Genomic DNA, 72089 nt, shown 5'->3' on the forward strand with positions numbered 1-72089 from the left:
TGGTTGAGAAAGAGAGAGATGATTTGAAATAGGCCAAAATGCAAAACTGACACTCTAAGTTTTATCTTTTGTTATTTCAATCCTCTAAATTTTTAATGTAGTCAATTCAATCCTTCGTTAAGCTTTAGTTAAGTGTTATTGCCTACTAACCAAAACAACATCGTTTTGGATTTTTTTTCTTAGTTTAAAAAAACTAAAAATGTCAATTACCAAAATAAAATAAAAACTAATGAATCCCTACTTCCGCCCACTGATACAATACCCTAGCTTAGATGAAACCAATATTTGAGAAATTTGAGGGGCAAAGGTAACTGAAATTGGGTAAAGAGAATCCTTGGATGATATGGGCCACAACCATTAACAAGTACAACATTTTTCCAAAAATTCGGTTAGCATCTATTTTCCTTCCATTTACTCCACTTTTCCATAGACTCAAATGAACTAAGGTTTGAGGGTCTTGGAAGACCCATTGAAATGGCAAACGCCAAGGCCTACTCTCCAACAATCAAAGTGTGTTCTGTATATGCTCCATTACTAACCTAGCAACTCTGATGCCGTCCTTCACATACGTCATAGCAGCGACAGCTCTAGCCTCCATTGTCACCTATGTCCTATGCATCAAACTTGGTGTGATTATACTCTAAATCTAACAATGAGTGTGATTACAAACCATATGCTCAGAATCAATAAATGAACCAATAAATTGGTTTAACATTTTTTTTCCTCAGATATCGATTTCATTTGAGGCTAGTCGCTAGCGTATCGTATCAATGGGCGAGGGTGGGGATTTGTTTGATTTTTCAGTGGGTAGGGGAACGATGTTGATCCCCTTGGTTTTTTTTTTTGGTTGGAAATTAACATTTTTCAGTTTTTTTAATTTAAGAAATTAAATAAAAATTGAAAACGATGTCGCTTTGGGTAATAGACGGCAACACTTAACAGAAAACTACACGGAGGATTGAATTGACTATATTTGAAATTTAGAGGACTGAAATGACAAACAGTAAAACTTAGAGGGCTAGTTTTGCATTTTTGCCTTTGAGATAATAATAACAAATTGATAAGAAAATAGGATTATGATAAAATGTAGTGTAAAATAAATAATCTGATATGAGGTATTTTGAAAAGTAAGTATATAAAACTAGACTCATCACATGCATTTTGCACGTGCAATAATGCTTTTTTTTTTTGGGTTTAGTGTTATGAATTTTTTTTTAAAGAAAGAGATAAGGCAATGTGGAATAATATTTAAAAATAAGATAGAGATAGTATCCTAACTCCTAAGTTTTAGGTTTTTTTTTTTTTTAAAAAAAAAAAAACCCTAAAACTTAGGAACAGTAAATTGCTATTTTAACTAGTCTGTATTTTTTAATTTTAAATTATTTAAATAAAATATGGGGGTATTTTAGAGAGCTTAAGAATTTGTGTAAGAGTATTTTAATACACAAAATGTTAAAATCGAAATAAGGAATCATGTTATTAATAGTATAGATAAAAAAATTAGGTTATTATGCAAACAGACATAAATTTTTGCATGAGTTGATGCAAATGCTATAATGTAGTAAGAAATAATGGTGTTTTATGTTTTCGTTTTCGTTAGTAGATGATTGCATTATAATGTCTTATGAAACAATAATTTTGTGTATTTGTCCTTGTTGATAATCTGCCAATACTAAATAGATGCTTATCTAAAGAGAAAGCATCAGCTCAAAGATCAAAAAATCTACAATAAAAGAGCTACCTGCTCTGATACCACTTGTACGTTTTTAAACCCTTTAAACACAACCAGATTAACCTAGTTATTTAGCAAAGTAATTAACTTAGGTAAATTATGCAGATCTAGGTTAACACATATCAATCATATTATTGTAAAATGCGAAAAATAAAGAACACAACAATATGATGACTCAGGAAAACCAAACCGGTAAAAAACCTGAGGAGGATTTAACTTAGCTATCCTCAACGTAAAACTGAATTCACTATGAAAGAATTGAAATTTACACAATAGCAACTTAGATCACTAACATATTATTTCTACCTCAAGTAGGAAACTTACTACCACGACCACGTGACAACTCCGAGTCCACGAACTACTTCTTTCTTAGATTCCTAGCAAGCACAAGCACTCCTGCTTGTATATCTTTAAGCTCTTGAATCTGCAACTGAATTGATCACCAAGCTCTTGACATCATCCAGATCTTGATAACTCTAAGTGTATGTAAAGGCAAACACATTTAGATCTCACAAGAGATTCACACACACAACATAAAGAGCATCAACAACAACTCTAAAAACGTGGCTAGGGTTTTCCCTTTTATACCTAGGAAAAAACATAAAACCCTACACGTCATATAGGCTTGGAATGAGTTGGAAAATTCTACAGAAAAATAATTTGCACGACTTTCGATCGGTCTAGTTTAATTTTCGATTGATCAGGACAGGCAGATTTACACAGTGCATAAAATACACATACTTTGAGCACGTCTAAACAAGACTAAATCGTTTTGATCATGGTTTGCTAACATTACAAATTAGAGTTCTAATACATTTAAACCTAAAGTCTTAGAACCCAACAAACTCCCCCTTTGGCAATCCGTGACAAAATACAAACATAATAAAGTGCTCAATGTTTACATAAAAATAGCCCATTACAAAAACATAGCCCAACATAACAAATTCAACCTAACTACTATCCATCGGTGTAGACAGCAACACAACTGAATCAACATGTATATTCATGTAACACTTAACAAACACATAAACGCATGTGTGGAAAATATAAGTAACACAAAATATAACTTCTTGATTTCACATAACACAAAATAAAGGCATATATCATGAACGACCTCATAAATATAAATCAATAACCAATGTGAAACAAGAAACATATAAAAACAAAGTATCTCCGCCTATCATGGATAACCCAAACACAAAACATCATGAGCCAAAAATGTAAATATAGAATGAAGTACCTAGATACAATCTAAAAACTCCATACCTCCAAAACATTGAAATCTCCCCCTAACATCAAAAACACCTCTCTACAACATATGTACTCCCCCTTTTTGTGACGAATTGCCAAAGGATACTCACTTATCAACAAAAGGAGGTGGTGGTCTAATACTCTCCAAATCCACTCGCAAAGCACGAAAGCTCATCAAACATGTCCACCAAAAACTGACCATAAGCCGCCTGAATAGTCATGACAGTCCCCAACATACGACGAATGTCTGAATCATCCGAAGTAGAAGGCGAAGGAACATCAGCAACAGCAGCAACAAGATCGACAGACGCCTCAACAGAAGTATCACTTGTAGAGGAGGGAGGAGGAGGAGGAGAAGGTGCGACACCAAAAGTCTCAACTCTAGGGCATTTAGAGCTTGCTCTCATCTGAGCAACCATCTGCCTAAGAAATGTGGCACCTATAGGAGCGATAATATGAACAGGCTCAGACGCAGGAAAATCCTCTAAACCAAGATGTAAAAGAATCTGGTGAATAAAAACAAAAAAGAAAAGAGCATGGGCAGTAGAACTACTTCTATAAACCTCATTCAAAGAACGAAGAAACAGATGAGGAAAACTAATAGGAGCATCAGTAACAAGGGCATACAGAAACACACATCGCTCAATAGGGATGGTGTGCAGACAAGAGATAAGCCACAAAGAATGACAAGCAATCCTAAAGAAAAGATAGTGCACCTCAGTGAGCTCAGTAGTAGTGATCCGAGGATTAGAGCCCCACTGGATAGAAGACCCAGTGATGTAAGACATGATGTCGTCTAGGGGAGGAGACTCACCATAAGGGTAGATAGGATGCTGGACCACAGGTACCCCAAGAGCATTAGCCACTACCAAAGGAGTAATGGTGTACTCTTCACCTCGTATCCAACTCTTAACTAAAGTGTTGGAATCATAGACGTGGATAGAGAGGTTTGAGTAAAACTCTCTAATCAGTTTAGCCGGAGGTGGATGAGAAACATCCAACAATGGCAACCAGCCCCTACACTCAAAGTTACGTCTAATCTCACCATCTAGCTTGTTCAACAAAACTTTCCTCTTAGGCCAAATGTTCCTCTTAAGGTTGAGCGTCTCATAGGTCTCTTAGTGTTTCTCACTTAAGAATCTCTCACTCTCAAAGGATGGAGCAGAAGAGGAGGAGGGTTTCCTGTTGGCTCTAGTCCTCCTAGGCTTGGTGCTAAGGTAAAGACAAGACACACAAAAGAACCAAAAAGAAACAAAAGAAAAAAAAAAGTCCAAGGGCAGACTGCAAGATAGCATAAAAAAAATATAGAAATAACAATTCTATATGATGCATGAACAATATCAACACATGATGCATGCTCTAAAGCAGTGTAAATAAGTTCAATTTAGCTTTAAAATCACAAAATTGGCTTGAGCATAGAGTTTATATCAAAAACCCCAAAATTTTGAAAAACCACTTGTACAATTTTCAAGAAATTGGCCAATTGATCATTAAACAAGATAGAGAACACAAAATAATGATCATATGAATCAATCTAACAAGACAATTTCATCAAATTAAACCTAATTGAACATGATGGGACTGACGAGAGGGATCACGGACGAACCTAATACTGCAGACGACACCACCCCTTTTGACGAACATAATACTGCCACATCATTGCCAAGGATACCAAAATCATTCAATGCCGCCAGTAATACCTTGGACGGTTACAACACCAGCTGGATAGACCGTTGGAGGCGTATTAAGGACCCATTATTCGGCTAGGAGCGTAATTAAGTAAGGAATTAATGCCACAACGGCTAGAATCCATAAGAAGGTATATAAAGCCTTCACACCTCCAACACAAGGTACAGATACCAACACAATTATATTAGATGCGAAGTGATTCTTTTATTATAAACCTTGTTTTGCACTGACTTTGGCATCGGAGACGTTGTGGCAAGCACCACACCGGTGACCAATTGAAGGAACTTTTGCCTTTGTTGAGGTGCAGGAGCGTGACCGACATCATCTAGATGAACCCTCATCAACTGACGAGATTTTGCTTCATCAGTTTGGCGCCGTCTGTGGGGACGACGTTCTCGTACTACGATCCGAAAGTGCAGTTCCTACCAACTTCGATATCCAGATGGAATCCAACCAAGGCTCAGCAGCCCTGGCTCAGCAAGTTCAAGCTTTTGCGGCCACTGTCAAAGAACTTACTAGGTAGAATCAGGAGATGAGACAAAGGCTTCAACAGGAGGAGAACCGATCAAGAGCAGTCCAAGAGGATGAAGGAGATAGCCATGGGAGAACTGACCGACGAAGGACCATTACTCCGGAGGAACAGCATTCTGATCTCCTCCAGGAAATGAGAAAGGAGATGGATGAGTTGAGAAATGCCATCAAGGAGAAGACGAATCGAAGCCTAGATAGAATGGTTAGGGCAACGGACTCTCCCTTTACTATGGCAGTCTTAGAACGACCAATACCAGCAAAGTTTCGGTTGCCTCAACTCGAACCTTTTGATGGGCTTAAGGATCCCTAAGATCACCTCAATACATTCAAGATGACACTGGGTCTTCAACAGCCCCCTGATGAAATAATGTGTCATTTCTTCCCGACTACGCTGAAGGGAGCTGGAAGAGAATGGTTCACGAGACTGCCCACCTCATCTATTGACAGCTTCGAACAATTCAGTAGCGCCTTTCTGCGCCATTTCATCGTAGGGCAACACCCTAAGAGACCAGCGGATCACCTACTCACTATTAAGCAAGGGGAGAAAGAGACCTTGCGGTCATACATGAAACGCTTCACTCGAGAGACCCTAGAGGTGGACAATGCAGACAACAAGGTACAACTGACGACATTTAAAGCAGGGCTTAGGTCCCAAGAATTCGTCGTCTCGCTGGCAAAGAATCTGCCTCGGACAATGGCAGAGATGCTCCTGAAGGCCCAAAAGTATATGAATGCCGAGGACGCACTGGCAGCCATTGTGGACAAGGAAAGACCGAAAAAGGAGGGAAGGAATGAAGACAAACGTAGGGGCAAAAAAGGGAGCGCCCAAGTCGTCGAGGAAGTGACGTAGATAAACGAAAGGACGAAAAAGCTCCCCGAACAGTAAAATTCACCCCTCTGATTATGCTTGTTGACAAAATTTTGACACAGATTCAAGATCAACATTACCTTTAGTGGCCTAGACCTTTGCATTCGTCCCCTAACGTGTGGGACAAGAACAAATACTGCAGATTCCACAAGGATCATGGCCATTACACGGAGCATTGCAGAGACCTGAAAGGATAGATAGAGGAGTTGATACAGAAAGGAAAACTACAGAAATATGTGAAGAAGGGAGAATCCAACAGGTTTAGAGACGACGACAAGGGCCAGCACGAGTCTTCGTCAAAGAATGGGGTCTGCCATTCCCAACCACCACAAGATGTGATTGGGGAAATACATACGATCGCAGGAAGGCCATTCACGGGGGGTCGTGCAAGTCCCTCAAGAAAGCAAGCCAGAGACAAGTGAATAGCGTCCATATGGAAACCCCCATTCAAGCAGAGACGAAAAAATCAGGACATGTTTTTCAACGAAGAGGATTCTCGGGGAGTAAGGCAGCCACATAATGACCCCCTGGTTATAACGCTTACAATCGGAGGATTTAACACCCAGAGGATCCTTATAGACAATGGCAGCTCCGCAGACATCATGTACTTGCCTGCCTTCCAAAAATTGAAACTAGATCTTGGAAGATTGCGTCCCTTCGACTCCCTTCTCGTCAGCTTCAGCGGGGACAAGGTGTACCCTAAGGGCATAGTGACACTAAAAGTCATAATAGGAACCTACCCAAAGCAGCAGACCCATCAGTTGGACTTCCTGGTGGTAGATTGCCCGTTCTCATATAATGTAATCATTGGCAGACCCACGCTCAACAGGTGAAAGGCGGTCACGTCCACCTACTGCCTAAAGGTGAAATTCCCAACTGAGGACGGTGTCGGCGAAGTGAAAGGGGATCAGGTCCTGGCCAGGGAATGCTACCAGGTTGTATTGGCTACGAAGGAGAACCACGCATGGACAATTGAGAAGGAAAAAGAAGACAAAGTAGAGGCTTTGGAAGCGGTGGAGCTCGTCGAGGGAGAGATCGCCAAGACGACGAGGATAGGAACAACATTAAGTCCCGAAATGAGGACGAAGCTCATTCAATTCCTCAAGGAAAATCTGGATGTCTTTGCATGGAGTCACGAGGATATACCCAACATATCACGCCAGGTCATTCAGCACAAGTTGAACGTAGATCCATGGAAAAAGCCAGTCCAACAGAGACGCCGAGTCTTTGCCCCCGAACGAAGCCAGGCGATCACCAACGAAGTTAACAAGTTGTTGCAGGCAGACTTAATCAGGGAAGTGTATTATCCCGAGTGGCTGGCCAACGTCGTGTTGGTAAAAAAAAAAACGAATGGAAAATGGAGAATGTGTGTAGATTTCACGGATCTAAACAAGGCTTGCCCAAAAGATAGTTTCCCCCTGCCTAAGATAGACCAGCTGGCAGATTCAACGGCCGGACATAAGCTACTGATGTTCATGGATGCCTTTTCAGGATACAACTAGATAAAGATGGCTGAGGAAGATAAAAAAAAAAATACCGCCTTCATCACAAGCCATGGGCTCTACTGCTATAAGGTAATGCCCTTTGGACTGAAGAATGTAAGGGCAACGTACCAAAGATTAGTAAACAAGATGTTCAACAAGTAGATCGGCAGAAACATGGAGGTATATGTGGACGATATGCTCGTCAAGAGCAAAAGGGAATTGACGCACCTAGACGATTTGAAAGAAACATTTAACACCCTTAGAAAATATCAGATGAAGTTGAATCCCAGTAAGTGTATTTTTGGGGTAGTCTCAGGATAATTCTTGGGATTCATGGTGTCCCACAGAAGGATAGAAGCAAATCCGGAGAAGGTACAAGCAATACTCAACATGACGTCGCCAAAGTCCGTCAAAGAGGTCCAGAAGCTCACAGGGAGGATTGTTGCATTGAATAGGTTCGTCTCCAAAGCAACGGACAAATGCTTACCCTTTTTCAAGACGTTAAAGCAAGCTTTCGCTTGGACTGACAAATGCGAAGCAGCGTTTCAAGAGCTCAAACATTACCTGAGCAATCCGCCCCTACTAAGTTTGTCAAAGGAAGGGGAAAGCATTTATCTATACCTAGCAGCATCAGCCACGGCCGTCAGCACAGCCCTGATTCGAAAGGAAGATAAGAAGTAGCTTCCAGTTTACTACATCAGTCAAGCCCTCCAGGGAGCAGAAGCCAAGTACCCTAGGATTGAAAAAATTGCATTCGCTTTGATAGTAGCTTCACGGAAGTTGCGACCATACTTCGAAGCACATCCAATCCTAGTAATGACGGATCAACCGATCAGGAAATCCATGAACAAACCTGAGGCAGCAGAGAGAATGGTACAGTGGCCAATCGAACTTAGCCAGTTCGACATTGAGTACCTTCCCAGAACTGCCATCAAGGCCCAAGCTTTAGTAGATTTCATTGTCGAGTTCACCCCAAACGACGATGACGACTGTGGGGTTGCAACAGAACAGTGGACAATCCAAACTGATGGTTCATCAGCCCAAAAAAGAGGAGGAGTAGGGGTTATCATAATCACCCCCGACGGAGAAAAGCTCAGATATGGAGTTCGACTTAAGTTCCCAGCCACCAATAACGAAGCGGAGTACGAAGGAATATTGATAGGGCTAAGACTCGGGAAGGCACTTGGAGCAAAAAATCTGCTTGTTCAAAATGACTCGAAGCTAGTAATAGGAAAAATTAGAGAGGAGTACGAAGTAAATGAGGAAAGAATGCAGAAATACCTCAAGATGGCGAAACATTTGGCCCAAGAGTTTGACAAATTGGAGTTTGTGCAGATCCCAAGAGGCCAAAATATGGAAGCAGACGAGATTGCAAAAATAGCCTCCTCCGAAGAAGAACCGGCGTGCACGGAGCTGAGCATGGAGATGCAAAAACGCCCAATATCGAAGAAATCTCGACATTCGCAATCCAGAGCATAAACAGCTGGATGACGCCGATCGGGTCCTTCCTCCAAGACGGACACCTCCCCTAGGATGCCAAGGAGGCCAGGAAAATCAAGCAGAGAGCAACCAAGTTCACGATTCTAAATGACCACCTATACAAAAGAGGCTACTCCCTGCCCTACTTGAAGTGTGTCGACAAAGATGAAGCTAGGTACATCCTGGAAGAAATACACGAAGGTGTTTGCGGAGATCACGTTGGCCCCAGGTCCTTGGTAAGCAAATTCATTCGAACAGGTTATTCTGGCCAACTGTCCAAGCTGATGCAGTAGAACTTGTCAAGAATTGTGACAAGTGTCAGAGATTTGGGAACATCCAACGACTTCCAGCAGAGAAATTGACAACAATATCGTTCCCGTGGCCATTCGCACAATGAGGAATCAACATCGTCGGACCACTACCCCCGAGTAAAGGTCAGGTAAGATTCCTACTTGATGCAATTGATTACTTTACAAAATGGGGTGAAGCAGAGGTAACGGCAACCATCACCGAAGGATGAATCCGAAGCTTCATGTGGAAAAATATAATCTGCAGGTTCGGGATCCCACGGCGGCAGTTTGAAAACCAAGGCTTCAAGGATTTCTGCTCCGGCCTCAACATCAGAAACCAGTTCTCGTCCCTTGGGCATCCACAGGCAAACGGGTAGACAAAAGTGACAAACCGAACATTGCTCCAGATAATTAAAACCAAACTGGATGACGCGAAGGGTGCCTAGCCAGAAGAATTGCCCAATGTATTATGGGCCTATAGAACCACGGCGAGAACCCCGACGGGCGAAACCCCATTCAGGCTTACATATGGCACTGAAGCAGTAATCCCGGTCAAAGTAGTAGTAGCCAGCATCAGACAAGAAGCATTCCACGAAGAAAATAATAACAAACAATTGCAAGTGAACTTGGATTGCCTAGACGAAGTAAGAGACAGAGCTTCTGACAGGATGATGAAATACTAGAAGAAAATGATCGAATACTATAATAGGAGGGTGAGGCTCAGGCGACTTGACATAGGCGACCTCGTCCTGCGTAAGGTCACTACGGCAACTAGAGACTCTACCCAAGGAAAACTCGGCCCCACATGGGAAGGACCATACCAAGTTACCCATTATTCCAGGCAAGGCAATTATCACCTGGAAACCTTGGACAGGAAAAGACTTCCTCGACCATGGAACATTGAGCACTTGAAGAAGTACCACCAAAGGGTGTAACAAACTAATGTATTCACTTTTTGAAATTAATAAAAGCATTGCTTTTCCAATATATTCGTGCTAACAGACCAGGTCACAAGGACGAGATAAAAAGATTATCTCAAAAAAAGTCTAAGTAATAAGATTCCGCCCTGACGGATGTAAATTACTGACGAGATAAAAAGATTATCTCAAAAAAAGTCTAAGTAATAAGATTTTGCCCTGAAGGATGTACATTACTGACGAGATAAAAAGATTATCTCCAAAAAATTCTAAGTAATAAGATTTCGCCCTGACGGATGTACATTACTGACGAGATAAAAAGATTATCTCAAAAAAAGTCTAAGTAATAAGATCCGCCCTGACAGATGTACATTACTGATGAGATAAAAAGATTATCTCGAAAAAAGTCTAAGTAATAAGATTCCGCCTTGACGGATGTACATTACTGACGAGATAAAAAGATTATCTCGAAAAAAGTCTAAATAATAAGATTTCACCCTGACAAATATACATTACTGACGAGATAAAAAGATTATCTCAAAAAAAATTCTAAGTAATAAGATTCCGCCCTGACGGATGTACATTACTGAAAAGATAAAAAGATTATCTCAAAAAAAAAAAAGAGTCTAAGTAATAAAGACCCCGCCTTGACGGATGTACGTGACCGACGAGATGAAGATATTATCTCACAAAAAAAAGGGGAGCCTAAGTGCAAGATCATTGGAAGGGAGAACAAGTGCAACATACCACGCACATGAAGACAACAAAGCAGGCAGTTACAAAAACCAGAGCAGTAAGTAATTACTTTTCCATCCAAGAGCCCTGAAACATCGGACCCAAAGGTAGTGTTCTCAAAATAAGAACAAAATTGTTCTGAAATTTAAGCCCAAAATACAAAGGGCACCTAAAAAAAAAAAAAAAAAGAAGAAGAGGAAAGACGGACACCAAGAAATAAAATTGGTACAAGAGCATTACCTGGACTAGCTTGTGGAGATAACGACCCATAAGGTCCTTTGTTGACGAACTCGAAAAGACCCTCAAGTCCTCCGCCGTCAAAATCTCACGAGCCCTGTCCACTGCCAATTTTTTATCGTCCCAGATCGAGGACGAGCGATAATCAGCTTTCTCCTTCCCCTTATCTGAGGTTCACTACTTTTTTGAGGCAGGAGTAGGGATCTCCTCAATGGAAGCAACGGGAGAAGCAGACCTCGTCGTATCAGTCCCGGAGGCAAGGTGGGTGACAGAAGCGGCTGAAGTGACGGGAGGGCCCTTCCCAGTGATACGAACCACGTTCTTCCCGAGATGGGACAACGGCTCGTCCTTCTTGGCCCTCATCTTATCATACATACCTTTGTTAAATTTGGTCGTCATCTCTGCAAGAGGGAAACACTTGTAAAAAAAAAACCAATAATAATATACATACATATATATATTTACACACACACATATACATGTGCAAGAAAACCCGGCGCAGATGAAGCATCCACTTACTTTTTTTCCCCTTAATCCTGAGGTTACGCAAGATGAAAGCAGAAGGCTCTGGGCCGAGGCAATAGGACGCAAGAGTTCTCAGGTCCACTAGGTCGTCCCAATCTTCGATCATCTGCGCGTATTCGATTGCCTTCTTCACTCGCTCCTTATGCTGGCTCTTGAGCTTAAGGCTCCTCTTGACTGCACAAAAAAATGGACGGAGAAATTAAAAACCAAAAAAAGCGAACACCATGAAACTCAAATGACGAGAATAAATAATGACGCACCTAAGGTAGGGGTCCTCCACTGACGAGATAGCCTCGGGAGTTCACCCCAAACCCCTCTGGAGGGGGTTTCAAAATCATCCCCTAACACAAAGAAAAACTGGGACTTCCAATACCTAAAAGAAGAAGGTAAATTTCGGACGATCCTGGTCCTCTTTTCCCAAGGGACTAGCTCATAGTACCCGAATTCCTTGGACTCCTTCAAACAGTACAAGTAGGTGAGCTCGTCCACCCTAAGCTCTCCACCATCCGTAGCGGCCAGCCATATCCCATACAGCTGACCACTATTCTCCAGGAGTTGGGCATGAGCTGCCCCGGAGCAATACCATAGCAGTCTAACAGCTCCATAAAAAAAGGATGAACCGGGAACCTCAGCCCACAGATGAAAGAAGACTCATAAAAACAGACCTCTCCAGGAAAGGAATGGCAGGCCCGATCCTCCTTATTGGGCAAACGAACCCTAACCCGCTCTGGGAATTGGAACCTATCCCTAAATCGGCTCAGCGTCTCAGGATCCAGCCCACATACCTCTCTAAGGGCATGGAAAGCCCTAGCTTCCCGAAAGGTAGAAACGATTGTATCTCCCTCCACCGGGTCGTCACTAGACGACAACCTGGTCTCAAGTTCACTAGTCCTCACCTCAAACATCTCTACCCACTCCCTTAACAAATCCTCGAACCAATTGACGGACTGATGAAGCAATGGCAACAAATCGGCCACTACGACTCCCAAGCCGTTACCCTCAAAAAAAAATCCTCAAGATTTGGAAAAACACCTAGAAACCCTCCTAAGCGCGCAAAAAGGAAAGAAATTGAGGGGCAAATAGTCCAAACCTCAGAACTACCTATCATATAAAGACCAAAGAAGCTTAAAAAAAAAAAGAGAAAAAGGGGAGATATCATAAATTCACCGTAAAGAAGAAAAAGAACGAGGAAGAATCGAAAAGGGGAAAAGAAGGGCATACCTTGAATGGAGAAAGTAGGAGACCCCGCCTCACACCAGCTTACAGAAGAAATTGGAAAGATGGGGGTGCGCACTGGTTTGCAAAAAAATCAAAGAGATAGGGAGGCTCGGAGCACAAATAGGGAGTCTAAGAAGGTGAAAAGCAAAGAGAAGGAGGAAAGAGGGAGTTTTAATTTAAAAAAAAACAAAGCCCAGAAAAACCGAAAATCGGCGGGAAACCCAAGGGTCGCACAAGGGGAATAGTAACTGCACCCACCATTAAGCGCCACATGGCCACAACCAGTATGGCGCCGCCACTACACCTTTATTATGACACGAATTCCCAAGAGTCGCATGCAGTTTAATAAACCTTTCGCATTCTGTGGTCGACATGACATGTCACGACGACCGCAAAATCTGGGGGCATCTGATGGGACTGACGAGAGGGATCACGGACGAACCTAATACTGCAGACAACACCACCCCTTTTGACGAACATAATACTGCCACGTCATTGAAGAGGATACCAAAATTATTCAATGCCGCCAGTAATACCTTGGGCGGTTACAACACAAGCTGGATAAACCATTGGAGGCGTATTAAAGATCCATTACTCGGCTGGGAGCGTCATAAAGCAAGGAATTAATGCCGCAACGGCTAGAATCTAGAAGAAGGTATATAAAGCCTTCACACCTCCAACACAAGGTACATATACCAACACAATTATATTAGATGCGAAGTGATTCTTTTATTATAAACCTTCTTTTGTGCTAACTTTGGCATCGGAGGCGTTGTGGCAGGCACCACACTGGTGACCAATTGAAGGAACTTTTGCCTCCATCGAGGCGCAGGAGCGTGACCGGCATCATCTGGACGAACTCTCATCGACTAATGATATTTTGCTTCATCAGAACAAAATCCCCAATTCAGGTAGTTTCAAGCCCTAGAATTTCCAATTTTTCACAAACCACCAAATTTATCAAATTAATTCATTAGAATCATGTTTATAGCATACCACAACAAAAACCCAATGATCAATTTTAAAAGAAAAGGCTTGATTCAACAAAAATTCCAAAATTCCTTAGTTCAAAATTTACAAAACTATGCATGATTTAATGCATGAAAAGTGAAAATAAATGAAAAATGAAGGGTAATATGGTCTTATCGGCCTTGCAAAAAGATTGAAGGAAAACGACAAAAAATATTGATTAGAAGCCTTGACCGATCGGATAGAGAGAGAAAAAGTTTAAAAAATTTGAAAAGTGTTTAAACACGTGAGAAACAAAAGGTTTTAAAAAAACTTTATATACGACTTTCGATTGATCGAAAATTAGGTTCAATCGATCGAAAATGCTTCGATTGATCTAGCACCAATCGAGCATCGATCAAAACAGACAGAGGCTGACCAAAATTTTAATCGCAAATTTGATCGGTCGAGAAATAGATTTAATCGATCGAAATTCTGGAAAAAACAATTTTGAAAATCAAAACAATTTTATGCAAAAACTCCTCAAAGCATTGAATTTTATGAATAAAATGTATAAGTATGAGATGAAATGCTTTTTAAAAACACTTGTTTTGAATCCAGTTTTCTCAAAAATTAGAGTTTCCATAAATTATCCTTAAAATCCCAAACAACAAACATGTTTTGCATAAAACTCAACGAATTCTCAAACTTGGTTGGCCAAAATAATATCACACACAATAACATGTACAAAGTTTAGTAAAGAGTAACTTGTGTAGTGTGTGCAACTAACAAAAGCTTGAGATACATGTGAGGTGATATGTGAATAGTAATTAAGCACAATTTCTACAAAATTCATCACATAAATTCGAAAGAGACTATCACCTAAAGAGTTACATCAAATAACTCTCACATCTCCTAGAATAAAAGCTTGCAATCATGTAAGTTTTTTGATTTGCCTCATAATATATACACCAATTTTATTTGATCAGAAACTTATTAAAATAGCTAGGATAATGTACACACCAATTTTAATTGATTGAAATTATTAAAGTCTAATAATGTACACACTAATTTTATCATTTAAACCGAGGCTACACCTTATGTTCTTTTTGTGCATGTACTACACTTTCTCGCGCACAAAATCTTACGATATGCACTAAGGTGTTTATGATTGGCTAATAAACAGTGGTGAGATGGTTACTTATGCATTTCTCAATAAGTTCAAATTCGATAATCAAAGACATGTGACTTCAAGATCAAGATCATGTGATCAAAAACTATAAACATCTTCCCACACAACATGCACTACAAAGCTCAAGCTAGTAAAGTGCAATAAAATAAACTCATCCAAGCTAAACAAGGTACATAAACATGTTAAGTAAAGATAATATGGCCAACCTTGGTATCAAATCCAAGAAAAATAATGCAAAACACATTTTGCTTCCCTTTTCACCTTTTTTTTTTTAATAACAAAAAACAAACAACCTAAAATGAAATACCTGAATGTTACGTAATGCAAATCCTAGACAAGCAAAGAAAGCAAAAACAAAAACAACCAAAAAAAAAATAGTCACAAAGAGTAGAGCAATGAAGCACAAGGACCATGTCAGAAAAACTCACTTAGATTGAGCCTTTTGCATCCAAAGCTTTTTAAATGCACCTTGAGTATTGGAATTCTTATTCACATTAGAATGATTTCCAACTCCAAGATTGGAATAAAGGTTTAAAACCTTTACCAACTCACCACTTTTGGCTTATTTGCTCGCTTAGCAGCTTGCAACTTGAAACAGTTTGGATGAATGTGTCCAGATTTTCCACAAAAATGACAAATCCATGCAGGTCTATCATACAACTTACTCTTAGAAGGATTAGAAGTCTTAAGTTTAGACTCTTGAAGATTAACCCTAATCTTCCTAGTAGGTGTAACTTCTACAGGTTTAACAACCTCACTCACAGGGGGCTCAGAAAAAGGACCAAAGTTTGTGGAATGAGTTTCAGAAACAAAGATGCTTTCTACAAAACCTAAGCCAGTTTTGTCTGAATGAGACTTTTGAACACTCAGCATATGATCAAGTTTGGAACTAGCAGACTTATTAATTTGTTCTCTAGCAATAGATAAATCATGTTCCAAATTCTTAACTTTATCAAGTAAAAGCATGTTCTCAGTCTTTACATTATTCAACAATTCATTAGCATCAAATAGTTTCACAAGCAAATTCTTTTTATCAAGTTCAAGAGATGCAATTTTCTTTAAGCCTAGATCAACACTCATAGCATCCTTTGCAGCAACTTTGCAAAGTTTATTGTATGCTTCTTGTAAATCTGCATCCTCAGAGAGTTCCCCATCAGAAGGGTTCTCCTCAACAGCAACACTTTCAACAAATATAGCAGTAGCCATGAAGGCAATGAAGTTTCCATCCTCATCACTACCAGATTTATTGTTAGAAACTTCATCATCACTAAGGGTTACAACCATAACCTTACCCTTAGACCTCAAGTATGTAGGATATTCATATTTCATATGACCATACCCTTGACACCCAAAACATTGTTGTCCCATAGAATTATTAGAAGGTTGACCTATTTTTTCTTTAGGTTTTTCAGTGTTATTGACCTTAGTAGGATCATTTCTCCTAAAATTTCTAAGTTCAGCAATGTTCTTACCTCTTTCCTTTTTGTTGTTGTTCCTAAGAAAGTTTCTAAAATTCTTGGCAAGATAGGCAATCTCTGTAGCAAAGAGAGTATCATCAAATCCACTACATCAACATTATCAACAGACTTAAGAGCCAATGATTTAAATTTGCTAGTCTTACGTAGGTCCATTTCATAGGACTGAAGAGATTCTACAAGTTCATCAACAGGGATGGAGTCTACATCCTTGCTTTCAGTGATGGCAGTCACTTTGGGTCTAAAGTCCTCAATCAAAGATCTAAGAATCTTCCTAACAATTTTAGGTTGATCATAGATTTCACGCAGATTATATGCAGAATTAACAATATCATTAAGCTTAGCATAAAATTTATCAAAAGATTCATCATCAGACATCCTAATGCTTTCAAATCTAGTAGTTAATTGTTGTAACTTATTAATTTTAACTGCCTTTGTGTCTTCATGCACAGTCTGGAGGACAATCCAAGCAGTATGAGAAACCTCAACATTAGAGATTCTCTTAAATTCCTCTATAGAAACAGCATTAAAGATAGCATTCATAGTTTTGCAATTGAAAGCAGCTGGTTCTTTCTGAGAAGTTTGCCACTCACTCACAGGAGTAGTGGACTTCTCCCATCCATATTCAACGGAGTTCCAGACTCTCTCATCAATGGATTTCAGGAATGCTTTCATCCTGACTTTCCAATAAGCATAATTATTTCCATCAAAGTGAAGAGGAATAACAAGAGAGTGTCTGTGTTCTATGATAACCGAGGTCAAGGATCAGCTCAGAGATCAAAAGATATACAACAAAAGAGCTACCTGCTCTAATACCACTTGTACGTTTTTAGACCTCTTAAACACAACCAAATTAACCTAGTTATTTAGTCAAGTGATTAATTTAGGTAAATTATGCAGATTTAGGTTAACACATATCAATCATATTATTGTAAAGTGCGGAAAATAAATAATACAACAATATGATGACCTAGGAAAACCAAACCGGTAAAAAACCTGAGGAGAATTTAACCTAACTATCCTCAAAGTAAAACTAAATCCACTATGGAAGAATTGAAGTTTACACAATAGTGAATTAGACCACTAACATCCTATTACTACCTCAAGTAGGAAACTTACTATCACGACCATGTGACAACTCCAAGTCCATGGACTACTTCTTTCTTGGATTCCCAACAAGCACAAGCACTCCCGCTTGTATATCTTTGAGCTCTTGAATCTGCAACTGAATTGATCACCAAACTCTTGACATCAATTTAGATTTTGATAACCTTAAGTGTATGTGAAGGCAAACACCCCTAGATCTCACAAGAGATTCACACACACAGCATAAAGAGCATCAACAACAACTCTAAAAACGTGGCTAGGGCTTTCCTTTTTATACCTAGGGCAAAACATAAAACCCTACACGTCATATGGGCTTGGGCTGAGTTGGAAAAAAAACAATCTACACGACTTTCGGTCCTTCGAGTTTAATTCTCGATCGATCGAGCCAGATAGATTTACACAATAAATCCTGCAGTAACTTGATTCCAACTTTACATAAAATACACATAATTTGAGCACGTCTAAACAAGACTAAACCGTTTTGGTCATGGTTTGCCAACATTACATATTAGAGTTCTAATACATTTAAATCTAAAGTCTTAGAACCCAACAAAATCTATAGGTAATAACCAAAATCTAAATGCAATGTATTATACGGAAATATATACTTAGATAACATCACTCAAAATAATAATAATAATAACACTTATCATTTTTGGAGTGCTAGAGCTTAAAATACTCTAGTGCTTAATGGCAAAATAGGCTAGAATTCATTGAACCAACCCGATCCCATATTTTTTTTACCTAAATAAAAAATAGATTGACCCGTGACTTGACTCGTTTTTTTTTGCAAGTCAATCTGACCCAATGTAGCTAACCTGTAACCCGACCCATTTTTAAAACTTTTTTTTTTTTTTGGTAAAAAAAAAATTAAGACATACTTTAGTTTACTTGTTTGTTATGAACTTTACACTACACGACCCAAACTCAATTGATAAATATAATGCACTTAATTTATTTTATTTTTTCAAAAAAAACATAAATTTTTCCGATGACACGACGAAAAGAACATGTATTTATACTTAACGTCATTCAAAAACAATGACCTCAAGAAAACAAGTGAGACTTTTATCTAATTGCATGAAAACAAATGAATTATTCAATGCCATAAGTAAAGATGAGGCATTCTTCCTGCTTGAATAACGCGGTAAGTAAATATTTTTAAATATCAAATGACAAAGTACATATCAAGACAAACTGGTTGAAGTAGACTTAAAAACATAAATTTGAAATTATAGACATGTCTGAGCAGTATTCATAAGTGTGAAAAGAATAAAGCCAAAGTATATCAATGAAATTTGCATAAATTATACATATTCAGGCCTATTATTTAACAATCCATTGCCAAAATAAAAGGCTTTTAAAAATACAATATAATATTTTAAAGAGTGTATATTGCTTAACAATAATTGGTATTTACGAAAGATATCATGAATATAAATAAGCAAATAATCAAATTTTGATGTATATTCCCAAATTGAAATAGAGTATTAATCACAGTGCATCTAAAATTAAAAGCAACTATTAGATTATTTTTCAAAATATTATATTATAAAATTAGTTTTCAATATTTTAAATTTTTTACATGTTTTTATTTTGTTGTCAAATTAGATATCCAATTGGGCATTTGTAATTTTGTTTCATATTTTAGAATGTTCATATTGTGTAGTAATAGTGAACTTATGTGTTTGTTTTTATTAGATTTTCAAAAGGTAGGCCAGACTTATTCGTGTTTGTGCTATTTATTTTGATTAGCAATGTTGGAGTTTGTATAATTTTATAATTATTGAACAAATATAAATTTGTTGAGCCGAGATCATTCTTGATATGAAAAGTAAATTCAAATTAATGCATTTCACACCAAATAATTTGTTATATGGCTTATCGAGTGACAAATTCTTTTTTTTTTTTAAATAAAAAAATCATGTGTAAAGTGCGAGTTGATCTGACCCATTTCTAGCCCACTTGAAAATAATCCATTTTGACCTGAACTTATTTGACCTGACCTGTCGGCTGTTTTGCCACGTCTACCTCCATTAAGCTCACGTCTATAAATAGACTTAACAGTTTATTTCTTTCTCCAAAGAAACGGATTAAGCTCGTTAGTCATTAAAGCCCTCTCACAAAAGCCACGTGCTATTGCTTCCTCTAAAACATGAAGGTAAAACTCGTTATACCTAAAACGCAAAACAAGCGAGCTCTGAAACTTGATTTTACTTTTAGCTCTAGCCTCTAAGAAACAGCAAAAGCTTTTGGTATAATGTGTAATTGTATGTGTGTATTAGAAATTTAGAACTAAAGTACGTGCTTTTTATCTTACGTTATAGCAAAAATTAGTTATCAAGGTGCAAATGAACTGTGACAAATGCAGAAGCAAGGCCATGAAGATTGCCTCAACAGCAACTGGTTAGGATCAAACACTCTACATATGTGTGTGTGGAGAAAGTACTTATAACAATGTTCGTCAATTTTGCAGATGTGATTAACTCGATAGCAATAGAAGGGTCAGATAGAGATCAGTTGGTGGTGATTGGTGAAGGTGTTGACTCTGCTAACTTGACCTGCTCGTTAAGGAAGAAGTTTTGCTATGCCGCTTTATGGAGCGTGCAAGAAGTGAAGGTAAAAAAAGAACTAGAAGTGAATCCTCCAAAACCGAAAGATGTTAAGAAGCAAAGCAGTCCCGAAAATACATCTTCAACAAGTTCTATAGAGTACTGTCCTCAGTTTCCCATGTGCCCTCAATATCCACCATATCCCATGTTATATGAAGTGAAAGTCTATGATTATAGTCCGAATCCAAGTTACTGCCCCATCATCTGATAGACGTTTTCTTCTGTAACAATAAGTTTAGGAGACAACAATTTTCACTACTTCTATTAGAGCATCTTGTGATTTATGCATAATAAAAATGGTATCACTTTTCTATGTCCGGAGGATTGCCTCATAAAAAAAAATCTTAAAATAAAACCAATTAAAGGTCCGTTTGAATACAACTAAAAACTGAAAAATGCTGTAGCAAAATAATTTTTAAACGTGTGAAACGTTATTGTTCACACCTAAAATCACTGTTCATAAGCCTAAAATCACTGTTCATGGCTAATAAACAGGAACAGATGCGAGTCAAGGAAAAAAAAAAAGGCTAAAATGCAGACGCACTACGTTTCAGCCCAATCCAAATGTTGCCCAAGAGTTAAATTTTCAGCAGGGGGGTGTTCGTAATGATGTAATGTTTTTGCTGGATGTGATGATGCAAGCAAGGAAACTGTTTACATGTTTTCAGATTAAGTCTATAAAACGGTTTTCTTAATTTGGAATAAGTAATTTGTGGAAGTGATCAAGTATGGAAGTTGAACTGTGGCATCCCGTCATGATGAAGGATGAATGGTGTGGGTGTTGTGTGAGTATATGCTAAATCTTTCATTCAGGACGTATAATAGGTTCATATTGACCAGGAAACGGATCCTTCAATTGAATCCTCCAATTCCTTATCATTTTTATATCGATCTTATCTTGATTGACCATATGAGCTGAGATATCACCCAAAATTGGTTAGCATGTGTCTTACTCTAAGTGAAATAATCTGAGTCATAAAATGAGGTGGGGGAATTGAAAGAAATTGCATTTTTCTGCTTAAGAGATGCATGAAATTATTGATCAAGATAACAAGGGGCTGATCTTTTCTTTTCTTTTACAGTATTTTTTTTTTTCAAGAGTGAAAGATTAGAATTTTTTACTGAATAACATTAAAGGTATTACATCAGCTGCCAGTGCAGCACCAAAAGTTGAACATAGCAACTTTTTGTTGGGTTTTGTGGAATCTAGTTGTATTTAATTTAGATTATAACCCGGCTCAAAATAATATTGTTACAATTTTTAATGGGAGATTTTCTGAGGCTTAGTCCATGGAGCGAAGGTTTTGACCGATAAGCCCAAGTCGTAGCGCTCATGAACAAGCCTCCTTGGGGGGTTCAAGGGCAACACTCCCGGGAAAAAATTTTGGCCCGTTTTTGTAGCCCATTGTGAATCTTATGCGCAAAATATAAAAAACTGTTGTTTTGGATATTAGGGTTTGATGTTGTTTTGAGAAAGAAAACTGTATAGCTGCACTCTATATTTTTTTTTTTTCTGAGAATAATGAAGTCCCTGCAACTTCGTGAATGTAGGCAAATTACCGAACTACGTAAATACTATCTTGTGTGTAATTATTTTTTTCTTTGGCATATATTTTTCTCTATTTTTGCATCTCACAGATTTAAGAATTTCATACATATTCTCATCGCTTCTGTAGTTTGCGGTATGCACTCCCAGAAAGATTTTGCAAAGAGACAATCTAGGGTAAAGACCATAGTTCTAGAATCCCATTTTTAGTGGTGGAGCCAAAAATTTATCTTTGTAGAAGACCAAACAAAAAATGAGATAATTAATTTTTTTAAAGTTCTAATATCAACGTCATTGGGAAGTAAGTGGTGCAAATTTTAGATGAATTTTTTCAAGTTCCACTTCCACCATTGACAATCCAAAAGGTTGTTTTTCAAGTTCAATCCTTGGAGATTTGGAAGAAAGCTCACTGAAAGTCGAAGCTTTTACATTGGATATATTATTTTTTGAATTACTATCTTTCTTTCTTTTGAAGAATGAGTCAATAGTTCTAAACTTGCCTATAGACCTAAATTTTTCTAATTAAATTATTACCCATCAATTATAATGACTAAGATTAAAAATATAATATATATATATATATATATATATATTAATAAACTAAAGATAGTTAGACAAACAATCATTCAAATTTCAGTACATTAAAAAATTTAATAAACAACAACTAAATACATGTTATATTATTTTATTAATAAATGATATATAGTAGTATATTTTAATCAGGTTTACTAATAATTTATTACATTTATAATGTTATATAATATATTGATTATTTTTAATAACAAATAAATATGATGAGAAGAATGGTCAAATATAAAATATATGAAATGAAACAAAGGTACCTGGCTGGGGGTGCTACTCGCCTATATCATAAATTAAGCTGCACAATTTTTTTTTTTTTTTTAAATTTGATAAACACGCACACACATATATAGGGGAAGTGAGATGAGATAAGAGAATACACTCACACGCCAACATCAAAATTGCACGCGAAAGTTAGTGTCACGGAGCAAGTGATAAACCCTTTCTCAATATCAAACCTTACCGATATGGGATGACTTGACAACACTGAGTATCTTTTTTTATTTGATAAACACACACACACACACACACACATAAGGAAAGGGAGATAAGATAAGAGAATACACTCACACGTCAACACCAAAACTGCATGCAATAGTTAGTGTCGTGGAGCAAGTAATAAATCCTTAGTTGCACAATTTAAAATAACTATGTGTTTATTTTAAAATGGTGAATGTCTGATTATTGTAATTTTTCATTTATATATTTATCGGATTGTATCTATATTTAAACAAAGGTTAATATAATTTTAGACTTTCTTATATATATAACAAAAAATAATAATAACCAGGGGTCCAGAAGGATAAAGGTTCCTTAAATTTAAAAAATGACTAGGATAACTGATATATATCTACTAATTTTTTTCCAATAATTTAGGGGTCCCCACGTGGCTCCGCTGTTATGAATGCACTTCCATAGGAATATCAACAATTTTCTGGGGCATACACATGCCAAAACCAATTCCAAGTCCCTGAGATCGAAGAAGGTGTCTACTGGGATGAACAAATTAAATGGTAAACTGATTTGACATTATAGTTACCTGAAAAATGTTGGTTTATATTGCAGAAATTTTATTTATTTTTGTGATTTTGTAAACAAGAACAATGTGCAGATATAATCATAAAAATAAAAATAAAAAATAAAAACAAGCAAACAAACAAATTCAATAGGTAAGATTAATATGTTATAAAAAAAGAGGTAAGAACAATAAATAAATTTTATAAATAAAAAAATTTATAAAATAATTAAATAACTCACAGACCATAAGCATAAAGAATGAATGATTAAAAACTTAGCAAAACTCGTGTTTGACACAATTTTCTTAAAACAGATTTCAGCACTCACATTATTTCATTAGTGGTACTTTAAGACTAATGGTCGTCTGCTTTCTAAGATACAATAATCAACAACACCAAGAAAAACCACTACAATTTCTGTGCATAGTGAACAAAACTGTGTTTCTTTCTCTCTCTTTGGTTCTATGCAACTCTATGCAAAAAATATATTTTATGGGAAAAAGTTCACGTTTTTGGAAAACCCAATGTTTATCAACGAGGGATTCTCTGTTTATATGTGGCATATGAATAGACGCACTGGCCCATAATAAAACTAAATACTATGCAGTAAACAAATATTTAAAAATAATACAGGAATAAATAATTATTTAATATTGGACCCAAGCCAATATAAGTATATGTATATATATATATAGACACACACGCACACATATATAAAGTTAACTTTCATCCTATATGGTACTCACGAATTCTACCAATTTGAATATGACATTAGTAATCAATCAATCAATCACTTGCTAAAACCCATTTTCCCGACAAAAAAAAACCAACCAATATATGTGGTTTTTGTTGTTAGCGAAGTCATTCTTAAAAGAAACATAAAAGTTGTCAGCCAAGACCACATATACTTGCATATATGCCATTATATCACTCACCAAGTGACCATGACTCTTACCTGCTCTTACCTAACTGTTCTCCTGACATCTACGTGGCATATAATTATCAAGCATTCTCAAAGTTGGTTGTATATTCCACGTTAAAAAGCAAATCATCTTTAGAATAAAAATATGACATAAGTTAAAAAGGTTAAAAAGTCATGTGAAAAATTGGATTTTAAAGATAAATTTTAGTTACAAAATTGGTTGTAGTATAACGTAATAACTTTACTCATTAAAATAAATATTAATACGTATTTTGAAAATCTAACCGTTAAATTGTATATGTTTTACACTTTTAATACACATGTCAAATGTTGTGTCAATTGGATATTATTTACTATATAATCTATAAGCTTATATTTTATGTACAATTTTAAGAAAGATGCTACGTCTATAACATTTTTACAACATTTTCACAACAAATCATAGGTGGTTAGTTGTTATTGGTTCAAATTTGAACATAACACTAAGATTACTTTTTTACCCTAACAATAACAATGTACCACATAGGATTTGTTGTAAAAATGTTGTGAAAATGTTGTAGACATATCATTTCTCCAATTGTAAACTACAAAAACTTGTAATTTAAACATTTTATTGATGACATAACTATTAATCTTTAATTTTCTATAAATTTTGTATACAAAGAGGATATAAGAAAAAGATATAATTCAATGGTGGATTTGTCAAAATTCACCTTCAATAAAAAGATATTAAGTAAGGTTGTAGCATTTATTGGTTTGCAATGCCACTTCGCATGTATGTCGAAAGGAAAATACTTAGTAACTAGAGAGCAACTCCTGCAATGAAGAAGATATTTCAACAAAAAAATGATTTGTTTTCTTCTTCTTCTTCTTTTTTTTTTTTGTTTAAATATGAAATTTGATAGAGATTTTTTATAATTGTATCTATATATGAAACTATCTATTCTATCATTTAAAGAAAATACGATATGGCAAGATTTTAATGGAGGGTATAAATATATATATAGAATAGAATTTAAACTTAATTAGAAAAAGGAAGATGCTAAAAATATTACAAGTTTTTCTACATAAAACTTACAAATTGATATCGTAATAAATATAATTAGTGGGCTTCAATATTATGATAACTGAATATTTGAATTGTCTATTTATAATTGATGACATAATTTGTAAGCTTAATAGAATAAAATTTATAGTATCTCAAAAAATATATATTAGAATAATAACATTTAAAATCATGAGGTCTCAAAAAGCTGACATGACACCTAATTTTATAAGATTAGGTGTCACAATCATGTTAAAAACTACAAATACTTTCTAACAACAATTTTGTTTTCTTAAATAATTGATCATTACAATAATGGAGGCTGAAAGTTTGAACCTTAAAATATTTTGCATCGCTTCTTGCTCAAACGTAAAAAAATTTGCATCGCTTTCAACAATTTAACAAATCATTTTGACTATGGTAAATATTATAGACAGACATAATTTCCAGGGAGAGAAAAGAGATTAGTCATGAAGAACGAGAAATTATTAGTGGTAACCACTTTATTTGCCTCTTTATGCACTGTTAACTTCTTTTCAATCATTTTGCCTCTTTATTTGCTTTTTTTTTTTTTTGGTTTAATCAGTTTTAATTTTTCTAGCTTTTTAAAGCTTTGTTTTGGATATGGGTCCACAATAGAGAGTTTGATTGTTGAGGATGATTACAATTGCTCTGTATTTATTCTGATGTTAAGTTTGTCTCACAATTTCAATTATGAATAATATGCATTAATTGAGAAAGCACGTGGACATGATGGGGAACTGTTTTGGCACATATCACTATGTGGTTTATGTTTCATATATCACACTGATTATATCGGCAAAAATCAATAATTGTTAGGTGCTAGGCTTCATTTATTGCATCTTGAGTTTGACCTGAAGTAGATGTGGCCATGTGGGTATGTGTCGTATGCAAAAAAAGCATCTCATGGGTTTTTGAAGTGTAATTTGTGATATTAAGATGAAATGGGACAATCTTTCGTCAATTCACAAGTAAAGCCACTTAACAAATTTTAAAGATTAAAAAATAATGCAGTCCTACAATTGGGGGAAAAAAAAAAATTTCTACCCATCATTTTATGTACTTCACATACCTTGTTCAAAATCACTCAAAACTAAAGGTTAGCATCTCTTATATGTTTCATTCACTTTGTTCTATGTTGTTTAAGATTTTATTTCATTTTAATTTTAGTTTTGTCATAGGAGATTCTGAAATTGACATGCAATATATAGTATATTATTCATATCATCTCTTGTTTAAAAGCTTTTTACGCATTAAATTCAAATAAAATGATATTTTCTTCAAAATTCATAATGTAGTTTTTTTCGTGAATGCATGAGTTAGCGATTAGTATAAATATAAAATTGAATCCTTGACTTTTTGTTGACTTTTTGTTGACTATCAAAACTTGTCACATCATTATTATTTTTTTAAAACAAAATTAACAAAAAATGAAACTTTATTTTTCTAATAAATCCAACTTAAACTTAAACCCAAACATTGATAATTTATCCAAATTTACTAGGTTAATCATGAACATTATAAAAACAGTGCAAATCGTAATTTTTTTTTAACCCAACTCTAAAATCAACGCAAAATCACCCCCCCACCCCCACCCAAAAAAAGAAAACTATTTCTCCCCATCCTCTCTCCTTTCTAATTTTTCCTCCTTCATCCTTACAAAGCTTTAATGACTTACTTAATTTGGACTGAACTGAAGAACAGGGTTGTGCAACAATCTTCAAAGCAACGTAACTTTTCTTTTTATCTTCAAAAAATTACAATATCACGCATCTACAATCAACTCTACCCATCTGTGACTCTATTCTCAGTTTCTTCATTTCTCTGCGTTCCAACTTCAAACTCACTAATCACTATGTTAAAGTTAAGTTTGATTTACTATTCTTTGTCCCCTTTTCTTTACTCATTAGCCCTTTATGAAGCAGAGAACTTGTCTGCATTGCTCCAATTCCAAGAGAACTTGCACCATGTGTGTGGTTAAAAATTTGATGTTTTCATCAATTGAAGTGGTGGCCAGGTATGACTCCTCTTTCTTCTTTATTTATTATTAAAATAATATATATTATATTACATAACATTATAATATATATACATATACACACACCCTAGCCTTTGATCAGTATAAGTTAATTTAGAGCATTTATTATAATTTGGGATTACTACATTTTCTAATTAAAAAAAAAAACCTTAAGGGTGTGATGAAAAATTATTTCACTTGCAAACGCATAATACTTATCACACCTTTAGGTTTTATTGTGATTGGAAAATGTAGTAATCCAAAATTATAATAAATGTTATAAATTAACCTTTACCAAAAAAATAAATGAACCTCTGACCATGCACGTGAGTGCGTGCTCAGAGGCTAGTTTAGTTAACATTTTTTTTATGAGAGAGATAAATAGTTAGGCTCTTGAAGTCAAATAAGTAGTTTATACTAGCCTCATCACACACGCTTTGCGTGTGCGATGAGGCTTTTTTTTTTGTTAGTGGTCCTATTTTGTAAGAAAAAAATGTGTTTTTTTTTTTAATTTTATCTTCTCTATATATTAAGAGGATTTCTCTATATATTAAGAGGATTAAAAAAGTTAGTTATTGTGTTTTCAACTTACAAAAATACCCCTAATTTAATTAACTTATTTTTATTCCTAAAAAATAAAAAATAAGGTTAAAATTGTAAATCAACAAAAATTAATAACAAAAAAGTGGAAAAATAAAAAGATTTTCACAATCCCCACTTTCACCTAAAAAAAACCATCACACCTTCTAAAAAAACCTACCCTACGGTTTTCTATTAAAAAACACCTATCCCAAGTTCTGTAAAAAAAAAAAAACTACCCCACCTTCTTTAAAAAAAAAAAAAACCCACCCACTATTTTCTAAAAAAAAAAAAAAAAAACTACCGCATATCACATAAAAAAAACAAAATAAATAAAAACTAACTAGCCTCATCACACACGCTTCGCGTGTGCAATGAGGCTTTTTTTTTGTTAGTGGTCCTATTTTGTAAGAAAAAACTGTGCTTTTTTTTTTAAATTTTATCTTCGCTATATATTAAGAGGATTTCTCTATATATTAAGAGGATTAAAAAAGTTAGTTATTGTTTTTTCAACTTACAAAAATACCCCTAATTTAATTAACTTATTCTTATTCCTAAAAAATAAAAAATAAGGTTAAAATTGTAAATCAACAAAAATTAATAACAAAAAAGTGGAAAAATAAAAAGATTTTCACAATCCCCACTTTCACCTAAAAAAAACCATCACACCTTCTAAAAAAACCTACCCTACGGTTTTCTATTTAAAAACACATATCCCAAGTTCTATAAAAAAAATAAAACTACCCCACCTTCTTTAAAAAAAAAAAACCGACCCACTATTTTCTATAAAAAAAAAAAACTGCCGCATATCACATAAAAAAACAAAATAAATAAAAACTAACTAGCCTCATCACACACGCTTCGCGTGTGCAATGAGGCTTTTTTTTTGTTAGTGGTCCTATTTTGTAAGAAAAAACTATGCTTTTTTTTTTATTTTATCTTCGCTATATATTAAGAGGATTTCTCTATATATTAAGAGGATTAAAAAAGTTAGTTATTGTGTTTTCAACTTACAAAAACCCCTAATTTAATTAACTTATTCTTATTCCTAAAAAATAAAAAATAAGGTTAAAATTGTAAATCAACAAAAATTAATAACAAAAAAGTGGAAAAATAAAAAGATTTTCACAATCCCCACTTTCTCCTTAAAAAAACCATCCCACCTTCTAAAAAAACCTACCCTACGGTTTTCTATTAAAAAACACCTATCCCAAGTTCTGTAAAAAAAATAAAACTACCCCACCTTCTTTAAAAAAAAAAAAACCCACCCACTATTTCCTAAAAAAAAAAAAACTGCCGCATATCACATAAAAAAAACAAAATAAATAAAAACTAATATATATAATTTTTATTTTGAAAAAGTAATTTAAAAGTGGATAAAGTAATTTAAAAGTTAACAGCAGAGTGTTCCTATTTTTTAGGCAATGTTTTAGTGGAAGTTAGAGTTGCATTTTTACCGGATTGTCCTTTAATTTTATCTCTACTTAAACATAGGGGTGTAGGGGCATTTTTGAATTAAAAAATGAGCAATCCAAACAGAGAGAGCCCCTTAAATAATAGTATAGATATAGATATAGATAAATAACTAAATAAAAAAAAATTTAATGCGAAAAACATATATAATGATGGTAAAAAAAAAATTTCTTAAAAAGAAAAAAAAATACGAAGAAGGAAAAAAGACAATGCTATTATCTACATTGTTCCCTATTATCTCATTCTTATTCCTATAAACAATCCAAGAGAGATCAAACAAAAAAACAGTCAGAACTTGTTTCTTCTCCTATTAAAGCTGCAACACATTCATCATAAAATAACACAGCCATACAGGAAAAGCTAAGAAAAAAAAATACGAAGTAAAAATCAAACCTTTAAGACCAAGGCATCGGCATCCCCATCAACAAGACTACATCGAACAGTTTCCAAAACATCATGAAACAGTTGGTGAAACATATACAATGATGGTAAAAAAAAAAATCTTAAAAAGAAAAAAAATATGAAGAAGGAAAAAAAAAGTGAGGAAATAGAAGATAAAGATTTTTTAGAATTTAACTCTACCATGGACTCTTTAAAATCTAATCACCACATCATCAACTATTTAAATAAATAACTAAATAAAAAAAAATTTAACACCAAAAACATATACAATGATGGTAAAAAAAAACTAAAAAACTTTAACGCCAAAAACATATACAATGACGGTAAAAAACAAATTCTTAAAAAGAACAAAAAAATTTGAAGAAGGAAAAAAGAAGAAGAAGTGAGGAGATAGTAATTGATCATTTATACGAAGGAATCATTCATTTCAAAATTACTTTAAAAAAAAAAAAATTAACGTGATACATATAAAAAAAAAAAGTAGAGCTCAAAGAAAATCAATCATAAACCAAAAAAAAAAAAAAAAATAAAGAGGAATTTGCAAAAAATAGAACCTGAAAATTTGTTGGAGTCTCTGACAATAAATGTATTTAATCTGAATCTGAAGAAAAAGAAAAGAAGATATAGAGTTAAACTAAATGTCTTCAATTTGAAGAATAATGAGAGATAGAAACTGCAAAGCGTATGTGAGTTTGTGGGTTTTAAAGTATAGGAGTTTTAATTTATATATTTATTCTGGTTAGTTGAAAACTTGTAAGTGGATATGATGAGAGTATTTTAGGCATCCAAAATGTGGAATTTAAATAGGAAAAATTCCTTAAATAGTAGTATAGATAGATGACTTGTAGATGCAAATATGCAATAGTTAATGGCATCCAATGAACATGATTGGTTGCAGTTTATCTATTATTGCTTTATGTCTATAGGAATTTGGATTGACTTAATTATATATATTTTGTATTGAAATTTAGCATTGTACAGAAGTTTTATTTTCTAGATTGTTGATAATTTAAAATTTAGCAACTACCAATTTTTTTTTTTATGGTAAAAGACTTTTTTTTTTTTTTTGGTGTTAAGAAAAGGCTCCAGACGTACATCCACTTTTTTTTTTTTTTAGTGGTGTTGTTCTTTTAACCCAATTTTTTTAGTAGTTTCTCGTAGCGCCATCTACTATGTGTGGGTAATATTTGATGTGCTTTAGCTTTTTTAGAAGTTGTTATCTGATACTCTTTGATATGAACGTGGTCTCTTTTCTTTTCTTTCTTTTTTTATTTCTTTGTTTTTTTTTGGAGGATCTGAACGTGGTCTGTTTTTTTTTTTTATAGGATTTGAACGTGGATTTGAGGCAATTTTTTTTTTTTTTTTAATGGAGGGAATGTTACAATATGTGGAGGAGATGGAAGAAACTGTTTTTTTTTTTTTTTGGCTGGGAAGATGGAAGAAACTGAAGGATGCTGCATCCACTTTTTTTTTTTTGGTGGTGGTGTTGTTGTTGTTCTTTTTTGGCAGTTATCATTTTTTGTTTAATCCTAAAAATGTAGTTTTTTAATCCTATAAATTAGCCACTTACTACACATCCATAAAAGAAGTAAATAAAAGCTCAAATTTAAAATTTCGCAACTACCATTTTCTTTACGGTAAAAGGCTAATAGTTTAATCCAAAATTTTAGTTTTATAATCCTAAAAGTTAGCCACTTACTACACATCCATAAAAAAAGTTAATAAGAGCTTAAATTTAAAATTGAATTTTACATAGAATTATACAAATGATAAATATAGTTTCTATTACAAAAGATATTTTTTTACAACAATTTCTTAGATAACAACCACTTCATGTGAGGTTTAAATCATAAAATAATTCTTATAAAATCTCTCTTCCGAACTTATCTAATTTTTCATTCCAATGACTCCTCAATGCAATCCAAAAAATTTGTGCATACGTGAACTTGAGAGAGATAAAAGAATTAGGGTTAAACCAAGTATTTTTTTTTTAAATTAATCAACAAACCAAAGTTAGAATTTAACTCTATCATGGACTCTTTAAAATATAATCACCACATCATCAACTATTTAAATAAATAACTAAATAAAAGTAAATAAAATTTAATGCCAAAAACATATACAATGATGGTAAAAAAAACTAAAAAACTTTAACGCCAAAAACATATACAATGATGGTAAAAAAAAAAAAATCTTAAAAAGAAAAAAAAATACATAGAAGGAAAAAAAAAAAAGTGAGGAAATAGAAAATAAAGATTTTTTACAATTTAACTCTATCATGGACTCTTTAAAATTTAATCACCACATCATCAAATAATAACGAAACAATAAAGATCTCATAAGTGGGTGACGTTATTTACCTGCTCATACAAATCCTCCAATTTATTCTTAGGAAGCTTGAACTGAGACAGTTGAGGCAGTATGGCGTCCCCCCTGCCACTATTAATATTAGCAGGTGCAGAGAATTCTCTTTGCAGAATGGGAGCACAATCTTGATCACACTGAAAGAAAACAACAACAAAAATTACAACACCGATTACAACACCGCATCAACATCTCGTGTAGCTAAAACACTAATACATATCACAAATTCACTTCTTTTTTTGTAAAAAAAAAAAAAAAAAAAAAATCTTAAAAAGGAAAAAAAAAAACGTAGAAGGAAAAAAAAGAAGTGAGGAAGTTAATTATAAACCAAAGAAAAGAAACAAAGAGAACTTGCAAAAGATAAAACCTGTAAATTTGTTGGAGCCTCTGACAATAGATGTCTTTAATCTGAAGAAAAAGAAAGGAAGACGTAAAGCTAAACTAAATGTTTTCAATCTGAAGAAGAATGAGAGATAAAAAGTGAGATAGATACTGCAAAGCAAACTTGAGTTTGTGGGTTTTAAAGTGTAGGAGTTTTAATTTACATATTTATCCTCATTAGTTGAAAACTTATAAGTAGATATGATGAGAGTACTTTAGGCATTTAAAATGTAGAATCCAAACAGGTACAACCCCTTAAATAGTAGTATAGATATTTATTTTCTATTAGTTAAAAACTTGAGGATATTTAAAAATTTTGATTTGAGGACAATGTAAGGATGATTTATTTTTTTAAAGGAAAAAAAAAAAATAACAACAAACATATAGTTGCTTTGAAGAAATGGGTTAGTGGGAGAGTGGTCCTATTTTTTAGGAAATATTTTATGTGAGAGTTAAAGATTTAATGTGTTATCCTCAAGTTTTGTCTCTACTTAAATGTAAGTTGTAGGGGATATTTTGGAAAAAAAAAAATCCGGTTCAAACAGGAAAAACTCTTTAAATAGTAGTATAGATATAAATAAATATTATTAAACTATTATACATCATATAATATATAAAAGAAATAGAAATATAACATGATTTTTTGGGCTAAGGCAAACAATTGATCATTATTTTTTTTAAAGTAATTGATTATTTGATTAGATTTTTCATATATTAAAATTTGTCTACTTTCTAGCAAATCTTTAATTTATTATTATTTTTTTATGAATGAATAATTTATTAACCCCTTCTCTTCTCTGTCATCCCAATATTTTCTTCTCTCCTATTTTGTTAAAAAAAAAATATTATTTTATGGTTTTTATGTATTTTTGAAATAGTGATTTTCGTACATGAATCACCAAACCCTACGTCTATGACTATATATGATTTCGTTTAAAGTTTAGACCCATTAAAATTTAAAACTTATTGCTTTATGGGTTTGTGTATTTTTTTCTTTTTCTTTTATTTCTCTTTTGAATAGTCATATATTTTTTGAATTATTTCAATAACTTAATTCTTTAATTGTATAGCTTTTTTGGCATTTTGGAAGTTTTAACATCTGAATTTGTGTTAGTTTTTACAATATTTGAACATGTTTAATAGATTTCAATGGCTATATCATGTATTATTCTTTTGAAGATAATCAAATTTTCTTTTATATTTCTCCAAGGTGTAATCATATATATTTTGTTTTGTTTCAAAAATTTATAGGACGTAAATCTTATGATTCTTTAATATTTTTTGGCATTTCAAAAGTTTTAACATCTGAATTATTCTTTTGATGATAACACATTTTTCTCTTATATTTTTCTGTTGTATAGTCACACACACATGCGCGCGCACACACACATACATTATCTATAATTTGTAGACTTTGAATCTTTTGATTCCTTTCAAGTTTCAATAGTTATAGCCATGGATTATTCTTTTGAATGTAACCAATCTTTCTCTTATATTTCTCTATTGTTTAATCATATATATTTTGTTTTGTTTTAATAATTTTTAAGCACTAAATCATTTGATTCTTTAATATTTTTTGGTCTTTCAGAATTTTTAATATTTGAAATTTCATTCTTGAAAATAACAAAATCCATGCAAACATTAAAATAAAAGTTAATGTTCTATAATATTAAAAATTTATAAATTAGAATAGTATTCCTAAATACGGATTTACTTTATATGAGTAAAATTTAGGATTTTTTTTCTCTTAATGTTTAAATGTGCATTTTTATATGGTATTCTTGAGTAGTTAATGTAAATCCATGCAATATATTAACATCTCTATGCTATTTTACAAATTTTTTGTTTTTGTAAGTCATTGCATGTTCAAACAATGGTTTCTTCATTAAATTGTAATACAAATTAATAGAAGTCATAAAAGAGCAAATCATACAATGGTGTAGTTTTTTTTAATCAATTTAGGATCTTATAAAATTATTTTAGTTTACCTCACAAATAGGTACGTTCTCATGTATAATACGGGTTAGTGACTAGTTATTATTATTATTATTAAACTAATATTTGAGCTTAAAGATTACATATTAGTTGAAATATTTACTTATAACTTTAAAACCATTAATAATTTATTAAATGAGTTTTTTTTTTATTACTAATATATATATATATATATAGTGGTAACTCTCAAACCGAAACAGTATGCAACGGTATGCATTAATGATTGGTAATCATAACAGTGCTCTAGACACAATGTTGAATTAATAAAGTGGTAACTCTCAAACCGAAACAGTATGCAACGGTATGCATTAATGAATGGTAATCATAACAGTGCTCTAGACACAATGTTGAATTAATAAATGTACTGTCATTTGTTTTTATCATTTACACCTTATTAGATAGGCTTCAACCGTCTTCAAGATTTTTTTTTTTTGAGATGTATCTCTCTTCAAGAAGTGATTACGCACATCAAGTCTTGATTGAAAATTTCTTAATATTTTGTATAATGTGATGGCTTATTATTAGGGGGTGGCAATTCGTATTCACGTGTCAGGTTCGTGTCTGGTTGGGATGTGAGTATTATGTTATATAGGTTAACCCAAACCCGACTTATTTAGTAAACGGATCAGGATTCCTCAACCCTAACACGACCTGTTTATTAAATGGGTAACCCGACACGACACGTTTAACCCGTTTAATTAATAAATCAAATTAAGATCGACACAAATAACCTGTTAATAACATCTTTGATTATGACCCGAACAACTTGTTTAATTAAACTTAACCCGAAAAACCTGCTATCAACTCCCATATATCAAATTTTATAATTCAACCATAAATCAAGTAATAAAAATTCAAATAATAACAATAGTAAATAATTCTTTCATTCCTTCAGAATAAAATTACTAGTCTAAAAGGTTCCAACCCCCATACAATCAAATTCAAATTCAATAATATATGTCAATATTCCATAATAAAAAGCCAAGATTATTACATGGCATCCAAGTTCCATCTCAAAAACTAAAAGACAAACCAAAATAATTACATGGCAAGTCAATATACATGGCAGACAAACCATAAGAAGATCATTTTCTTGTCTTCGTTGTTTGTCTTATTCTAAGACTTAGTCTTAGCCTTCTTTGGTGGAGGAAGTTCAGCCACTTCATCAAGTTCATCTTCCAAGTCAAGGTCTTCTCTTCTCTTTCATACTCAATGTCAATAGGAATCAGCTCATCACTTTCCATCTAGACCAATTTAAAGAAAAATTATTGATAAGAAATTTAGTAATTCTAAGATGACAGAAACAAATAAACTTGAAAAGAAATCATAAAGAACAACAAATAAATTTAAAATCAACAAAACAAACAAACAAATCTACTATAACATTACAGTGATTAACACAAAAAACAAATGGACCTTCAATTATTTTATTTTAAGATGATAGAAACTAGAAAACACTTGAAATTAAGAGGGCGTTTGGATACGAATTATTCACGTTGCGTTTCCTTGCTGCGTTTTCCTTCTTTTTTTTTTTGTTTTTGTTTTTTTTTCTGGGCACGCGTTTCAGGATGCAGAGGCTACTGTTCATGCACTGTGCATGAACAGTAGCCGCAAATAGTGGACCAATTCAACCGTGAACAGTGCACTGTATACTGTTCATGGACCCACAAAATTCACTTTTCAGCAACTTTTTTATTAAAAATGGGTCCCACGGTACTATTCACATATTTAAAAATTATTTTGCTACAGTGTTTTCAGTTTTCAGTTTTCAGTTTCAGCAAAATAAGTTCTATCCAAACGGACCCTAAATCATACAGCAAGACAAATTATTTTAAATCAACAAAAAATAAACATATCTACTTTTTTTTATATCAGTAAAAAAGATCTCCTATTATGTACTAAAAATCAACAATATAATGATTACTAGTATACTAAACAGTGAACAAGAGTGACAAATATTTTTCTGCACAGTGGTGTTTTCTGTACATTGTTATTTTTCTGTACATTGGTGTTTTTCTAAACAATGTTATTTTTCTGCAGTGTAGTTTTTTTGCACAGTATTATTTTTTTGCTGTGTTTGTTTTCTGTGGTATTTATTTTTCTACAAAATAAATCTGGTTTTCCCCTATTTTGATGTTACATGTACTATTTATCATATAGTATCTAATAAAATTTCTATCTTTTATCTCAAAGAAAAAAAGAAGAAGAACAAAACAATCAACATGATAGTGATTAACAAAATAAACGAGTGGATCTACAATTATTTTATTTTGAGATGACAGATACAAAGAAACTTGAAAAGAAATCATAGAGCAAGACCTAGTTATTTTAATCAACAAAAAGAATACAAACAAGTCTACTATTGGTACTAAACAATCAACATGATAATGATTAACACAATAAACAACAAAATCTACAATTACTGAAAATTTCATAAGTAAGAAAACAAAACAAAAATATATAACATATATACATTCCTAGGGATTCGGTGGTTGAAAGCTGAAGAAAAAGAACTGGTGAAGCTGTGAAGTCGTGAAGGAGAACATAGAGCAGAAAGGGCAGCCACGGTTTTGAGGGGAAGAGATATTAGAGGGGTCGGCTAGGGATTTGAGGGGAAGAGAGAGTAGAGGGTTGAGAGACATGATGCGGCTAGGTTCAATAGAGAGGCGTGAGGTCTAGTTTTGAGGAGGAGAATAAATCATATTTAAGCTTATATACCTAGGTTTTAAGGGTAAAATTGTAAAATTACCTTTATAAGCTAATCGGGTCAAACGGGTTTAATAGGTTGAACACGAACACAACCTGTTTAATTAACGGGTTAGTTGTGTCAACCCGAATTTGACCCGAACCCATTTAGCCTCAACCCATGACCTGTTTATAAATGGGTTAGCCGTGTCGGGTTCTTGAATCGTGTCGGATTTTGCCACCCTATTTATTATAAGCTGATAAAACCTTCTTTTTTAACAGGAAAAAAAATAATTAATTGTGGAAATTATCATTTGTCATCAATTCTTCATATTTGTACGTTTTTAGACCCCTTACACACAACCGGATTAACCTAGTTATTTAGCCAAGTGATCAACTTAAGTAAATTATGCAGATCTAGGTTAACACATATAAATCATATTATTATAAAGTGTGGAAAATAAAGAACACAACGATATGATGACCCAGGAAAACCAAACCGGTAAAAAATCTAGGGAGGATTTAACCTGGCTATCCTCAAGATAAAACTGAATCCACTATGAAAGAATTGAAGTTTATAACATCTTATTGTTACCTTGAGTAGGAAACTTACTACCACGACCACGTGACAACTTCGAGTCCACAGACTACTTCTTTCTTGAATTCCTAACAAGCACAAGCACTCCCATTTGTATATCTTTAGCTCTTGAATCTGCAACTGAATTGATTACCAAGCTCTTGACATCAATCTAGATCTTGATAACCCTAAGTGTATTTGAAGACAAATACCTTTAGATCTCACAAAAGATTCACACACACAACATAAAGAGCATCCATAAAACGTGGCTAGGGTTTTCCCTTTTATACCTAGGGCAAAACATAAAACTCTACGCATAAAATGGGCTTGGGCTGAGTTGAAAAATTCCGCAGAAAAACAATCTCCACGAGTTTCGATTGGTCGAGTCTAATTCTCGATCGATCGAGCCAGGCAGATTTACATAATAAATCCTGTAGCAACTCGATTCCAACTTTACACAAAAGACACATATTTTGAGTACGTCTAAACAAGACTAAACCATTTTGATCATGATTTGTCAATATTATAAATTAGAGTTTTAATACATTTAAACCTAAAGTCTTAGAACCCAATAGTATTTTCAACAGCAATTTAGAAGCTAATCAAACATAGCTTCTAACATATATATGAAAAAAAGCTAACTACCAAAATCATAAATGCAATGTACGGAAATATAGTCCTAGATTGACAACAATTATCCTTCACTCAAAAATAAATAAAAAGATAACAATTATCCTTCACTCAAAAATAAATAAAAAGATAACAATTATCCTTTTTAGTGTGCTAGATTAGTCAAAGTATACTCCGCTAAGCTCATGTATAAATAGACTTACAATTTATTTCTTTCTCCAAAGAAACAGGTTAAGCTTATTAGTCATTAAAGCTCTCTCACAAAATCCGCCCTTTATTGCTTCCTCTAAAACATGAAGGTAAATTAAACCTCGTTACACCTAAAACGTAAAACAAGCGAGTTCTGAAACTTTTACTTTTATCTCTAGTCTTTAAGAAGCAGCAAAAGTTTTTTGGTATAATGTGTGTTTGTATGTGTGTGTTATAAATTTAGAATAAATTCTGTGCTTTTTATCTTATGTTACAGCAAAAAATAGTGATCAAGGTGCAAATGAACTGTAACAAATGCACAAGAATGGCCATGAAGATTGCCTGCAAAGCAAATGGTTAGCATCAACCCCGAGAGAGAGAGAGAGAGAGAGAGAGAGATTGGCTTTTAAGAAACTATATATGGAGAAGGTACTTACAATGTTCATTAATTTTACAGGTGCGAACTCGGTGGCAATAGAAGGGTCTGATAGAGATCAGTTGGTGGTGATTGGTGAAGATGTTGACTCTGCTAACTTGACCTGCTCGTTAAGGAAGAAGCTTCGCTATGCCGCTTTATGGAGCGTGGAAGAAGTGAAGGCAAAACCAGCAAAACCAGAAGAGAATCCAAAGAAACCCAAAAGTACATCTTCAACATGTTCTTGTGGCTGTCATCAGTTACCCATCTGCCCTCAATATGCACCATATCCCATGTTATATGAAGCGAGAGTCTATGATTATACTTCGAGTCCAAGTTACTGCCCCATCATGTGATATCCAACGTTTTCTAAAATAAGTTTTGGACAAAACAATTAATTTTCACATGTAATATTAGGACATGTAATATTAATTGTTAGGTTAGGATGTGTTAGATTATGGATGTTCTTGCTAGGTTGATCTTTTGAGCAATTACTAGAACAATAAAGAAGCAACATATATATTGTTAACGTATGTATAGTATTGTGGGCTTGGCCCAACTAGATTACTTACTTGTATAGCACACATTGTACTACACTTTTACTTGTACTGCATTCATATTTACTTGTACTGCACTCATATTTACTTGTACTACACTCATATGCCTCCTATATAAAGACACTCATGTATTTTGTTTCAGTGAGAAATACAATACTATTGAATTCAATATTTCTAACATGGTATCAGCATGGTTGTCAAAATCGCGATCCGGATCGTAAAATCGCACGATTTTACGATCCTACCTCACCAAAAAGTTTAAAATCGTAGCAGGATCGCAAAAATGTTAGGATCGTAGGCAGGATCGTATAGGATCGTAGGATCATATGGGATCATACTGATCCTACCGATCCTACCATTTGGCTTGAATTTTTATTTATTTATTTATTTTTAAGTGGGATTCATTTGGGTAAACCTAAACCCACAAGTCCAACAGGTTTTAGAAGCCCAATAATGAATTGAAGTCCCAAATTTACCTCTATGTCAACATAAAATCTCAAAAAAAATCTATGGTATAAGTTTAACGTTTTCAAAAACAAAACCTAAACTATTTAGAAACACAAAGCTCCAGCACGCACCTCTGTCCCGTGCCTCCTCAACCCTCTGTCAAAACTCCAGCACCTCTCAGCCCTGTTAATGGTGAGTCATCACTGTCTTGAAGCTTTCTTAACTTAAGTTTAACGTTTGTTATTTATTTATTTATTTTAAATCCAATCAAAAACCCAGCACCTCAATCCCATGCCTCCTCCCTCCTCTGTCAAAAACCCTGCACCTCTCAGCCCTCTCAATGATGTTGTCATGAGCCATCGCTGCCTTTAAGCTTTCTGGTAATTTGTTTTGGTAGTTAGTACTTAGTAGTTTATCATTTATTTGTACTTTGATAGTTTGATTCCATATTGTTGTGTCGTGTATATGATTTTGACAAAGCTTTTAAGGTTTTTATTTTTCTATTTTGTTAACTAATTTAAGTAAAATTTGAAAAATTATGAAATATGATCTTCAATATTTGAATCTTTGAGAAATATTAGTAAACACAATTAGTAGTTTAGAATTGCACACAACCTGTTTGATGAATACTCTGTGTGATTTTTTGAGCATGCTCTGTATCTTGGTGTCTTTTTGCAGCTCTAGTACAAATATACAATGTCTACTTTGGCTAGAAAGAAAATTAAGCGAATTTTCCATTTGTGTAGATAATATTTTGGTACTTAGTTCTAATTAAACATGTACTGAACTTTTTAGATACATTATGTCAAAAGTTAAATATATTTTGCTTCATTAGAATAACATAAGAACGATGTAGTGCATGCAAATTACATTTTATGATGCAATTTTTTTTTATAATGGATGGATTCATATTTTAAGTGATTATATAACATACAAAGTCACTATCAATAGGTTTTTTGCTTAAAATCTGAAAATAGGTAAGATCTTACGATCCACAATCCGATCCTACGATCTCCGATCCTACCTACCTTCCACGATCCTACTTAGGATTCCGATTTTGACAACCTTGGGTATCAGAGCCACTACTTTGACCTTTTCTTAACAGTTTTGTCTTTATTGGTGTAACTTCATTCTTAATATTGCTTTCGCCGTGACAGCAACTGCCACAGCCTTTTGTCGTTAAACCTCCGAGTCTTCTAGACATCGTCCTTGGGTTCTGGACCTGTAGCAGCCGCCGTTGAGGAGTTCGAACACTGCAAAGACCACTGCTTTTCCGGCACTGCCGTGAATCTTGCTCCGATAAATTTTCTGAAGGTACCACAAAGCTCGTCTTGCACCGATTTACCTGTTCGTGGAAGCCTTGCAGCCATCAGAGACTGCACACGCCGCTCAAAGAACCTGTGCTGAAGCTCAGGCGCTACACGTCAGCCCTAGCTTACGTCAACATCCAGCCACCTGCTAACGTCAGCGACATGTCATCTTGCTAACATCATCATCTCGGATCGTTGATCGTTGACAGCTGACCGTTGACCGTTGACTTTTTTAGAGTTGACTTTTTGCAATCTAGGTTCTCCTTACTCAGTTTTTCGCGTGGATTTCATTTTTGCAGTCTGTTTTTGCATATTGTGTCTCTAAATGGATAAAAATGATATTTTTCTTCCTCGCCCCATCAATATTGTATTGGAGGGGACTAGGAATTACTTATCTTGGTCTCAAGCTATGCGCAGTTTTCTTAAAGGTTGCATGCTCTGGCATTATTGTACTGGTATAATCACTATTCCTGTGAAGGGGACAAGTGAAGAAGATACTGCCTTCCTTAGTCGCATGATTAAATGGGATAGTCACAATCACATGATCCTCACATAGATTCGAAACACTTCCATTCCCTCAATCTCTAATCTGTTGGGCAGCTTTGATGATGTGAAATCAACATGGGATATGTTGGCCAAAAGATACTCTACTACTCACGGATCCATGAAATATCAGTTAGTGGTTGAATTGCATCAACTCAAGCAAGAACCCGGGCAGTCCATCAATGACTACTATGATCAGCTTCGCTTCATTTGGGACCAAATTGACTTTTCTGATCCAACTTGGGCATGCTCAACAATATGTTGCTGTTAGAGATGAATTTCTTCTCTATGAGTTCCTGATGTCACTCCACACGGACTATGAGCCCATTCGAGGTTAGCTTCTTAATTGTAGTCCTCCTCCCTTTCTTGATACTGCTGTGAACGAGTTAGTAAAAGAAGAAGCTTGCCTTGCAACTCTTCAAGCCCAGGATAAGTTTAATGTTCTAGCCCTTACTCCTTCTGCTCCACCCATAGAGCAACCTCAGCACTCAGGTGATCCCTCTGGCTCCAGTAATTGTCGCAAATAGACCAACAAAAAGTTCTACAACTATTGCAAGCGTCCTGGCCACACTATTGAGACTTGTTACCGTCGTAACAAATCTACTGCTGCAGTTGCTAATACTGAGTCTACTCCGCCAATGCCTCCCATTTCAGCTAAGTCCAAGTTTTCTGGATCCACTATCAACCTCTTACCCACTGAACTACAGGAGATCATAGCTCAGGCTGTTCGTATGGCTGGTAATGCATCTCTTTCCACTGCTCTCTTAGTTTTACCCGGTAAGTCTTAAACTTGGCTTTTTGATTTTGTCAGTTGCAATCACATGACACCAAGCTTGACCCTGCATCACATCCCCTAAATATTCACATAGCTGTTGGCTCCACCATGCATGGGAATAGTCTAGGTTTTGTTTCGACCTCCAACCTCTCTGTTCCTGGGGTCTTCCATGTCCCTGACCTATCCTATAATTTGTGTTCTGTGGGACAATTAGCTGAACTAGGTTATCGCCTTATTTTTTGACTATTCTGGGTGTATTGTACGAGATCCGAGGACGGGACAAGAGCTTGGGACTGGCCCTAGAGTTGGGCGTATGTTTCCCGTGGACAATCTTCATCTTCTACTTGTTGCTCCGGTGTCTGTTGCTGCTGCTACCGCTGCGGTGTCTTCCTTACCCTCTCTCTCACTTTGGCACTCTCGTCTTGGTCATGCACCCTCTTCTCGGGTACAACAGTTAGCTTCTAAGGGTTTGTTAGGTTCTTTGTCCAAAGACAATTTTGATTGTACTTCATGCCAGTTAGAAAAACAGCCAGCTTTACCTTTTAATAATAGTGATTCTATTTCTAATAGTGTTTTTGAGTTGATTCATTCTGATGTTTGGGGACCTTCTCCTGTTGCTAGTATTGGTGGATCTCGATATTTTGTTGTTTTTATCGATGATTATTCTCGTTACAATTGGATCTTTCCTATGAAATCTCGTTCTGAAATTTTGCCAATATACAATAACTTTGCAAAAATGGTTGAAACCCAATTCTCCAAATGAATCAAACTTTTTCATTTTGATAATGCTCTTGAATATACTCAATATACTTTTCAAGCTCTGTTACACTCCTATGGCATTGTACATCATCTAACCTGTCTAGGTACCTCTCAGCAAAATGGTCGAGCTGAATGAAAACTTTGTCATATTCTTGACACTATTCGTGCTCTTCTTCTTTCTGCCAAAGTTCCTCCCCCATTTTGCGGTGAAGCTGCTCTTCATGTTGTTCACACTATTAACCGCATTCCAAGCACTGTCATCCATAATCAAACTCCGTATGAGCGCCTCTTTGGGTCACCCCCTAACTATCATCACCTTCGCTCCTTTGGATCTGCTTGTTTCGTTCTTCTTCAACCACATGAGCACAACAAACTTGAGCCTCAATCTAGACTTTGCTGTTTCTTTGGTTATGGTGAAACACAAAAGGGGTATCGGTGTTATGATCCTGTCTCTCATTGTCTTCATGTTTCTCGTAATGTTGTCTTTTAGGAACACCGCTTGTTTGTTGAACTCTCTCATTTTCATTCTTCCCTAACTACCTCATCTGTACACGAAGTCTTTCCAGAGGAGTCTCATGTTCCTTCTCCAAATCCTCTTGATCCTCCTTTGGACTTCTCTATTCAACCTCCAGATCTTTTTGATGATTATTCTGGACAGGTCGAAGATGAACAGGTTGATGACGAGCTACCCCAACTTGAGCCTGGGTCCCCTGCTCCTGCTCCGCTTAAAGATCCTCCACAAGACCTTCCACCTCCACAAGACATTCCACCTCGTCACTCAACCCGGGTAAGATCCATTCCTACACATTTACTTGATTATCATTGTTACACTGCCTTTGCTACACTCCACGAGCATCAAACCTATCGTGAGGCCTCCACTGACCCCTTATGGCAGATTGCAATGAAAGAGGAACTTGATGCATTAACCAAAAACCATACTTGGGACCTGGTTACTCTCCCTCCTGGACAGTCTGTGGTTGGTTGTAAGTGGATCTACAAGATTAAGATTCGCTCAGATGGGTCCATTGAGCGCTATAAGGCTCGTCTTGTTGCAAAAGGTTTTACACAAGAGTATGGGATTGATTATGAAGAGACCTTTGCTCCAGTTGCTCGCATCTCATCTGTTCGTGCCCTCCTGGCTGTTGCTGCTGCTAGAAAATGGGATCTTTTCAGATGAATGTTAAAAATGCATTCCTTAATGGGGATTTGAGTGAAGAAGTTTACATGCAACCTCCTCCAAGTCTCTCTATTGAATCAAACAAGGTTTGCCACCTTCGACGTGCATTGTATGGTCTTAAACAAGCTCCATGACCTTGGTTTGCAAAATTTAGCTCTACCATTTTTCGCTTGGGTTACACTGCCAGTCCTTATGATGTTGCCTTATTTCTTCGTCGCACTGATAAAGGCACCATTTTACTTTTCCTCTATGTGGATGATATGATCATAACTGGTGATGACCTTAGTGGCATACAAGAACTCAAGGATTTTCTCAGTCAGCAGTTTGAGATGAAAGATCTTGGACACCTTAGCTATTTCTTGGGTCTTGAAATCACTTGTTTCTCAGATGGTCTTTATATTACTCAAGCCAAGTATGCCTCTGACCTTTTGTCTCGTGCTGGACTTACTGACAGCAAGACTGTTGACACCCCAGTTGAGCTTAATGCGCATCTAACTCTCTCGGGGGGGAAACCATTGTCTAATCCTTTTCTTTACAGACGATTGGTTGGCAGCCTAGTCTATCTCATAGTTACTCGTCCAGACATTTCCTATGTTGTTCATCAGGTCAGCCAGTATTTGTCTGCTCCACGGTTGACTCACTATGCTGCTGTTCTACACATTCTTCGGTACTTGAAGGGCACTCTCTTCCATGGCCTTTTCTACTTAGCTCAGTCTCCTCTTGTACTCCGTGCATTCTCTGATGCTAATTTGGCAGGAGATCCCATTGATCGTAGGTCCACCACTGGCTATTGTTTTCTCCTTGGCTCTTCCTTGATTTCCTGGCGAAGTAAGAAACAAACCTTTGTGGCCCGCTCCAGTACTGAAGTAGAATATCGTGCTCTTGCTGATACCATATCTGAGCTCCTTTGGTTACGATGGCTTCTTAAGGACTTAGGTGTGTCTACGTCCTCTGCTACTCCTCTTTATTGTGATAATCAGAGTACCATTCACATTGCTCACAATGATGTCTTCCATGAACGGACTAAACATATCGAGATTGATTGTCATTTTATCCGTTATTATCTTGTTCATGGTGCTCTCAAGCTCTTCTCCGTCTCCTCCAAAGATCAACTTGCAGACATCTTCACCAAGTCCCATCCTAAGGGATGTCTTCGTGATTTAGTTGACAACCTCAAGCTAGTTTCACATCCACCTTGAGGTTGAGAGGGGCTGTTAACGTATGTATAGTATTGTGGGCTTGGTCCAACTAGATTACTTACTTGATAGCACACATTGTACTGCACTCATATTTTTTTATACTGCACTCATATACCTCCTATATAGAGACACTCATGTATATTGTTTCAGTGAGAAATACAATACTATTGAATTCAGTATTTCTAACATATATATATATATATATATATATATATATATATATATATATATATATGACATGGATCAAGGGAGGTTTTATGGTGCTTTTTTTAATTTCTAAAGGAATATAATGTATTTGTGCATCAGTATATGGCATACTTGTCTTCACAAGCAAGATTGGCAATGGTAACAAGACTAACAATTGGGTAATGGATGCTCTGATAAGCAACATCAATGTTTCTAACATTGCAGCATTATGGAAACGTGGCTGTCTCCTCCTTTATGAACAAATGATTTCCCAAACTCTCGGCTCTCATACTGGTTCCCTTGTTTGCTTTTGTTGCTATGGCTGCTGTAATATTAGTACTTTTGTATCTTCTACTTCTTCTTTTTTGTTTTTTGTTTTTGTTTTTTTTTTTTTTTCAGTTTCCTTGTACTTTGTGATTGAAGTATCAAAAACAAAATGATTGATAGACAAGTTTGATGCTCATGCTTCATCTGCTACAAGGATTTATTATTATTATTTACCAAGTTGCAATGAGAAGTAACTTTGTTGTCTAGAGACTAAACAAGGGCTGAAAGTATTAACAAAAAGATTTTCACCATTCAGGATTGAAAATTATTAAAAAAAAAAAACAAAAACTCAAAACTAAATTAATATGTGCAAATCCAAATTAGCATCAATATTAACAAAATATAAACTAAAGACAAATAATAACTATTTCTTAATTCATTTCAATTCGATTATATATTAAAATGAAACTTGACGTTCTTTTTAATTTTAAAATTATCTATGATTTATTTTGTATTAAATTTTGAAATAAATTCCTTATCATTTCAACTCGATCATCTATTGTAAAAATTGATTTTGACAATATTCTTGTAAAACGGTACAATATTATAATTTTTTTGAGAGAGAATGATAGTAGACTTTATTCAATTAAATCACTTTGTACAATGGAAAAGAGAAAAGAGGGGTATTCTTCTAACCAAACAATGACCTCCTCATTTTCTTTTGTAACACCAGCTAAAACTAATGCAGCACAATTATATCGCAAAGGTATACTATGAAAAAAAATAAAAGAAAAACTATCTCTAATTAAACCAATGTCTTCAATGATCCAGCCAACTTCTAAGTATGCAATATACTAAGTCTTTCCTTACTTAACAATTGTTTCTTGTGTGTGAATCTAGAGAACCATACTGTGAAGTTGTACACTTTGATAAACTTGGACGTTTAGGAGTAACTATACTTGCGGTTGTGTTATTTGAACTCCTAAGAATGTGTTTCCAATGCCTCAGAGAAGATTTTTAGGATCCACCAAATTATCCTCATACGCAATTGGTACGTTAATCCAGCTGGCTTCATTTTTTTCGGAGTTGTGCTTTATCTCAATAGCATCAGTGTGAACCACGATTTCAGACTTATTTCATTAATCTCCGAAGTACACGGATGCAGAGAATCATATCCATCCAATCCCGGAATAATCGCAAGATCATTATCCACATTATCTGTAACCGTGATAGCAGTTGAAGAATTACCATTAGATGTCCCAGGTTCAGTAACCGTTGCAACAGTTAGAGAATTGCCTTGTAAAATTCTGGATTTTGAAATTGACTGTGGTGGATCTTTATCCCTGCGAATAGGCTCGTCCATATTCCTCCTGGGTGGGTAGGTGTTCTTCGTCCCCTTGCTTTCTTCTGCCGACGAAAACGTACTCTTAGCCAATCACCATATGGACTCTCATTGCCCTCACCAAATCTGGGCATAGAACAAACCTTTGCTTCTTGCCCCAAAAAACCACAATTGAAACAGAGCCCAAGAAGACTTTCATATTGAAAAGCTACCCACACTTTATCCCCCTCTGGACTAATAACAGGAGCCCTTCTCCGAATAGGTTTGTCTAATGGCATCTCAACTCGTATTCGAAGAAAACGGGCTTGTTTAGATGAAATAGCTTTACAATCTATGTCAACAACATGGCCAATACAATTACCAATATCCCTACCCGCCTCTACATTAATTAAATCAAAAGGTAATCCCCATACCTGAACCCATATAGGGATTTGCAGAAACTGGACTGAAAATGCCGTCATCCCTTTCTCCCAGCGTGTAAGAAGCAGTATGTGATTGTCAAAACTCCATGGCCCATTGTTCACAACCCATAATAATTGGCTCTCTATGGCAAACTTGAACTGAATAAGCCCATCTCCAACATCAGTAATCTTCAGATCCTGACCAAACTTCCAAACAGAACTTAAAAGATTCTTTGCTGAACGAAGATTGATGGGTTTTGCTGTAAGGAATCGGCCAATAAGACTGAGGTTGCACTGCTCAAGAATATTCTCACGGTGATCTAAACGAAATGTAATAGCCTCACCCTCCTCAAAGGTTAAATTGCTGCGCTGTAATCTCTAAATGAAGTCCGAGTCCATGATGGATAAGGAAAGAAAAAGAAAACTAAGGACAAAATACGGTAAAAAATACTAAGGACAAAGAAACTTTGAGAACAAATAAGAAGGGAAGAGAAAAACAGTAAAGACAAAAAGAAACTCCGAGAACAAATAGGAAGGGAAGAGAAAAACACTAAGGACAAAAGAAACTCTGAGAACAAAACAACATTCAAATGCCAGAGTCTAAATTTTTGCTTTGTACGTATCTCAAACATCAAATAGGTAAGTGTCCCAAACAAAGACATTTGAATAAGAAAACAAAAGGTTAAACACAATAAGTTGAATTCAAACATGTTGATAGCAATAACAATACTTTTCTTCTACCAGAATGGACTAAATGGGCCCTTTTTCCATCTTTTGTAGGGGTCAATTTTTTGTTTTACCCATATGCTAAAATCTTATATCTCTAAATCTACTATTTTTTATAAAGAATATAATTTTAGGATGGACCATGACCCACTTGATCCATATTAGATTCAATCACTAATACTAAAGACATCGAGTGTAGGTACACCCCGCTTATGACCATACACATTTCGGTTAAGCATTCACATCAGATTGTCCAAAAATTCATTTCTATTTTAGTATAAGAACTTATTTTTACTATTTTGCATACTCACTTTTCATAACACACCACATCAAATTATCTATTTTATACTACATTTCATTAAAATATCAATTTTTCATGATTTTTAAATTGTTTCTCTAACCCTCTTCCTTCATCCACGGGAAATACGAAAAGAACAAATTAAGAATAAGAACAAAAAAAAAAAAAAAAAAAACTTAATGCAAAATGAATAATACCAGTGTAAATTTATACGGTTACCATAGGAACCATGTTTCAATCCTACCTATATCATGTCACAGATACCATAAGTTTGAAATATTATGTTATCTAAAAAATAATAATTAAAAAAAAAAAAAAACTTATTTGAGATTGATTAGGCCATTTAAGAAAGGATGCCATTGGCTGATATGTTCTAATGTAGGACTATTTGATTAGGGCATTCGCATCAGTTCGTGCAATAAAAGTTCTTATCTATTTTTGCATAAGGCTTGCTTTTTCTATTTTACATATTCACATTTCAAATTACCTCGCATCAAATTATCTATTTTACACTAAATTTCATTAAAATATTCTTTTCTCTTAAATTTTTTTAAAATTATTTCTCTTTTTTCACACAACAAACTCTATTTTATCATTTGGGCTTGGTTGGCTAAAATGTGACACTTTTTCTATGACATAAGCACTAGTTTAAGTGTTCTTAGGACTTGAGGTGTTTGTTAAATCTTAATCTCTATTGTTTTCTCAAAAAATATATATAAATATATATATATTATTTATTTGATCTAATCTATTACTATATATAAGAGCAGAAGCCTTTTAAGTGGCGCTGCCAATATAGGAAAAAAGTCACTTTAAAAATCTGACCCGTATGTAAGTTTAAGTAAAAAGAGCCGCACGTTGCATCTTTCAATAACCTTAAAATTTTAACTTTTACTTCTACAACACCATTTGAAAGCATCCCACTATAAAAATAAAAAATAAAAATAAAAGGCTCAGACCAAACGTTACACAAAAAAAGCATCCACTGTTCCATTCGTTAAACACAAGCGGGCCAAAAGAAAAACCCTTCCTTGCTGATTTGCTTTGCAGTTTGCCCCATTTCCTCTCTGCAACAGAGTGCAAACTTGCCCACTTAGAAGTCAGTTTAGAGTCACAAGAGAACGATCGTTACATCGTTTGAAGATTCTTTAAATAATCGTTTGGAATCAGCCGATACAGAAGGAGAGAGGACGATGGAGAGACGGTAAGTCTGAATAACCAGTTTTGTCATCACCGTTAGGGCCTCCGCCCAAAAGTTCTATTTTTAATTTTACAAATTGGGGTTTTTTTTGGGAGAATCATTTGGGCGTTATTTATGATTCGAGTATTTTGGTTTGATCGGTTATGATTTAGGTTTTTCGGTTAGGAGTAGTTTTGTTTAATTTATGTTGATAGACGGGTTAGGTTTGGTGTAATCTCTTACCCTATTGTCTTCTTTAGGTTTGCTGTCAATTTAGGGATTTGAAATTAGGGAAACTACCTAGAAGATCAAATTCTAAATGAATTGTTAATAGGAATTTTTAGTTTCTGGGTTTTGTATCAAATTGTGTTATTAGGAATTTTCAGTTTCATATTTTGTTTTTGCCTATTTGGGTTGCATTCATTTTGGGTATCTGTTTAAAATCAACATGCATGACTTTTTATTTTTGTTGTTTTTTTTTACAATTGGTATTTATTTCATTCCTTCTTTCTATGTTTTTGTTTCTGATGTTCTCTTTGTTCGTTTTTGTCAAATTATTTGAGTGCTTTTTATTAAAAACTTAAAATAAATTTTAATTTACCCCCTGTAGTTGCAATACATAGGCTGCAGTTCACAGATCATAGTGATTGAGGCATTGCATTAGAACGAGTACCAAAAATTTTGAAAGGTAAGTTTTTACGAATGTTAACATTTAAAAACCCACACTGGTTCAGTATGTAACCTGTCTATCTGCCTTCTTATATACTGTTTCTTCTCTTCAATTTTTCCCTTTTATTGTTATGCTCTTTTCCTCTGCTGGAAGAAACCTAGTGATGCTTGATGAGAAAGAACAGAGGCCTGCCTTCACTAGCTTGCCACCACTGGTCAGCCAGCGAAACCACTACTGGTAAAACTGATTTCTTTCTTTTTTCCCTTTCAGTTGTACTGCTTTGGATTTTTTTTCTTAATCTTCTTCTCCTTTACTATTATAGAGTGAATTGGGGAATTGAACCTTTAATTAGCAGTAGTTGGATTTGAAATAAAGTCATTCTATTTTGTAGAATAGATAAGGTGATTACGTTGGTTGTCATTACTCATAAGGAAGTTATTATCTCATTAGCCAATTGTTTTGGCTATTTTAATTCTAATTAGTTTGCTATTTGAATTATTTTCAATTGGATGTAATACATATCATGGATGTATTTTATACAGAAAGGTGTAGAAATAAAGATCATTAGAAAAATTAAACCAACACTATGTCTTTTCTCTCATTAAGGAGATTAGACATCTCAAATTGACTAAAATCCTCTGTTCTTTTCAGTTGCTAAGGAAATTTTGCATGCAGGTTACTCATATGCAGTCAACGGATAATTTTGATAGAGGAGGTACAGTACTTTGTCCTAATTTACTGTTGGTAAATGAATGATATAACACATAAAGTTGTTAATCTAAGCATTTTTTTGTATTCTCTTTTTTTGTGCCTTCATCATCATTGTTGCTGATGATGCTTATTACAAAGCCAGTACCCGTTTTCTTTCTGTTTTCATTGGTGGATAGGATTTTCTTTTTTGTGAATTTATGGTTTTCATTTGGTAAAAGTTTGGGTTTTAATTATTACCAAAATGAGAGGGTGAAATTCTATCCAAAAAAAAAAAAATGAGAGGGTGAAAAACTATTCTCTTTCTTTGAATAGTGATCACCTCAATTTGTAAAAGAAACTCTAAATTCCACTATTGGCTACAATCTGTTAAATCTTCTAATTGTTGATGTATGCTACAAGATCTCATATTACTTCATTGGTAGATATGATTTTATTTTTAGCGAATTTATGTATTTCATTTGGTATAAGTTTGGGCTTTAAGTTTTCCAAAAAAAAGTGGATTTAAAATTGTTCTCTTTCTTTGAATTTGTTTTCAATACTATCAGATTTTTTGGTAATTGTATTGTCAAAGCTATTCATATGTTTTTGTATTTTAATCTGCAATTACCAGTCCTGTTTAATGCCTATGATTATGTTTGATGATAAGTTAGAATTAAAGCTTTTAATTTTGAATGTAAAAGTCTAACTTTATATAGGTTCTCAAAAAATATAATTGGGAAACTTCTTTACAACAATGGAGAGGGGAATTTGAACCATGTTTATCCTATAAGTTAAAGGAACTACCTTATGCAATAAACATATAAATATAATGCATTTTGGCTAAATTTTGATGCGTTTTGGGATGATACAATTATGTAATTTGATTTATGTTATCAAGATGTAATCTACAATTTTACATTGAAATTTTATTCATAATGTTCTACTCATACCAAAAGAATATGTTATGCAAAGTGCAAAGGCAGATATTAATGTGGAGAAGGTTTTCTTTTCAAAAGCAAAGGATTTTTTTTTTTTTTTTTGAGATCAAAGATATAAAGCTTTATTAAGATAGCAGAAATACTACAAGCTGAGTTACAAAATGGAACAGTGGACCCCCAGATAGTAAAACACAGGTTTGTATTCAACAGGGCAGGGGCCACGAAAAAAGAAAAAATATGCAGCAATGGGATACAACAGAGAAACAGAGGATGCTCAAGTTGTTTATGCTGTCATGAGGTGCTGGTAATCAGTTAAGAGACCCAAAGCACCCTCATAGATGTGCTGTGCCTGAAGTTGAGTCTTTTCAAAATGATATTTGTTTCATGCATTAAATGAAGGCTTGCTGATACTAATTCCAAGATTGAGGTATGTGCGCATCAATAACTTACTCCATCAGTAATTTGACAATTTCAAGCACACTTTGCAATTTGGTGTTGGTATATAGTGTGTCATACAGTTAGATGAACAGCCTACATTAAACTTAGAATTTTTCAATATTTACCCAACATTAATATCTAATTATGAAATTCTATTAAATGAACATGTCCTAAATGGATTATATAGTTATTTTGTAATCCATTCTAAATTTTGAAACAGTCCATATTTAAAATAAATAAAAAACAATTTAACATACTTATCATTGCATAGGTGTTCACTAAAGGCCTCTAATAGGTAAATTGATTTCTTATTCTTATATGATTTATCTTCTCCAGTGTTGGAGCTTAAATACTCTAAAACATTGAAAGAGAAAATCAAGAAACTTATGCAGTAGGTGATTGATGGAAGACGTGATTTGCAAATTGTCCCACTGTCTACATTTATGAATGTTGAGAAAGAAGACATTTGAGGTCTTTTGCTTAGGCAATTGTACTATCGCATGCTGTTTTAAGAGCCATAATTTAAGAAAAAAGTTTCATGAAAGTTTCATTTCATATTTGTTATACAAATTCCTTATTTAAAGCATTAACATTTTTATTTTATGTTTTAGTGTCAATTAAAGTGTCCTTTTTTTTTAATAATGTAATCTACGTTTTATTTGTCTACTTAAATAAGGAAATCAATTTATTTATTTTTATTATTATTAATTTTTTTTATGGTAGTAGGTAGGCGCCTTACAATTGGTAAACAGCTGAACATACATATACATTACCCTTATCAATTTTAGTATCTTCCACTTGGGTTTTTACCAAAATTTTCTTTTTTTTTACTCTCTGATCTTCCATGGAAATTCGGCAACACCTTATTAAAAGATAAGAAAAATATGATTATATTCTAATAGATACTTTCCTATGTTTTGTTTATTGGATTTTGTTATTAAGTAAAATTTTGATTTAGAAATTTTGATTAGATATGTTTAAAGGAAAAAGAAATGATAAGAGCAATCTAACGCTCATTCACGTGATCTAGATTTTAGATGGTAGAACTAATTTCGCATTTGTATGTGATCTTCATTTGGAATCTATTTTAACATTAACATTTTTTTCTGAATCTTCTGATATGTTCAGGTATGCAAAAAGATCCTCAATGGCTTGGTTACTTACAATATTAGAACCATAAAGACTTTTAACAGAGAAAGCATGAAGTCCATAAACAAATGGTTAAACTATTTGACTTTTGGTTTATTTTAGGATTATAAATGTTATTTTGAGCTATGAATCTAAATTTTTATGCTGTTATGAAGAAAGGTTTTTGTTTTTCTTCTGCTGTAAGTTTAATTTTTTCCCGTTATTTAAATTATGTTAATATATATTATTATGATAAAGTATTATTTACTTTTGATGATGTTATATAAAAAAAGAAGTGTACTTTTGATGATGCTTTTTTTTTTTTTTAGAATCGAACTTTTGATGATGCTATAAACAAACAACCAACACAATTATAAAAATCCCATGCATTTGCACGGGTTATAAGCTAGTTTATATAAAACCAAAGCCTTTAATTTTTTTGTTGACTTTTCAAAATTTTAACACATCAGTTTTGCAAGACTGACAATTTCACATCATTTTGTTATTGATTTATTTATTTATTAAAGAGTTACAAACGGAGTACAACTCAGTAAACTAATTTATTTATTAAAGAAACCACGACTTACAAAAACATATATACAACACATCAGCTCTATTATTTCTACTGCCGTGACATTCACGTTGATGCAAGAGTTATCAGAGTTAATTTGTTTCAGTTTGATTTAAAAACAATTAAATTAAACAATTATGCAAATATTTCTTGTACATTACACAGGTTAGTGACTTGTAATAAAAAAACAAAAGCAAAAATTAATAATAAACAAAAGCAAAATTAATATTAAAAAAAAATATATTGACTATGTATTGGAAGCCGCCATTCCATATAGTTGTAAAATAAAAAATCAAAGGATGAGGATTAGGTCTAGTGCATCCATTACACTGGATCCATTAAAATTGTGACACATGTCCAAAGTGGACACTTGTTATTATCTCAACAGGTTCAGTGCAACTAGGCACTGAACCCAAACCTCACCTAGCGGTTTTGAAAGCGTTCGCTTTGAATTGCCATAATAGGTTAACCTATACCAGCGGTTTCTAAAAGAGTTGCTATAGGTTGAACTATTATGGTGGTTTTGAAAAGCGCAGGAAAAAACACTTTAGTATAGGGTGAGTTTTTTTGTAGTGAAAACAAAAAACAAGTGTCTTACAATCAATTATCATGTGTTCAATGTATCTTCAAGTTTTTAGTAAAATAAAAAAACCACTTGTCAACTAAAATTGGATTCTAGATTAGACTTAAGATTCAAGACTTCTAGCTCATTTCTTTTGCGTGTTCTCACACACTCTTTCCCTCTCCTAGTTTCTTTGTCTTCCCTTATTTCCTCCACCTATCCTAGTCTCTCCCTATTTTCTCTCTTCATCCATGTTTCTCTCTCATCCTTACATTTTTAGAATTATAATTAAGTAATTAAATGATCACTATTTTCTAATAATTTATACTTATAAAACAGTTGCTAATTTATTATGGTATCGAAATAAGTATATATATATATATATATATATATATATATATATATATAAGTGATATTCCAATAGAGTTCAATTAATATCACTTATTTGAGTGATGTTCGTAATCTTATGTATGGAAATTGGAAAGTAGACCTCTGGAAATGATAATGTTACACGAAGAACTTAACAGAAAAGCCCATTAAAAATTATTTTCTTCTTGATAATTGATATAGCTTTTATTAATTGTCCTTCCTCTCTCTGAAATTTTGAACCAATATTTTGTGTTATCTTAATCCCATTAAAGATATGTTCTTTATAAGGATGCGATATGTTAATGTAAAATAAGTGAAACTATCAGCAGGAAAATAATAATAATAATAATAATAATAATAATAATAATAATAATAATAATAATAATAAACAAAAACCAACAGTCGTTTATGCATCTTGGTGAGTTTGGATGTGCAATGTATCCATGGAATTGAGTAAATTCAAGGATTCATAACCATTAGATTTGTTGAATCTGTTTATGATTTTCATTCTTAATTTGATGATTAAATGATGAGAAAAAATTGCACTTTCTCCCATTATCATTAGATATGTTGAATCGCTTTATGATTTGATTCTTATGTGACAATTAACCTTATATGTACATGGTAAATTTCAGTTAGTTCAACTAACGAATTCTCATATTGTTAAATAAAGTATTTGAGTTTTTATCCAAAAAAAAAAAAAAATGTATTTGAGTTCTCCTATAATTTTTGGTACAATTACAATATCACCTTAAATTTCAAAACTAAGCAACTTCTCTCTTAACTGTAGTGAAAATTTTAATTTTCATTAAACATGATTTTAGGAAAAAAAAATTACATTTCAAAAGTTTATCAAAGATCCTAATGGAAGAGGGTGAAAAAAAAAAAAAAAACTCTATTCACCATAATCAATCAGTTGAATTTAATTTAAGGACAACATTATAACTTGCAATCCCATAATTAAGGGATTGGAATAGTACAATTAAATCCTTAAATGATTAAAAGGATGGTTGGATGTAGTTTCTTGCTTGATATATTGGATATGTACTGTTTGTTTGCTGCAGCCTACAGGTCCACAGGAAATGTACTATTTTGATGACTTGCCAAATAACTAATGCATGGATATAGCCATTCAGGAAATGTGCTGTTTTGAATCTTTTTATGACTCTAGTCTCACCAAAAGCTTGGAAATCCACATTGTTATTATTAATAATCCTTTTTTATTCAAGTAAGCAGTTTCTTGGTCTTTGGCGGAGTTTTTTGCTCTTTATTCATAAAACACCCCGAAATCCCTTGGAACTTAGGCCGGGTGGCTTGATGCATTTAGGGGTTTAAGGAGAAAATTAAAATTGAGATCTTTTATATATTTAAATATGACTTTTAAAAAAATTAAATATTATTTAAAATCTATTATCTTGTTTTAGATGCAAAATTATTACTAATCAACATGAATCACGTAGAATTAATTTTTTAGAAAGTTTATAGACACAAAAAATTTGACACTTTGCCAACTCAACTATTATGAAAAATGTTGTGAATATTTTTGTGTATTACTCTTTTCTTTTCTTTTTGAGAAGTGCTACATTCACATTATTTTTTACAATAAATCTTAGGTGTTAAGTTATTACTGGTTCTAATTTAAACTCATCACTGAAATTATTTTTTTGCCATCAATATCAACCTACTACTTAGAATTTGTTGTGAAAAATATTATGAACATAACATTTCTATTTCTCTTTTTTTTTTTTCTTGTTTTTCATTTGAAATATATATATATATATATATATATATATATATTATTTATAGGCTAATATTTGGGTTTAATTAAATTCAAATTTGGGGTCTTTTTTATACTCAGGGCCTTAGACAACTGCATCAATGGCTTATATTGTTAAAATGACACTGAACATAAGACGCATTGTTAAATTTAAGGTACCACTATCATTGAAATGTAATTCTAAAAATTTTCAAAGTTTTAGTAAGAGTAATGTTACATGTACAAAAAGTTTGATAACATTTTTCACACCAAATAAGTTGGCAAAATTTCTACTAATTTTCATTTGAATCCATCACTAAATTTTTTTTTTCTTCTTTTTATCTACCACTAATAATCTGCTACTTAAATTTTTTGTCAAATTTGTTGCATCTGTGGACTTTCTCTTTTAATAATACAAAGGCTAACTTAAAATTTATTTGGAGTTGTATGTTGTCACTGTGACTGGTCGATAGTTTACAGCCATCATTGACAGTTATACAAGATGAAAGGTCAGGTAGTCGATTTGTTTTTTCTTCTCCTGTGATGCTATTTTCTAATGAAACATCTTTTTTGATTAGTTGTTGTTTGATAATTAAGAAACTTAAAATCGACACTTAAAATTAACTAAAAGAAGAACCAAAGCTTGGATAATTTGGACATCTTCAATTCAAACACTCTCTACATAGATACTGACTTGACTATAATGAAGTATAAGTAATTTGCCTCATTTTAAGTGAAACACTAAGAGTGGGATAAAGTATTTTCATTTATAAACATGACCAAATGAGGACGAACAAAATATATCTAGTTTTTTTTTTTTTTTTGTGGCCCAAACACATTTCACCCAATAAGTGTCCCACAACATTTTCAATGGATGATTTTTAAGGTTGACAAGAGACATCAAATTCACCTTAAAAATTTATAAAAGCTTAAATAAAATGTCAAAAAATGATATTATAAAATTTTCCAACTTTATTTCTAATATAAATTCTAAATTACTAAAGAACATCTCATTTTTATTTATGATAGGAAATATTGTTAGGACATATGTGTTTCACTTGTTTAGAACATATGTCATTCTTTATCTAATTGGCTAATCCTTGACAAAACGCACTTTACTTGTAATTTGCTAGAATTAGGATGAGTTTTATACTTCAAGAAACTGTGTTTAAAGATCAAGTGTTGAAGTCATCAAGTCTGTCCAAGAAACAAGCTGAAAAGTGCAAGATCATTAAAGCTCGACAGTTAGCATGTGTCGAGGTTTAAAGAGCTGTTTCAGCCCCGTGGCTCGACAGCTGCTCGACAGCATCTCGATACCTCTATCTGTCAAGGTTTAAGAAAAACAGATTCTGAGTTCTGTTTTGATTCCAATCCATGGATGTGTCTTTGGGTCTTCTTTTCTCCTAACCCTAGACATATAAAAAAATTATTTTAAGGGCCGTCAAAGTATTCATAAGTTGCACAAGCATTGAAAAATCTTTGTTCATGCAAATTGTGACTTGAGACAAAGTTTTTGCTCTTGTTCATCTCTCTTGTGAAGAAGTTGTTGTGTCTTTGCACAGTAGGGTTTTGTAACCAAGCATCTTCTTAATCTTCATCGTGTGGATGAATTGAAGAACTTTGCAGCCAACAATCTTCTCTAGTTGGTGATTGAAGTCGCGTACTGGGATCCGCACAATTGGTTAGTCACGTACTTGGGAGCCGTGCATTGAAAGGAGAAATTTTCACTACAGAACAAGTCCAATTGGGTATTGGGGTAAGGGTTCAACTGTAGGTTGGTAAGGTACTTAGGATTCCTTTACTTATAACCGCTTGTTGTGATAATAGTGGAATTTCGGGAGTAGTGACCTTAAAATCACCTGATAGGGTTTTTGCCGTGTAAGTTTTCCCCATTCGTAAACAAATCACCAATTTATTTATTTTTCGCTGCATACTTATTTTAATTGGTGATTTGTTTGTGCTACCACGCTTTGCATGTTAAATTGGTTAATTAATTGAACTTGGATAATTAATTAATTAATCCATCACAAGGGGTCAATACGTTTTTGGCCTATCAAATATAATTTCCCTAGTTAGAGTTTGATTAATTTTAAGTTTAAATTTTGTATTATTATATTTAATTGTTGATTATTGATTTAATTAAGTGAATGTAATGGTTAATTTTATTGCACTATAAAGTTTTTAATGTCCAATGTATAGCTATTTCTATTTTATTTCTTACTCCTCTTGACCAGCCTTTTATTTTCCAAATAACGGTTATTAATTGATGTTTGATTTCATTTCTTTTTTTCTTCCTTCATTTATTCTTTATTATTTTGTATGTTCTCTCACTAGTTGTAAATTTTATGGTTATCAATAAGAAATAGATATCATGGATGACTTAAATTGGTATAGATGTAGTTACACTAGTGGTATGTCAAAGGTTTTTTTTTTTTTTTTTCCTTCTGAATTTTCAAGAAAATATGAAAGTCATTTCTCTAGTTTGGTCTTAATCAATTAAGATATCCATAATATATTAACGGAAGTAATAATGAGCCTTAAATTTTTTTTAATGTATGAAGTGGTTAGGTTAGTGGTATGTCAAAGTTTTTATGAAAACATTTGTAAAAATAATTCCAAGGAAATGTAAAAGGCATTTTTTGAAAAAAAGAAATTGTGACTTTTTGAATTGTAGAAATATAATTGTTTTAATTACTCTGTTTATAAATTTCATTATTAAGTTATAAACATCTAAACTAAAGTAGATGAATATATAAATGCAAAATTATATGTAAAGTTACAACTGCACAAAATAAATATGTATAGATAATTTTTTTTTTATTATTCATGAATATTTTTTTTTCATTGTTTACTTATAAATATCTAAACTATTTTTTTTTTTTGAAAAAAATATATAAATTAAAATAGATGGATATGTAAAGGTAAAATTATATGAAAATTAAAACTACCCAAGATAAACGTTTAACCACTGGTAGATGTGTGTTTTTTGAAGACTAAAAGTATACTCGATTGCTTTAGCAGGAACTATATGACTATGCAAATATTATTGTGAGTGGTTCCATCATTTGCAAATTATCAAGTTTGGTGGCTTTACAAAACAGATATTTCATTTTGCAAAAAACTTTACATGAACTCCTCTTTTGTGACAATTTTTTTTTTCTCTTTTTGCCGAAACAACTTAAGAATATTAAGACTTAAGTCAACACATATGGTAGTTGAAGAACACGTCAATGATATGAAAAATAGAAAAGTTTAAATATTTAATAAGCATTTTTAGTAGATTGTAATATAAAACATTTTTTTCTCAATATTTTATGTAACTTTCCCCTTACGATCAATATTGTTGGCATCCTTTAAAGATGATACATAATATTTTTGAGAATAAGAAGAAGAATCAGAGATGATGCTAACACATAATATAAAATTATTAAGTTTGCGTGATTTAAATTTGTGGCAAAAAATAAATTAATGCATCTATGATAAAAGTTTTTATCTAGATAATTTATAGTAGTTCATATTTTTTTAGTCTTGATTCAAAAAGTTCATTTTCAATAGCCTTTTAAATCTACAAATTTCTCAATCTATAGGCCTAGACACACTCAATCTATGTAATATAATAACATTATATTATTATATTCTATATGTATAACGCAGTAGGATAATATTTAATCAAATAGAATATAAAAGATAACAACTTAAAACACAAAACAAAAGAAGTAACTTTTTTTTTGTGAGAAAACTATGCATATAATGAAAAAGAAAATGTCAAATTTATAGTAAGATGTTGAGAATAAGAAGAGTCAAAATAAAGGAAAATAAAAAGGTAAAGAAAGAATGATATTAAGGTAGAAAGCTGTGGGGGGATGAAGAGGTAAAATTGGGGGAGAGTTTTGGAAAATTAATAATAAAAATAATGGTTAAAAGATATTTTAATTTTTAAATAATGGAGTTTTTAAGTCACCTTAAATGAGAAAATGTTTAAAAATATATATAAGAAAAATTGGAAACAAAAAATGATGACGTGGCTGCTGATGTGGCTTAATGTGGGGGTAGTAACATTAAATGCTCTTCAACTTTTAGTAATATATAGATATAGATTACCATTTGTGTAAACTTTTAGTTTTAAAGGATTTAGTTCATTTTTATTTTGATTTTGAAAGATTATTATTTGGAGATCTTTTGAGAATTGCATTATTGAAGATATTTTTAAATTTATTGATGAAATTTTCTTTGAGGATAATTCTTTAGTTGTTAAGAAAGTCTCTCACACTTGTAGGGTGTAAAACTGTATAAGTGTGTGGCTGTTGTCACATGCCTAGCTCTTACTTGGGTTCGGGGCATGACAATACAGTCATATGTGATGTTGATACTGCATAATGTGAGGATGGTACCATCAAATATGAGAAAAAATAAGAGAACTATCGAATGTGACAAAAGTACAATCACATGTGATGTTGGTACTGTACAATGTGAGAATGGTACCATCGAATGTGAGAAAAAATAAGGAAACCACCGAATGTGACAAAAGTATAGTACATGTGATGTTGGTACTACACAATGTGAAAATGGTATCATCAAATGTGAGAAAAAAAAAAGTGAACCACCGAATGTGACAAAAGTACAATCACATGTGATGTTGGTACTACATAATATAAGGATGGTACCATCAAATGTGAGAAAAAAAATAAGGGAACCACTAAATGGAACAAAAGTACAGTTATATGTGATGTTGGTACCATCAAATGTAAAAAAAAAAAAAAATAAGGGAACCACCAAATGTGATAGAAGTACAGTCACATGTGACGTTGGTACTGCACAATGTGAGGATGATACCATTAAATGTGAGAAAACAATAAAGGAACCATCGAATGTGACAAAAGTACAATCATATGTGATGTTGGTACTGCACAATGTGAGGATGATATCATCAAATGTGAGAAAAAAATAAGGGAACTACCGAATGTGACAAAAACACATTCACTTGTGATGTTGGTAGTGCACAATGTGAGAATGGTACCATCAAATGTGAGAAAAAAGTAAGAGAACTACCGAATGTGACAAAAGTATAGTCACATGTGATGTTAATACTACACAATGTGAGGATGGTACCATCAAATGTGATTTTTTGATAACCTGATATATGTCACACGGTCAATTTTTCTTTTCAATTTTCTGCCTGTGATGGCACTAAGTCCCTCACTCAGTTTCAACCAATACACCACACACACACACACACTGCAGGAACACTCAGAACAAAATTATCAAGGGAATTCACACACACACACACACACACACACAGCACACAAAGTATTTATAGAGCACCAACTCCAATCTTTATTACTCAATATTCAAGTATAAAGAAAGCCTGAAGAATACACACGAAATTCTCTAAGGCAAAATACACCCTCTACTGTTGACAGTCCCAACAGCCTAGGCTATATGAACAGAAATAACTATCACGGCAGTTGCTGCCAAGTAACTGCCCATGTCCAGGACTTGCTGCCACATGTGGTCTGACTTAGGACACCTCCAACTGATGCTGTTTTGGCCTGCTCTCCGTGTTTCCAGCCCCTACAAAGTAGGTCTGAACATCTAGCAAGCTAGGAACTACTTGGTAACTGCTGATAACTACTGCTGCACATTTTGCACATGCCAACCCATCACTCAGCACATCATGAGGCCTCTACCCATGCTTTAGCAGCCCACACACGATTATCTCATCACACTTTAGAAGCTTGGCCCCTGCCCAACCTCTTCTCATAAGCATCACAACCCACATAACATGTCCATATGCAGCACACCAAGTAACTGCCATCAGCCTACTCACATAAGTCCATGCATTTTGCCAGCAGCAACCAACCCAATGCCTTGCACAGCCTAACATCATCACAGCAGCCCCGTACTGCCTTGTACACAAGCCATCAAGCCCACATACAAAGCAACCATCAGCCAAGCCACCATGCCATGCACCATCACCTAGGGTCAGCACCACCTGCTGCTGCCCATCATTACCAACATCATCTCTGCCCACCATGGCCCACCTCTGCCATGACCTTGGGGCATAATGTGGAGCAAGGTGCCTCCACATACTACCCTACCTCATGCTCATCATTCTGAATGCTACAGGGAGACCGGGCTTGTCCCTCTCAAAGAGCAATTAGGAGCTTCACTAGATAGGCATGAGGAGTCATTGGTGTCTTGAGAAAACATTGAGTCAAGTGACTGGCCTGACGTTGTCCAAGCACTCCAATTCCTCATGCCATCATCAGCAACTCGTAAAGTTCCTAACAAACCACCCCCACTAGAAGAAGCCGATGTCCTCGTCGGTAGGGTATCCTCAAATGCTTTCACCTCTTTCTTAAACTGCCACAATGTAGATACTTTCTCCCAACTTGCCTATGATTCAATAGCCCCTTTCCACTTCACTAAGTAGTATGTTATCATATTTCCTCATTTTCGATAACTTGTTGCCTTCTTGTCTAGAATTATGTCCACTTCTCTATCAAACTGAACCATAACAGTAGGCAGGGCACGCCTTGCCTCATTTCTTGTAGGATCCTCTGCATCCCCATGATAAGGCTTCAAGAAGGTCACATGTTTTGTTGGGTGAATCTGCAATCTTCCTGGCAGCTTCAACTTGTAAGCCACAACACCAACTCTCTTTTCAACCTCGAATAGACCATCATATTTAGGAACTAAACCTTGGTGAATTGTTTCACTTCTAAACTTCCTCTAAATTTGTGGAGTCAATTTCAACAGCACCTTGTCCCCAACTTGGAACTCAAGAGGTCTTCTCCCTTTATCATAATACTTCTTCAATCTCCTCTGTGCTTTCAACAAGATATATTGTGCCTCCTGCATTAGCTCTTGCTTGTTGATGGCAAATCTATACGCTGCAGGATACTTGCCCCCTGAACACTGTTTAGCAATCTCATGAGGTGTGAAAGGCTGCTGCCCCATAGCCAACTCGAAGGGGCTCATCCTAATCGATGGAGACTTATGCAGATTGTAGATAAACTATGCAAAATCCAACAAATCTAGCCAATTCTTCTGGCGGGCAGTCACATAGTACCTCAAATAGTCCTCCAACACAGCATTGAGTCTTTCTGTTTGCCCATTTGTTTGTGGGTGATTAGTAGTAGAGAACTTCAACTTTAAACCCATCAAACCAAACAGAACAGTCCAAAATCAACCAGTAAATCTAGAGTCTTTGTCACTTACAATGTCTTCAGGCAACCCAAAGTATTTCACGACATTCTTATAGAACAAATCAACAGCTACCTTTGTTGTACATGTACTCAGTGCAGCCATAAAAACAGCATACTTTGAGAATCGATCAACCATCACAAATACTGAACTCATCCCCTTAACTTTTGGGAAACTAGTAATAAAATCCATTGACATCGAAACCATGGACTTTCTGATATAGGAAGAGGTTGCAACAAACCTGCTTCCTTTTGAGTTAAGCCCTTGTCTTGTTGGCAAACTTGACAAGTCTTCATATACAACTTAATATCCAATTCCATCTTAGGTCAATAGTAAGAATGGGACAGTAATGCATACATTCTATCCTTACCCAGATGTCCTGCCCATTGTGGATCATGAGTTTCCTTCAGTAACTCTCTCTGGATCTTCCCACTTGGAACAAGCAGCTTGCCATCCTTCACATACGGCAACCCATCCTCAAGCCAATAGCGCCTCACAAGGCCTACAGTCACATCATGCACTAGCTTCTGATAGGTAGCATCAAGCTTAAGACTTTCCTTGATCTTGTCCACAAAGTCTGACTCCATTCTAGTCAGGGCAGCCACATATTCTTGCACTTGTTTAAGACTAAGTGCATCTTTTACTTCATTATGCTTGCCTGGTTTGTGCTCCCACACAAAATCATACTTTTGCAGCAACTCCTGCCACCTAGCCTGCTTGAGTGACAGTTTCTTTTGTGTGTTAAAGAAGGTGTTAGCCACATTGTCTCCAGAACCAGATACCTGGATTTGTGACCATGACCGGCATGCTAATATCAAACTTAAACCTAATATTAACAAGAACCAACTAAACTTTTAACAAAAACTTCCCTCTTTCTTTTCATTCTTGTTTCTTTACTTCTTTGTGTAAATTTTCACTTGATATTCAGAGCATCTACACTGTACTCAAAGAATAACATAATCCACCAGTTACTCAAGTTCTAAATTTCACATAATACATCTCGTAATACTTTAAGGTACACAACTTTCATTAGATCCTAAAATAAACATAACTACAAAGCTAAACATCAAATTGATAATTTGGGATTTATACATATAAAACTAAAACCAGCTCCTTCCAAAACTCGACTAAGGCTCTCTCTGCTCCAAAATAAAACCTGTTGACTGAAAGAGTGGAAGGGGTGAGCTACACAGCTCAGTAAGGGTAAGATACATAAGAATTTAATAAGAATGCATGTAAATCAAATAATTTCATTTTACGATTATTCAGATAGGAGAACATCTTTTCATGCACAGTATTTTATACTATTCAAAATAATAACTTACACGTTTTTCATAAGAAAATAATTGTTCTCATTTTTCTTATTAAGATAATATTACCAAAACCTTTCAGGCTGATTTTCTTTTATTTCTTACAAAGTCAGCAAATATAATATTGATTGTTTAAAATCATATATATATATATATATATAGTCTTATTACAAAATAATCATTTTGACTTAAATAAAAAAATTGGTAACTTTATCTTAAATTAGAAACACCTTAACAAATAAGAAAACTTTTCTTTATAAACTTCTTCTCATAAAATATTATAACTTTCATAGTCATAAAACTTAACGTTTCTTAAAGAACTGATTTCTGATGACTTTTAACATAAACTTATACCTTCATCAGAAGTTTTATCTTTAAAGAACACTAAAACCTTTTTCATCAGATTCTTTATCTTTAAAGCACAACAGAACTTCAGAAACTTTTATCTTTAAATAACAACTTTTCTTTTCATCATAAACTTCTTTTCATGAGAGCTTTTAACTTTTCATAATGCATTCCAACAAAAAACATTCTCTCATGATCATAATATAATATAGCTGTTCATAACATATTGGTTAGTCCATATCTGATAAGTTTGTACTTATTTAGGAGACTTCTAACACCACTGTGCTAGGCATCCAGCATTCTCCACAATGTTAGGTATTCCCGGGATCACATCATAATACATATCTTCAACCATGGGGGTAGGTTGACATTCTTCACAAGTTGGTCATTACCAACAAGGGCAGGTACAACAGAGTTGGTCTCACTTTTAATGGCCAATCAGATAACAGTTTCCATAGAAAGCCAATAATTTAACCCTTACTAGCTGAGTTCAGATCACCAGAGCACATAACCTGAAAACATTTCATACTTATACATCATACTGAAATTCATAGTTTGCATAACATTTCATAATAAAAGCGTTTCCATTGTTTTCTTTAAACATCATGTTCGTGGAATTAGTAATAGCATTAATATGCTTAAATCATATACATAAGGTTTCGAAAGCTCACGAACATATCTTTATCTGAAACATGATTATATGTCATATCTCTAATCAAAAATCTTTTTATCCATAATACACTTTAAATAACCTCATGACTTACCAAATACTCATATAACTTATTCCTTACCTGAAAACAGAGGAGCTGAGAGCCTAAAATCGAAGGAGTTCAGACTTGGGTACTAGTAATACCTAAACCAAATATCAAAGCTTATTACTATCAATTATATCTTAGAATAAACTTACACATTTATCTCAAGGCCTATATCTTAAAATCAAGGAAATCCTAATCCCACCTCAACAAGATTCCCCAAACATACAATGCACACATCAACAAATGATGTACCAAACTAAGAAAAACTATCATTTTAATTAATGTTCATATTTATATCATGTCAAACAACTTTAAAATCAATTCAGAATGTGTTTGAGATCGGAAGCAACATACAGCATGTTGAACAAAATAGCTTCATAAAAACAACAGTTGAGTGGTTTAGAACCCTTTCTTTGAGCACTAAACCTTGAGTCAAGTTATACAAAATATATCTATGATTTAGACATTATAAATGAAAAGCATATTAAATTATAGCTTAAAACATTCACTCTAACTTTAGAATTAAATCCTCAAAGTCAAAGTTAACAATTACTGTTTACTGCTCATTTCAGCAGCATATGCCTCATTTGTAAAACACAAATGGGCTGTCCATACATATCCAAACGTCATGAAATTTTACAGAGCCACCAAGATGGATGTCTAGTATATACCATATAAATTTCAGAGTCAAATAATAAAACCATAATTTATTAAAAATCATAAAATACAACATACTCAAATATGTCCTGATAGAATTTCATGCAACTTAGAAATTAAACCATTCTTTTTATATTGATCCAAATGCTGTGAGACTACTTCCATAATAACCACATGTGTCTTAGATTTAATAGGAAATATCCCTAGCATCCAAATTCACTGTATACAATTTAATACATAATTAACCATGTATAAACACAGAATCTGTCACAGTGATAGCGTTGCAACATTTTCTTGTAAATTCACAAAAAATTATCAAACGATGGTATTTTCATATGAAATTTAATAAACACATACCAGACATATCATATAATAATATCCAATAAACCTTTTACCTATAGCTATCCTAGAAAAATACAGGATTTATAATGACTAAACAGGTTAGCCAATGAGTGCAACTCTTAACAAGTTCATGAACTAACTCTCAACAAGCTTCAATAAAGTTTATCTAGTTATTTTACACCTCTTAACACTTATCCATAACAGATTTTATCTTAGTCTATCATCTAAGAGCACATGCAAGCATAACGATGATTCAATTCATATTCATGAAATCAACAATCTCTAAAATCCAACACACCCATATGCAAAATCATATAACCCTCACTTAAGTTTAAAATGGACAATAGACTAAAAGAATTATATTTTCCCCTTACCTAAAGCACGGTTATTGGAGTGATAGAGCTAGAATCACTCTAGCTTTAAATTGAGAACAAAAGTTTGAGAAGAATTAAAAGAAACATTTTTCCTTGTTGCTGGACTCGTAGGTGTGAGAGGGAGAGAAGAGTTGAGAGCTTTTCTTTCTTCTGGCGTTGGACTTGTAGGTATGAAATAGGGAGAGAGCTTCTTGAGTCTTCTAGTTGCTTTGAGAAAGTCAAAGAAAAGATGAGGTGTTGCCGTGTAAGAACAAGGGAAGAAGAAGAAAATAAGAACAAAGAAAAAGGAATAGGGAAAGGAGAATTAGAGTTGAACCTTCTGGTGTAGTCAAGAAAAGATAAAGGAGATTGACTTGGTAGGGCATGTGTATTGCAAAGGAAAAATGGCCAATGACTCACCCTTACCACTTTTCAAAATTTACTTACCACCCCTTCATAGCCTTATATTCTAGATAGGCCCAAGTAATAAAATAACTTTGCATATAAACCCTTACCTTTATATACTTAATTAAACACCAACAACTATATATCTAATAACTTAACCACTTAATATAGTTTCGCACATACTTAGTATATATTTATAATACAAATAGCCATTAATTATTTATAATCTTTACAATTCTTATTCAATGGCATTATAAAATAATACGTTTATTAAATATTCTTATATTAATTTTAGAAAGTAAGTGATTCAAATAATAATTAACCACTTGAACACATAGGTTAACTATAAAGTTGAGTCGGGGTGTTACGGTCTGTTCTTACCACGAACTTAGGCCCTAGCAGATATACACGCCATGCTAGCAAATAGTGCACCATTGCAATCATCTCTTTTTCATGAGCTGAACACTTTTGTTCTACTTCATTCAACTTCCTGCTTTCATAGGCAACATGATGCTTCTCTTGTACTAGCACTCTACCAATTGCTTTGTCAGAATCATCAGTATGGACTTCAAAGGGTAGACTAAAATCTGGCAAACAGAGCATAGGCTCACTTGATACAGCAACCTTCAGCTTCTCAAAAGCTTCTTGACATGCATCTGTCCACACCCATTTCTTGTCCTTCTTCAGCAAATCTGTGAGAGGAGCCACCTTCTTTGAATACCCTTGAATAAACTTCCTGTAACAGTTAGCCAATCCAAGGAAAGACTGTAACTTAGTAACCTTGCTTGGTGGAGGCCAATTAAGGATAGCCTGCACCTTCCTTTTATCCATCATAACTCGACCTTTGCTGACCTTATGCACTAGAAACAGAATCTCTTGCTGGGCAAACTCACACTTCTCTTTCTTAACAAACAATTGATATTCCTTTAGTTTGGACAGCACATTCCTAAGGTGTTCCAAGTGATCCTCCAAGGATTCACTATATATCACTATGTCATCTAAGTACACCACAATAAATCGGTCCACATACTCATAGAAGACATCATTCATTAAATTACAGAATGTAATAGTGGCATTTGTTAAACCAAAAGGCATAACTAAAAGCTCATAAGAACCATACCGGGTCACACAAGTAGTCTTAAGCTCATCCCCTTCAGCAATCCTCACTTGCCAATAGCCTGATCCCAAGTCCAACTTTGTGAAGTAGACAACTTTGCTCTCAATCTATCAACGAGGTCTTGAGTCAAAGGGACTGGATATTTGTTCTTCATGGTCACTTTGTTCAAGGCTTTATAGTCCACAAACATCTGCAAACAACCATCTTGCTTCTTCTAGAACAGAACAGGAGTACCATAAGGAGCCTTGGAGGGCTGAATGTAGCTTGCATCCAGCAGCTCTGTCAACTGCTTCCTCATCTCAACCAACTCCATTGGGGACATTTTGTATGAGGCCTTTGAAGGAGGCTTTGGTCCAATAGCCAACTCAATTCTATGATCAACAACACGCCTTGGTGGAAGGGTCTTTGGCAGTTCTAGAGGCATCACATTAGCAAACTCCCCCAGCAGTCCAGCCACAACATCTGGAACTTCGACATACTTGTCCTGCTTCACCTTAATTAATATAGCCAAGTAAGTCATCTCCCCCTTCTTCAGCCCATGCTCAACCTGCATGGTTGAAACCATTGGTTCTTTCCCTTTGCTAATCTTGCTATTCCCTGCTCCACGCCTCATAGGAACATAGCATGACTGCTTCTCATCAAGGATCAACAACACTCCAATAAAAGGCAACAAAGCATCCTTAGCAGCCACTAGGAACTCATCACCCAGAATTACATCAAAGTCATCTAACTCCATGACTAGGAAATTCACCTTTCCTGTCCACTCGCCAACCTTAAAATTCACTCAATAAGCAATCCCCAACGCAGGTTTTGCCTCTGAGTTTACTGCCTTGATCTTACTTGGACACTTGCTCACTTTCAGACCAAGCCTTTTATCCATTCGATCAGCAATAAAATTGTGGGTAGCACCAGAATCAAGCATACCCTCAGGCCCATTTTCGTTCATCTCCATTTGAATATAAGACAGACCCTTAGAAGTGCCTTTTGCATGTAGTGCATTCAACAACTGCAAGGGGTTCACTCTGCTGGGGACTTCTTCATCGGATTGCCCACCACCATCTTCAGCAATCATGGCATTAAGCTTCTCACGCTTTGGATAGTCTCTTCCACGATGAGAGCCATTGCAAATGAAGTGGCCAACATTAAGCTTAGGATGTTCCTTACTTGGTTGAGGGGTAGAACTCTTTCCCTTGCTCTTAGTACCCCAATTTTTCTTCTGCTTATCCTTCTTTTTGCCATCCTTCTTCTGCTTCTCCTTTCCTTTGTCCTTGGACTTACGTTTTTCCTCTTTCCCACTAGGTTTACTGAACTTGTAGTCCACTAAGGCATTTGCAGCAGACATAGCAGTAGGCAGATCACGTACAGCCTGCCTCTTTAATTCCATCTGTGCCCAAGGCTGCAAGCCAGACATGAAATTGAACAGTTTGTCCTCCTCTGACATGTTCTTGATATCCAGCATTAAAGAACTGAACGTCTTGACATATTCACTCACTGTACTAGTCTGCTTCAATTTCTTCAAGGCATCTCTTGCAACCCAGGCAGTGTTGGTAGGCAAGAATTGGTCCTTCAATTCCTTCTTTAAGGCTTCCCATGAGTCAGTTTTTCCTCTACCAGCATCTGCATCATCTTCCACATAGGTTCTCCACCATAACTTGGCATCCTCTGAAAGATACATGCTAGTAATTGTCACTATCTCTTGACTAGGCACCTTGGCAGCCTTGAAATACTGCTCCATATCCCACAAGAAATTCTCCAAATCCTTGGCATTCTTGGCACCATTAAAGGGCTTTGGTTCAGACACCTTTACTTTAGTGGCCACTTCCCCTTCCCTAGGCAGGCCACTCATTACTCTCTTCAACATAGCAATTTTTGCTTTAAGTTGGCATTAGGTCTCCTTTCCTGCCTAGTTTTGGGCATCCAGTGCAGCAGCCAACTCTTTAACATGAGTGAAAACAAAGTCCCTCTATTCTGCAAGATCATTCCTTATCACAGTAGTTTCTACAGTGACAGCATTTAATCTATCACACACAGAAAGTTGTTCCCCCTCTCTAGGAGCTCTGAGTATGTTCTCCAATATAGTCACCCTTGCCTTGGTGTCCGAAGACATGGCAGCCTGGCTCTGATACCAATTGCACTAAGTTCTCACTTAGTCTCAACCAATACACCACACATACACACACT

The 72089-nt window shown here is 34.2% G+C and overlaps 4 protein-coding genes and 1 long non-coding RNA gene across 6 annotated transcripts; 4 read left to right on the forward strand and 1 right to left on the reverse strand.

Annotated features, from left to right (window-relative positions):
- Positions 1–6544: 6544 nt before the first annotated feature.
- Positions 6545–8236, forward strand: LOC142638583 (uncharacterized). Its single transcript, XM_075812619.1, has 3 exons — positions 6545–6871; positions 7007–7401; positions 7903–8236. Exons 1-3 carry the CDS (start codon positions 6545–6547, stop codon positions 8234–8236), a joined length of 1056 nt encoding a protein of 351 aa, XP_075668734.1.
- A 135-nt stretch (positions 8237–8371) lies between these two features.
- LOC142638587 (uncharacterized) lies at positions 8372–9034 on the forward strand. The gene has a single exon (XM_075812623.1). The coding sequence runs from the start codon at positions 8372–8374 to the stop codon at positions 9032–9034; it is 663 nt and encodes a 220-aa protein (XP_075668738.1).
- An 11101-nt stretch (positions 9035–20135) lies between these two features.
- LOC142638595 (uncharacterized) lies at positions 20136–20498 on the forward strand. The gene has a single exon (XM_075812631.1). It carries the CDS (start codon positions 20136–20138, stop codon positions 20496–20498), a length of 363 nt encoding a protein of 120 aa, XP_075668746.1.
- A 26944-nt stretch (positions 20499–47442) lies between these two features.
- LOC142638602 (uncharacterized) lies at positions 47443–49347 on the reverse strand. The gene is made up of 3 exons (XM_075812643.1): positions 49336–49347; positions 47835–48470; positions 47443–47775 (listed from the first exon to the last, which is right to left on the reverse strand). Exons 1-3 carry the CDS (start codon positions 49345–49347, stop codon positions 47443–47445), a joined length of 981 nt encoding a protein of 326 aa, XP_075668758.1.
- A 739-nt stretch (positions 49348–50086) lies between these two features.
- Positions 50087–54450, forward strand: LOC142641015 (uncharacterized). Of its 2 annotated transcripts, none has more exons than XR_012845297.1 (6): positions 50087–50320; positions 50907–50984; positions 51120–51203; positions 51618–51681; positions 52805–53021; positions 54161–54450. It is a non-coding gene; the product is annotated as an uncharacterized LOC142641015 (long non-coding RNA). The 2 variants fall into 2 exon arrangements; XR_012845296.1 differs by having other exon boundaries at positions 51642–51681.
- The last annotated feature ends 17639 nt before the right edge of the window (positions 54451–72089 follow it).

Source organism: Castanea sativa, chromosome 6 (assembly GCF_040712315.1).
Source record: "Castanea sativa cultivar Marrone di Chiusa Pesio chromosome 6, ASM4071231v1".
NCBI lineage: Eukaryota > Viridiplantae > Streptophyta > Magnoliopsida > Fagales > Fagaceae > Castanea > Castanea sativa.

Excerpts from the sequence above, each read along its gene's own strand:
- LOC142638583 (XM_075812619.1), top strand. The coding sequence starts at position 6,545 with ATGTTTTTCAACGAAGAGGATTCTCGGGGAGTAAGGCAGCCACATAAT. Across the intron at positions 6,872-7,006 it reads ATTGCCCGTTCTCATATAAT|GTTGTATTGGCTACGAAGGA; the intron begins GTAATCATTGGC and ends GAATGCTACCAG. Across the intron at positions 7,402-7,902 it reads GAGTGGCTGGCCAACGTCGT|AAGGATAGAAGCAAATCCGG; the intron begins GTTGGTAAAAAA and ends GGTGTCCCACAG.
- LOC142638587 (XM_075812623.1), top strand. The coding sequence starts at position 8,372 with ATGACGGATCAACCGATCAGGAAATCCATGAACAAACCTGAGGCAGCA.
- LOC142638595 (XM_075812631.1), top strand. The coding sequence starts at position 20,136 with ATGTTCGTCAATTTTGCAGATGTGATTAACTCGATAGCAATAGAAGGG.
- LOC142638602 (XM_075812643.1), bottom strand. Across the intron at positions 47,776-47,834 it reads TTTTGGGGCAAGAAGCAAAG|AGTACGTTTTCGTCGGCAGA; the intron begins GTTTGTTCTATG and ends TGATTGGCTAAG.